Source organism: Lithobates pipiens, unplaced genomic scaffold (genome assembly GCF_037356315.1).
Source record: "Lithobates pipiens isolate NorthernLeopardFrog02 unplaced genomic scaffold, aLitPip1_a1.2 Scaffold_23, whole genome shotgun sequence".
Taxonomy (NCBI): domain Eukaryota; kingdom Metazoa; phylum Chordata; class Amphibia; order Anura; family Ranidae; genus Lithobates; species Lithobates pipiens.
Window position 1 is genome coordinate 297,727,385 of NW_027507785.1, and position 72,089 is coordinate 297,799,473.

The window sequence follows — 72,089 nt, forward strand, 5'->3', positions numbered from 1 at the left end:
GAGAATGACAATCTGCCTTCTTTACATAGGCAGACTGCCATTCTGCTTGTGTCCTGAATGATCAGTGGGTCCCAGCAGACATTGAGTCCACTGGACCTGCTGATTGGCTCCCACCGTATCCAATCACAGTGGGAGCAGGTCGCTGGCCGCATGCACACCAGACCCAAAAGTGTCAGATTATGCACTAGGTACATGATCTGGCACAGAGCGACCGCCCTGCTGCAGTAAATGTACATGGGGCAGTCACTGAGTGCTTAAAAGGAATGTAAACCCTCAAGGTTTTTCACCTTAATGAATTAAGGTGAAAAACCTACTTTAGTGCAGCTGCCCCCCAAAGCCCCCCTTTTATTTACCTGAACCTGATCGCTCCAGTGACGGGAACAAGCACAGCCACTGTCGCGGGTCCTCATTGGATAGATTGATAGCAGCAGGAGCCCTTGACTCCCATTGTTGTCAATCAAATCCAGTAACACGGGAGCCAGGGGCTGGGCCGAATCCTGCTGTCTATGTCAATGGACGCAGCAGTAGGACTCCGGAGTGCGCCCGCACAAGTGCTCCATTGCAAAGCGAGAGGAGGAGCCAGGAGTGCCACTGAGGGACCCCAGAAGAGGAGGATCGGGGCCACTCTGCAAAACCCTTGCACAGAGGAAGTAAGTATGACATGTTTGTAATAAAAAAAAAAGATAAGACCAATTTGGGTTGACGAAGGCACCAATTATGCCGCATGTGAGTGGAATTTCCATCCAAATCTTGAAAGCTTTTCCCGATGGATTTCCGCTCAAGCTTGGCTTGCATACACATGGTCACACAAAAGTTCTCTGGACTTTCGACCATCAAGAACACGGTGATGTACAACACTACAAAGAGCCGAGAAAATGAAGTTCAATGCTTCCGAGCGTGTGTCGAATTGTTTCCGAGCATGCGTGATTTTTTGCACGTCCAAGTTGCATACAGACAAAAGCATTTTCGGATAGGAACTTTTCCCAACCGAAAAATAGAGAACATGCTCTGAATCTATTGCTGGCTGGTATTCCACCAACAAAAGACCGATGGAGCATACACACGGTCGCATTTTCCAACAAAAAGCATCGGAGTTTTGGTGGCAGCATTTCCGATCGTGTGTACTTGGAATTAGACAGTAACTTTTTCACAAGTTTGTGATGAATACCATTTTTTAATGACATCGTGTTCACTATGTAAGCATTCGAGTGAGCTCAAAAGTCATCCAGATCATCCAACATCATAGTTGCGACATAAGAATTCATTTTGGGAGAGGATATTTTTATTGGTTTTTAGGGATATGCAGTAAAGACAAGTAGAACTGGTGCAGGGACACATCTACTGGTTTTCCAATGAGATAAAAAAAAAAAAAGTATGTGTTTCAACCTTTTATCATCTAATAAAAACTAAGATCATTCGATATTGGTGGGCGGATTTTGTGTTGATAGTAGGAGGAAGTAAAAAGACCTCTCTCGCCCCCAAATTTCAGCCACAGCACAGCACATGGCCCCTTTGTCAGCACTTTGCTCTGTTATGCCATCGCTGTGTCTTGCTGGTTGAGGTCAGTGAACCGCAAACGTATTCAATCTCCTGAGATTCGCTCATGTCCCATTAAGATAATTTTCAAATCTTCTCCAGAGATACAATAAAGTACTTGACAGTGTGTTTCAGAGAACACTTAGAAGTGTCTAGATTAGAGAACAGCCGCCTGACATAAAACTTTTATTGACTTCTGATCCTAATTGTTGTTCATTATAATGGACTTACAAGTGTTATGCTGGAAAAAATGTTCCCAGTCTCGGTGTCATTATAAGGTCTAGTGTTTTTTGTTGTCTCTGAATTATATCTGCATTGTCATACTTAAAGTAACATTGAACCTTCAGTTTTTTAAGCATTTTCAGCAGCTGATTTAATCACTTACTGACAGTGAAAATTCTTTATCTTTTAATCCTTGCCTATGCTCCAACTCCAGCTCCAGCAGTGCCCCAGGTTTCTTGCTTTAGGGTGGTTCCTTCCTTTTACAGCATCCTATGGAGCTAATCTTCATGCAAGGGCAAGAGTTGTGTCTCCTTACACTGTGTGCATCAATAGAGATTTTCAGCTCTGATGAAGCCGCGTGACTTGTGATGTAATGCATAGGGCGGAGCCAGGTAAAATCAGAGGTGCAAGGGTATAAGTGTGGGTTGACACCTGAACCTGAGTGGAGAGCATGGGGACCTGTGGGAATATGAATAAAAGTGATACATGACCTAAACATAGAAATGTGGGTCATGTACAGTATATACGATGCAAGAGTTGTGTCTCCTTACACTGTGTGCATCAATAGAGATTCTCCGCTCTGATTAAGTCACGTGACTTGTGATGTAACGCATAGGGCGGAGCCAGGTATCATCAGACGTGCAAGGGTAGAAGTGTGGGTTGACGCCTGAACTTGAGTGGAGAGAATGGGGACCTGTGGGAATATAAATAAAAGTGATACATGACCTAAACATAAAAGTGTGGGTCATGTACAGGATATACGGTGCAAGAGGTGTGTCTCCATACACTTTGTGCATCAATAGAGATTTCCAGCTCTGATGAAGTCACGTGACTTGTGACAGGACGCATAGGGCGGAGATAGGTATCATCAGAGGTGCAAGGGTAGAAGTGTGGGTTGATGTCTGAACCTGAGTGGAGAGAATGGGGACCTGTGGGAATATGAATAAAAGTGATACATGACCTACACATAGAAATATGGGTCATGTACAGTATATACGGTGAAAGAGGTGTGAGCACAGAAGTGACACGTGCGATTGTACTGCTGACAGCACTGGAGTTGGGAGGCACAATATTCACCCTGTGAAGCTCTTAATGAGCACAATTTTATGACTATTGCATGTTTTACTGAAAATTTAAGGAGACATAGAAACTGTGTGAATATCAGTATATTTTTATTTATTTATTTTTCACATTTTACATATTTATATTTGGCACATGTTTTTTTTGTAAATCATGTTTGTGGTTTATGCCAAAAACACAGTGAAAGTGGAGCCCCAGCCAAAAAGGGAAGCTCTGCTGGTTTGCACGCTCCCCCCCCCCCCCTCCACTGCCACGTTTGGCACTTTTTGGGGGGAGCGGGTACCTGGTCTTGAGGGCGATCAGGCAGAGACTGCGGTCATGTTACAAAATCTAACGTTGAAGCAGTTCCCCAACTTAGAGATTAGCCTTTACTGTGTGCAGTAGTAAAGTGCACACTTCCTCTGAAAAGCATCTTGTCCCATGTCACTACACACTGTAACTTGTATGTTTGCATTGGGAGGAACATGCTGAGCCTGCGCCCCCACTCCACCAGTCCAGTGTACCTCTGTTACCTCACTCCCAGTAACAGCATCGGGCCCCACTGAGCACCTATTGCAGACCTCAAATGTGCTCTCACTTAACTCTGTGACCAGGTCATAGGTTTTCATAACCCTAGTCTGCTCCTAGTTGCTATGGGAGACAAACTGCTAGGGAGGGAGCCAGAACACCAACTCCCTTCGCTACTGGAGGACCTGTCACCTTTACCAGGTACCACGCTGAATAACTGCTGTAGCTTGTTCCTTCCCTTGGGTATCCATAACAATTACACTTCTCTTCCTTGTCTTGTCAAGTTAACCTTTTGTAGTAGTATTACTCATACCCGGTAGTGCTATTCCAGGCCCAGGTCCTTTGGAATATGCCAGAACCAGCATGTGCCTCTTTGAATAACTTCAGACCAGGCTTAGAGAAATACAACATGAATAAAGTTCTGCTCCTAATGCCGCGTACACACGATCAAACTATCCGGTGGATAGTCTGGCAAGCTTAGAAAGTAGTTTCGACTCAATCCGGCCGTGTGTGCTAGTCCGCCGGACTTTTGAAATGAACGGACTTTCCCGCACATGGAGAAAAGTCTGTTCATTTCAAAAGTATGGTGGACTCCTGCCAAAAGTCCAGGTCCGCTCGTTCGGAAAGTCCGGCGGACTTTCCGGCGGGTTTGTCCGCCAGACTAAGTCCGCCGGATAGTCTGATCGTGTGTACGCGGCATAACTCAAATATAACTAATATAGCATAGTGGTCCAGACATACCTCTATGAGGTGAGAGTCCATGTAGGCATTTTCCATAACTTGGATGCGGTCCGTGACTCCCAGGTATCTTCAGCACCATCCCAGCGCTCACAGGTGGGTCTCCATACCCTCGGCACTATATATTCCACTCCAACTCCTAGCTCCAGCCACGGTTTTAGCAGTCCCCCTCTTTTTATATCACAGGTAGACCCGCCAAAACCAGAAGCCTGGGAACTAAGCCGAAAATGTTTAACCCTTTCCCCAGCCTGGGCTGGCTGCCAGACTAACTACACACATTTCAACCTGCCTACAAGGGCACTATTTTTCGAAGCTGTACATAGTCTGGTGACCAGAAGATGTTCTAGAGCAAGAGTACCTTTATGTCAGCCAGCAGTTTCCAAAAGGATAGGGTCTACAGACAGTGTAGATGGAGCTCCAATATGTTTCTGACCCATTGTGTTCTAAATGTGGCCCTTCAGGTGGATCTTATTGGATCTCAGGCTCATGTATTTAAAGGAACGCATGGAGTTAAATCAGATTAGAACCAAGCTCCATAGCTGTGAAAGATTTTCAGACCTCAACATGAGCTGCCCAGTCAGACAGCTGATGATTACAAATATTTGCACAGGCCCATGTGACAGATGAGGGATGACAGCTCCGTCTTGAGCATGTGACAACATTTAGCTTATAATACCATAATGAGCTTGATTGTGGTCAGCTGTCGGACAGCAAAAATCCAATCCAGATAACATGAAATTCTACAGGCACCCATCAAATCTTTGATGTAAAAATGTTCAAAATATAGTACAGCAATTGTATAATAGATTTTATCCTGTATGTCCCAATACATACTAATAAGTAGACAATCATTTAACTTCAGCTTATGTAAATGGGTTTTAGGTAATTTTCCCATTTTGCTCATACATTCTTTATATCAGGAAAATAATACTGTTCCAGGAAATCATCCTAATAAATGATTTTTCAAATGAAAGATGACTTCCTGTACCATAATGTCATAGAAGCAAACTACTAACTGTCACTTTTGTGCTACCTTTTGCCAAAGATTACAGACAGCTAAGACAGAGCAATAGACTGCAGAGCAAATTCACAGTCTGCGTAGCTCTGTGCTGTAGATATTTCTCAGTATTACTGTTGGCATTCTTGACATTACCAGTGCTGTCTGCTGCATCTCAAGCTCCCTAGAGATGGTGATTTAAGCATTGCTGTAGTAAAGTTTCATTGCACCTCATAGAAGATCCAGCTCCCTGCCCAATTGCTGGCTAATTAAATACAGCTAATGCGATTTTCTTTCCTATTACTTTTATTGCTAAACAAAATATGATGTGTGATCAGAGAAAAGCTCTCCAAAATCTAACCCAGGAGGCACAATCCTGGAGGGGTAGAGATCCATCAGAGGCAAACTTTCCAAAACCTAACGCAGGGATAAACAATCCTAGAGGGGTAGAGATCTCTCAAAGGCAAGCTCACCGAAACCTAAGTTAGGAGTAGGAAACCGTGGAGGGGTTAGCTCTCCCCCTGGATTACCCCTTATGCACCATATGCACTCTTAAATAACTCTGGAGGGGTAGAAATCTATCAGGGGAAAAATCTCCAAAGCACAACCCAAAGGTAGTCAACCCTGGAGGGGTAGAGATCGATCAGATTCAAGCTCTTAAAACTTAACCAAGGGGGAAGCAATCCTAGAGGGGTAGAGATCTCTCAAAGGTAAGCTCTCTCCGAAACCTAAGTGAGGCGTAGGAAACCGTGGAGGGGTTACCTATCCCCCTGGATTACCCCTTATGCGCCATATACACTCTTAAATAACTCTTGAGGGGTAGAAATCTATCAGGGGAAAAATCTCCAAAGCACAACCCAAAGGTAGTCAACCCTGGAGGGGTAGAGATCGATCAGATTCAAGCTCTCAAAACTTAACCAAGGGGGAAGCAATCCTAGAGGGGTAGAGATCTCTCAAAGGCAAGCTCTCTCCGAAACCTAAGTCAGGAGTAGGAAACCGTGGAGGGGTTACCTATCCCCCTGGATTACCCCTTATGCACCATATGCACTCTTAAATAACTCTGGAGGCGTAGAAATTTATCAGGGGAAAGATCTCCAAAGCACAACCCAAAGGTAGTCAACCCTGGAGAGGTAGAGATCTATCAGATTCAAGCTCTCCAAAACTTAACCAAGGGGAAAGCAATCCTAGAGGGGTAGAGATCTCTCAAAGGCAAGCTCTCTCCGAAACCTAAGTCAGGAGTAGGAAACCGTGGAGGGGTTACCTATCCCCCTGGATTACCCCTTATGCACCATATACACTCTTAAATAACTCTGGAGGGGTAGAAATCTATCAGGGGAAAGATCTCCAAAGCACAATCCATAGGTAGTCAACCCTGGAGGGGTAAAGATCTATCAGATTCAAGCTCTCCAAAACTTAACCAAGGGGGAAGCAATCCAGGAGGGGTAGAGATTAATCAGAAGCGAGCTCTCCAAAACCTAACCCATGGGGAGGCAACCCTGGGAGGGTATAGATCTTTCAGACGCAAGCTTTCCAAAACCTAACCCATAGGTAGGCAACACTTGGGGGAGAAGGGGGTTTAGAGAATTATCCAAAGCAAGCTCTCCAAAACATAACCTATGAGTAGGCAACCTTGAAAGGGTAGAGAACTATCAGAAGAAAGCTCACCAAAACCTCAGGCATACGGGGCATTTTTTCCTGCCGCTATTAGGAGCGTCAGGTGGATTTTACGGCTTAAAAACTCCTCTCCACGTTGTTCATGCTCACATACTGTAGGCTTTTAGGAGCTTTTAGTGGCATAGATGTTTTCAAGTTGCAAAAAAAAAAAAACAGGACCAGCGCGTCTAGAGCCGCAGCATTACAGCTGTAAAAATTCCTGATGCAGCTAAACACGTGTTAAGGCTGTATACAGCGTTAAGCTGCGTCAAGCGCTTTTAAGCTGTAGTAATTGGATTTGGGAGTGGAAAATAGAAAAGGGCTGCTAAACGCCAACACGGCTAAACACACATTAACGCCAATGCAAAATGCTTCTAAAAGCAAGTTTTTTACAGCTGCTTTTTCGTAGCATTGTTGCTGGCTTTGCAGCTCATTTGTTTTAATCCCATGTGTGCATGAGGCCTAACCCTGGAGGGGAGAAGATTTATCAGAGGCAAGCTCACCAAAACATCACCCATGGGTGGGCAACCATGGAAGGATAGAGATCTATCAGAGACAAGCTCTTAAAAACATAACATTGAGTAGGCAACCCTGGGAGAGTAGAGATCTATCAGAGGCAAGCTCATCTAAACTTATCCCATTGGTAGGCAACCAGATTGCACTTTTTTATTTAGGAGATACTTTAGCATGCTCCCTTTAACAAGGAGGGGCTCTATGATTAAGCCCCAGTAGGGAGTGGAATATGTTAGAGCAGGGATCATGGGAGGAGTGTCTGCATTTGTGCATGTGTTGATTTTACCCTTTGGAAGTGGTGTGTGACTCCAGGACTTTGGTAAATCAGCACTGACATCTGAAAGCTGAACCATCCCCAGACTGAGCTTTTAATGAGTACAACATACGAATGATTGTACTCTCTGAATGGTACCTTGCTCCAAAAGCAGTCTGAAACTTGTAGACTGCAAGGGCTGGAGAACACCTACACATCACACCAGCCCAGCATAATATGCACCAATCAAGGCATGCCAGGAAGAGCAGTAACACACCCTTGTTCTCTATAAAGCCTTCCATATTAACTAGCTGGTGACCCTTCAGTACCAGGCAGGTATTCCCAGGGGCTCTTTCCCCCTCACTGACTTTCCAATGTCATCAACCTTTGCTACTATGCCTGCAGCTGCAGTGCCCTTACTCTGCATCCTACACATAGGTGTGCATACATGGTGCAGATTTCCCCTTGCCCAGAGCCCCCCCACCTTCTTGTATCCCCCCATGGGGTGATGTTTCAGGATGGAGAGCTGGGGAAGGGGCCAGTAAATATTTAATTTACCAGACCCTTCCTTTTTTGAATTAACACAGTGAGAGATCATTGCTCACTGTGTTCATTCATAAGCAAAGTATTTACCATGCTTCAGAATGTGAATGAACATAAATCTGCTCACCACAGAGCATTTCTCATTCATTCACTGTCCTGTGCATCAGAGGCTGCAGAGATGGACTCTGGAATCTCTGCCTTCAGTTCCTTTCTCTGTCTGAAAAGTGAGGCATCAGGGGTCTGTTTGGGCACCACTGACTGATCTCTGCCCTACTGACATGTCCACTGCTCTACTGACACCATCTACTGCCCTACTGACACTGTCCATGTTTTAATGCATTTATACACAGTGTAATATATATATATATATATATATATATATATATATATATATATATATATATATATATATATATATATATATATGTATATATATATATATATATATATATATATATATGTATATATATGTATATATATATTAAAGTATTCATACCCCTTGAAATTTCCCATATTTTGTCTTGTTACAACCAAAAATCTAAATGTATTTTATTGGGATTTTATATGATAGACCAACACAAAGTGGCACATACTTGTTAATGGAAGGGAAATGATAAATGCTTTTGAATTTTTTTACAAATAAAAATCTGAAAAGTGTGGCGTGCATTTGTATTCAGCCTCCTTTACTCTGATACCCCTAACTAAAATCTAATGGAACCAATGCCTTCAGAAGTCACCTAATTAGAAAAAAGGGTCCACCTGTGTGTAATTTAGGCTCAGTATACATAAAGTTGTTCGGTGAAGCCCTCAGAGGTTTGTTAGAGAACCTTAGTGAACACACACCAGACATGTCAGGGATAAAGTTGTTGAGAAGTTTAAAGCAGGTTTAGGTTATAAAAAAATATCCCAAGCTTTGAACATCTCACGAAGCACTGTTCAATCCATCATCTGGAAATGAAAAGAGTATGGCACAATTGCAAACCTACCAAGACATGGCCGTCCACCTAAACTGACAGGTCGGGCAAGGAGAACATTCATCAGAGAAGAAGCCAAGAGGCCCATGGTAACTCTCGAGGAGCTGCAGAGATTCACAGCTCAGGTGGGAGAATCTGTCCACAGGACAACTATTAGTCATGTGGCAAATTTGGCCTTTATAGAAGAGTGGCAAGAAGAAAACCATTGTTAAAAGAAAGCCATAAGAAGTCCCCTTTCAGTTTGCAAGAAGCCATGTGGGGGACACCGAAAACACGTGGAAGAAGGTGCTCTGGTTAGAAGAGAAAAACTGAACTTTTTGGCCTTAAAGCAAAACGCTATGTGTGGCCGAAATACTAACACTGCACATCGCCTGAACCCACCGTGAAACATGTTGGTGGCAGCATCATGTTGTGGGGATGCTTTTCTTCAGCACGGACAGGAAAGCTGGTCAGAGATGAGGGGAAGATGGATGGAGACAAATACAGAAGAAAACCTGTTTGAGTCTGCAAAAGACTTGAGACCAGGGAGGAGGTCCACCTTCCAGCAGGACAACGACCTTAAACATACGAATGCTTTAGATCAAAGCAGATTCATGTGTTAGAATGGCCCAGTCAAAGTCCAGACCTAAATCCAATTGATAATCTGTGGCAAGACTTACAAAATGCTCTCCATCCAATCTGACAGAGCTTGAACTATTTTGCAAGGAAGAATGGGCAAAAATGTCCCTCTCTAGATGTGCAGAGCTGGTAGAGACATCCCCAAAAAGACTTGCAGCTGCAATTGCAGCGAAAGGCGGTTCTACAAAGTATTGACTCAGGGGGGCTGAATACAAATGTACCCCACACTTTTCACATATTTATTTGTAAAAAAAAATTGAAATCCACTTATCATTTTCCTTCCATGTCACAATCATGTGCCACTTTGTGTTGGTCTATCACATATAGTCCCAATAAAATACATTTATATTTTTGGTTGTAACATGACAAAATTTAGAAAATTGCAAGGGACATGAATACTTTTTCACAGCACTGTACTTACACACACACACATGCATGTCTGTTTGAACTTTGGGGTGCACACCCTAATGCAATAGGCAGAGCACACTTATGTTCCTACATCATTATATATATAGGAGGGTCTTTGGAGCCAGATGCTAGGGTGGTCACTCTGACCCAACTAAGATGGAGAACAACAGTGTCTCTAGAGGAGGGGTGAATTCGGTGGACAGAGCCAGCATTGTTCTCGCTACATATATGTTCAGGACACTGCTGTTTTCTTTGGACAAAGCCCTCAAAATGGTGACTGTTCCCGGGAAACATGTCTTAGCCCTTGTACACGCGGTCGGAGATGACGACGGAATGTGTCCGATCGGACCGTTTTGTCGGATATTCAGACTGTGTGTGGTCTCCATTGGACTGTTTCCGCCGGAGTATCCGACGGACCAAGTTTTCCAACTTGTTGGTAAAATTTTCCGACAAAATGCTCCGATCGGACATACTCCGATCATGTGTAGAGAATTCTGATTGGACAAAGTGCCACGCATGCTGAGATCAAATTCCTACACCAAAGCTATTGGCTACTAGCCTGAACGTAGTCCCGTCGTAACGAAATAACGTCATCATGTTCTGAACGATCGGATTTTCCGACAACTTCTTCCGCCCGTGTGTATGCAACAGTTTCGGACAAAATCCATCGGACGAAATCCGATGGACAAAATCTGACGGATTTGGTTGTAGGAATGTCCGACTGTGTGTATAAGGGCTTAGATGCTCAGGAAGGTAGTAAGCCATTTATTTTTTTCTCTTGGTTGACGTCAGCTTTAATAACAATACATTATACAATGATTTGTGTCGCCATTATAAACATTATATTATTTCTAATAAAACTGGAGTTTGTACTTTAAATTGATTCTTCTTTTTGCCTAACTAACTTATCTCTTGGTTCGACGCTTGTCACATTTTCTAGGAAAAGTATGCGATCACAGCTGTGAAATATGTGTCACCGCTTGAAATATATTGTTGCAGGTTTTCTGAAGACTTCTTCCCATAATGCCACACTCCTAGGAGCTCCTACTCAGGCCTGTGAATGGGGCTTTTTTTTTTTTTGGTGTCTGCTCTGGATCCTGCTCTATACGTCTTGTCAGACTCTTGTGATTATCTTCGCTCACTCTGGTCAGGAGATACAGCTGTCAGGTAACACTCAACAGATGGCGATTGTAGGCTGATGTTTCATTCACAATGACATCTGAGTTTAAGGAAGGTTTTAATCCAATCACGTAACTGACTCCTTCACCAGCATGTCAAAAATGTTAAGCAGAGATATCATTCATTAGTGATCAAGCTCTTTATTTGATATTATATAAAATTCAACATTTTTTGCGATACTGCATTGCAACGCTGTACCCAATTAAAATTGAAGTCTTTTTTCCCCCACAAACAGATCTTTCTTTTGGTGGTATTTGATCACCTCTGCGGTTTTTAGTTTTTGCGCTATAAATAAAAAATATATATATATTGATTGGGTTACGTTAACGTTATAGTGTCTACAAACTATGGGACATATTTATGGAACTTTTTTTTATGCTAGTAATGGCGGTGATCGGCGATATATAGAGGGACTGCTTGATTACGGTGAACTATCGGACACTAACTGACACTTTTGACACTTTGTGAACACAAGTGCATCTAGTTCAACCAATAAAAATAAAAAAACCATACACACAATCCTTCACCCACAGTTGTTCCAAAGGAAGGCGAAAAACCCCAACAAAGCATGATCCAAATTGCTATAGCAAGGGAAAAAATTCCTTCCTGATCCCCCAAGAGGCAATTGGATATTCCCCAGATCAACTTTATCTATAAATGTCAGTACCCATTTATATTATATACATTTAGGAAAGAATCCAGACCTTTTTTAAAACAATCCACTGAGCTGGACAGAACCAGCTCTGGAGGGAGTCTATTCCACATTTTCACAGCTCTTACTGTATAGAAACCTTTCTGTATTTGGAGATGAAATCTCTTTTCCTCCAGACCTAAAGAGTGCCCCTCTTGTCTTCCGTGATGACCTTAAAGTGAATATCTCAACACCAAGTTCACTATATGGACCCCTTATGTATTTGTATAAGTTGATCATATCCCTCTTAGCCCTTGTACACACGGTCGGAGATTCTGACAGAATGTGTCCTATCAGACCGTTTTGTCGGATATTCTGACTGTGTGCGGTCTCCATCGGACTGTTTCCGTCGGAATATCCGACGGACCAACTTTTCCAACTTGCCGGTAAAATTTTACTCCGACGGACAAAGTGCCACGCATGCTCAGATCAAATTCCTAGACCAAAGCTATTGGCTACTAGCCTGAACGTAGTCCCGTCGCAACGAAATAACGTCATCACGTTATGAACAATCAGATTTTCCGACAACTTTGTCCGACCGTGTGTATGCAACATCACTTTCGGACCTCTTCCAGAATTAATCCGTCGGAATTACTCTGACGGATTTGGTTGTCAGAATCTCCGACCGTGTGTACAAGGGCTTAATCTCCTCTTCTCAAGAGAGAATAAATTAAGTTCCTCTAATCTTTCCTCATAGCTGAGTTCCTCCATGCCTCTTATTAGTTTGGTTGCCCTTCTCTGCACTTTCTCCAGTTCCCCGGTATCCTTTTTGTGAACCGGTGCCCAAAACTGAACTGCATATTCCAGGTGAGGTCTTAATAATGATTTGTACAGGAGCAAAATGTTATCTCTCTCTCAACCTCGCTTTGGAAACCGCAGCTTGGCATTGCATGCTATTATTGAGCTTATGATCTACCAAAACCCCCAGATCCTTCTCCACTATGGATTCCCCAAATTGCACTCCCCCTAGTATGTATGATGCATGCATATGCATACGCATAAGTGCATAACTTTGCATTTATCAACTAAAAACCTAATTTGCCACTTAGTTGCCCAATTGAGGTCGGCTTGTAAGTTGGAGACATCCTGTAAGGACGTTATTCCACTCCATAGCTTGGTGTTATCTGCAAAGACAGAAATGCTACTTTTAATACCAGACCCTATATCATTGAACCTCGAGGTACACCGCTGATAACCTTAGACCGCTCAGAGAAAGGATCATTAACCACTACTCTCTGAATTCGGTCTTTTAGAAAGTTTTCTATCCATTTACAAATGTATCTTTCCAAGCCTGTAGACTTTACCTTACACATTAGCCTTGTATGGGGAACTGTGTCGAACGCTTTTGCAAAATCCACAGCCACCCCTCTGTCTATTAATATTGCGGTTTATGTTTTTTGCACTATAAACAAAAAAAGAGCGACAATTTTGAAAAAAACAAAAACAAAACCAATGAAAAGATTGAAAAAATCAAATTTCTTCATCAATTTAGGCCATATTTGCTACATATTTTTGGTAGAAAAATCCCAATAAGCATATATTAATTGGTTTGCACAAAAGTTATAGCATCTACAAACTTTGGGATATTTTATTTATTTTTATTTTTTTACTAGTAATGGTGGTGATCAGTGACTCATAGTGGGACTGCGATATTGCGCTGGACAGTCGGACACTAACTGACACTTTTGACACTTTTTGGGGGACCAGTGACACTAATACAGTGACCATACCGAAAAAGTATGTAGGCATAGGGAACCCCCCCCCCCCCCGGTCAATCCCCCTTAAAGAAAAAAATTACCAAATATAAATGATTAGTTAAACCAACAAGGGCTTTTTTTTACCATCACTGTTCCTTTTTTTGGTTTTTGAAATTTACAAATGCAGCGAGAAATTGGATGAAAGTTTTAGTACTTGGAAACACGTTTTGAAAGATAAATAGTGCATTTTATATAAAACTACATAGATCAGACCAAAAGGACAAAAGGACAAATGAGCAGGAAAGAGGGACATTGCTTCAAATCAGGGACAGTCCCTCAAAATCAGGGACAGTTGGGAGCTAGGATTGCCATCTCATTAGTATATTATTATAGAGGATTTATATAACCCCAACAGTTTACGCAGCGCTTTACAATATAAAAGGGAGATAATACAGTTACAATACATAAAATACACAAGGATTAAGAGGGCCCTGCTCAGAAGAGCTTACAATCTAATAGGGTGGGGCAGGTGGTACAAAAGGTTGTAACTGTAGGAATATAGCTGATGGAAGGGGTAAAAGATTTTTTGGAAACATGATAGTCTTCCCTGAAAGAAGAGTTTTCAGGGATCGACTGAAGGTAGCAAGAGTAGGGGATAGCCGGACTGGTTGAGGTAGCAAGTTCCAGAGGATGGGAGAAATCCCGGAGATGAGCATGAGAGGAGGAGACGAGGGAGCTTGAGAGTAGGAGGTCTTGAGAAGAGCGGGGGGGGGGGGGGGCGATTTGGGTGATATTTGGAGACAAGATTGGTGATATAGCTCAGTTCAGAGTTGTGAATGCCTTTGTATGTTGTGGTCAGTATTCTGAATTTAATTCGCTGGGTGATTGGGAGCCAGTGTAGGGATTGGAGGAGAGGGTTGGCAGTTGGCAGACACTGAGCGGTTGGTAAGGTGGATAAGCCTAGCAGCAGCATTCATGATAGACTGAAGAAGGGATAGCCTATGGAGAGGCAGCAAATGAGAAGGGAGTTGCAATAGTCAAGGCGAGAGATTACAAGGGAGTGAATGAAGAGCTTGGTGGTTTCATTTCATCCCTTTAAACCCAAACACATATTAATTGCACATGTTCTGTGGCTGATTATTCACTTAGTGCCTTATCTGCATTAAATTAGCCTCGGAACATGTGTAATTATTATGTATTCAGGTTTAAAGATTTAAATATGCACTGTTTCTGTACTAATGACACTGGCTGGGAAGGGGTTAACATCAGGGGGGATCAAAGCATTAAATGTGTGCCCTGTCAGTGTTTTACTAAATGATGGAAGGTGCTTTTACTAGGGGAAGGCAAAGATCAGTGTCCCTGTTTTGTAGGAACACAGGATCCATGCCTTCTCTACTGACAGAATGGCAATCTGCCTTGTTCACATAGGCAGACTGCCATTCTGCCTGTGTAACAAACGATCGCAGGGTGCAGGTGAATATCAAGTCTGCGGTACCCGGCTATCAGCTCCTGATGTGTATTATCACAGCAAAAAGAGGGCCGCCAGTGGCGCGCCTGTGTGCCCCTAACCTGGAAGTGCCAGGTACGTGATCAAGCGCAGTAGAGCCACCGTATATCTAAGTGATATGGCCGACAAGCAGTTAAACCTCGTGTCTTTAATATCACTATAAAAACATGACAGGTTCTCTTTAAATTTGGCAAATTCGAAGCCCCTGCCTTTTTATTTTAAACCCTGTGCTACATTAGCATACAATACAGTAAAACCTTGGTTTGAGAGTAACTTAGTTTGAGAGCATTTTGCAAGACAAGCAAAAATTTTTATAAATTTTGACTTGATATACAAGTGATGTCTTGATAAACAAGTAGCGTCACGTCACAACTGGGTATAAAAGAGAAGAGAGGCACCTCTAAGTTTTGCACTTCTTATCCCCCCCGGTGAATGATATACCTATATCTATGTACGTTATCAGGTATGTGGGTGGTGCATAACAATATTAATATTAAATCTATATTATGTGCCTATGGGATTTGTTCAATTCCTGGATACTGAATACAGCTAATGTGTTGATCCTTACTCCTTACAGCCCACCCTCCGCCTATTGGTATTATTGAGAGTCCACCTCCTGTTATAAATGCTGATTTACTTATGATCATCTGGAAGATTTCCATGTGTAGACAACCGGTTATCTGTGAGGTAGCTATATGTGGCGGCACAGTGGTGTAGTGAGTAGCACTCTCACCTAGCAGTAAGAAGGGTCACTGGTTAGAATCCCAACCACGACACTACCTGCCTGGAGTTTGCATGTTCTCCCTGTGCCTGTGTGGGTTTCCTCCGGGTACTCCGGCTTCCTCCCACACTCCAAAGACATGCAGGTAGGTTAATTGGCTTCTGTCCAAAATTGGCCCTAGTGTATGAATGGGGACCTTGGATAGTGGGCTCCTTGAGGGTAGGGACCGATGTGAGTGTGTGATGTATATAGATATAGGTATATCATTCACCGGGGGGGGATCAGAAGTGCAAAACTTGAAAAAATCCTGGATAATCAAGGAGGAGGCAAGAAAAGCCTCTCTGACTCTTAACAGTCCACATTCATTGGGAGATTAGACAAGTAGTTCCAAAGGACTGGAAAAAATGCTTTAGCAAACAGCTTAAAAGTTTCATATTATGTGTTCTCCATTATAAAATGTCTGATCGATATGTTTTATCTTCATAGTGAGACCTGTTTTCTTTCAACCAAAACCCTGTATGTCCTGAAGAAGCAATAGCGAAACACGTTGACGCACAGGGGCTCACTAGAATCTATTCAGTGTCAATTTTTTGTCAATATGTGTTGTAGCTTTTAACTCTTTTCTATATATGACCTGTCTGTTGTAATCTTGTTGTTAATAAAATATTTGTTTTATTATACTTTTGTCCATTGCCTGAAAAGTCAGAACGAGGGCCTCTGCCCCTTTATTCCTCTCCTCTTCTGAGTTAAGCATTATACAGATGTGGCCTTAGGAGTGTTGTTTCAATCGCTCTCAATCTAAGGTTTTACTGTACTTAAAAATGTCTGCGGTTTCTCCGTTTTTCAGCAAACACCAATCAATACTTGTTTGCGCCACCTATTCATTTATCATTTTTAACTTAACCAAGAGCACGCATTTCCTCCCCCCCCCCCCCCCCCCCCCTCCATACACGTTAAAAAGCAGTCTTTCATAAAAACGGCCATGAATATTTAACATTTTCAGCTATGACATTTTATGAAGGAAAAAAAACAAAAAAAACAAATGTGATGTATTACCCGAGTCTCAGAATGACTGCTTCTCCCCACATTGAGCGGCGCGTTATAAAATAGTAACAATTATGTTTCTGCATATGTTAAGCTAATTGATTTATATTGCTTTCTGCTTTGGAACTGGACGGAGGGATGGCTTGGTAATAACGGTTGGTTGTAAATAGTCTCAAGGGAAGCGTCTGGAGGAAATAGATGTTTTTGCTCATATGGACGACACTGTTTTCCAATTCCATAGTCGCGGAAAGAGGCACCATATCATATGTCATTAGTATTTTATCACTTCAAACTATAATTGAGGCAAAAAGGACTATTTTGCTTTTCACGGCAATTTCAGCTCTAGAGAAGGACCATTATCTGGCGAGACTGTGATCTGAAAAATCGAAAAAAAAAGGGGGGTAAAAAACGTAGACACACTTTATAAACGAAGCACAAACAGAAGCTTTCAAAAAAAAAAAAAAAATCCAGTTCACAGCATCATTGAATGATAGGCTGATATTGGGGAAATTATCTGTTTTGGTATTTTTAGGCTTATACTTTTAGTCAAGATGGGATTAGTTTAAAGACTTTAACCGCTAGTTATCAGACAAAAAAAAAAAAAAGAAAAGTCACATAACGGTGTTATAGATAGCAATATTAAGCATTATTGACAAGAGGATCTGTACCCAGCATAAAAATTCACATCAGCATGCGGCACAATTCATCCTAACGGTAGATTTAGACCCTCATCTATTGCCTATTGCATCTTAAGGGGGTTGGCGAGTGGCAAAAATGCACATCTAAAGGAATTCTTAACCACTTGCCTACAGAACACTTTTACCCCCTTCCTGCCCAGGCCAATTTTCAGCTTTCAGCACTGTCACACTTTGATAGACAACTATGCGGCCATGCAACACTGTACCAATTTTTTTTATCATTTTGTTTACTCAACTAGAGCTTTCTTTTGGTGGTATTTAATCACCGCTGTTTTTTTTTTTTTTTTAAATAAGCTAATAAAGTTAGAAAATTGTAAAAAAAAAAAAAGTTTTCATAATTTGTTATAAAATTTTGCAAACAGATCATTTTTCTCCTTCACTGATGTGCGCCAATGAGGCTGCACTGATGGATACTGATAAGGAGGCCCTGATGAGACTGCACTGATAGGTGGAACTGATGTTCCCAGATGAGTCAGCATTGATGGGCACTGATAAGGAGGCCCTGATGAGACTTGATGAGACTGCACTAATAGGTGGAACTGATGGGCACTGATAGGTGGAACTGATGTGTGCTGATGAGGCTGCACTGATGAACACTGATAAGAAGGCCCAGATGAGACTCCACTGATAGGTGGAACTGATGTGCGCTGATGAGGCTGCACTGATGAACACTGATAAGAAGGCCCCAGTGAGACTCCACTGATAGGTGGAACTGATGTGCGCTGATGAGGCTCCACTGATGAACACTGATAAGAAGGCCCTAATGAGACTGCACTGATAGGTGGAACTGATGTGCCCTGATGAGGCAGCATTTATGGGCAGTGATAAAGAGGGCCCTGATGAGACTGTAATGATAGGTGGAACTGATGGGCACTGATAGGTGGAACTGATAGGGGGCACTAATAGGTGGCACTGGTGGGACTGATTGGCAGCACTGCTGGTCACAGATTGGCAACACTGGTGGGCACTGTTGGGACTGCCCTGATTATCAGTGTACATGTCCCTTTTAGAGAAGCCGGTTATGTCAACATGAGGAAAGGAATGCCAATAACCGGCATCTCTTTGTATCCGTGATCAGCTGTGATTGGATACAGCTAATCACATGGTAAAGAGCTGCTGATTGTCAATTTACCTCAATCTGTGATCAGCGGGGACGTTTTTAAGGCAGAGCAAAAGGGGCAGCTGCCCTGGGCCCTGTCATTGTTGTGGGGCCCAAAGCAGCTACCTCATACTTACCAACTGTCCTGGTTTAAATTCCCTTGTCCTTTGAGGTTTTGGTCCTGTGCGGTGCCCCAATATCTCAGTGTGAAGTGCTGCTACTAATGCAGCCCAGCTCTGCCCTTGTTGTGTACAGATGACTCACCTGCAGACCCTGTGTTTACATGTACATTACCGTAATTCATATGTAAATAGTGGTGGGCGGTGGCATTGATATGTATATCAAGCCCCCCCTGAGGTCATATCCACAGTAATCTCTAGCAATCAATCAACAAGCAGAAATCATGTGCTGTAACCTCTAGCAACTAATCAGTGAGCCGTAATGTGTGCTGTAATCTCTAGCAACCAGTCAGTGAGCAGTACTAATACACTGTAACCTATGGCAACTAATCGCAATAGCTGCCTGATCTGATTCAGTAAACTGATTTTGAGTCTAGCTGCTATTTATTGTATGTCTCAGAGCAGGTGGAGAGCAAAACTGCATGAGGGGGGCCCCAAGAAAAGTTTTGCCCAGGGTCCAATCACTAATAAAGACGGCCCTGGTGATCAGTGATGTCCTCTGGACACTCCGATCACAGAGTGGGCCACCCGCTCCCCGGAGTGGCCACGTGGCCGGTCGTGATCAGGGCACACCGCTCCTGGTCCTTTCCTGGAGGCAAGGAAGCAAGCGAGAGGACAGCAGGAGCAGGTCAGCACTTCCGGGGGATTTCTTGAGAGTGAGCTGGGTGGGCTGGTGAGTGTTTAGCCCGGGAGGACTGTGGAGAAGTTAGCCAGGAGGGCTAGTGAAAGGGGCAGCTGCAGCCAGGCAGGTTGGCAGTGTCTGAAGAGGGGGTGCTGGGCTTAGTGACCATGAGAGGAAGTGCTGGAAATGTGTTAGCTATGTCACTCCAACATTGTACAAATGTAGGGGCTGCGAGTCCCTGCCTGTAATGGGCTATTGCTACAAATCCTTTTTTGAGTGATGCAGCTGGGAGCCAAGCAAGTGTCTGCTGGAGGAAGAAGTTGGAGCTGTATATACACTGTATATAGAAGAATTGTTGCTCTGAAGTCAAGTGGACTTCCATAATACCCCTAACCCCATCCAAGTTTTTTACCCTCAAAAAAACAAAAAAAATAACAAAATTACGGACTGTTCTCTGACTCTAAGTGACTGTGAATATTCTGTGTGCCTTAAGTTCTACTATACTATAGTTCTAGGTACCCCATACCACCCTTTCACCATCCAAGTTGATTCCCCTAAAAAAACTAAAAACAACAAAGCCCTTGGACTGGTTTCTTATTTTTATTTTTTACTAGTAATGGCGATGATCAGCAACCATGTGACGGACCAATTTGACATTAAGCAACACTTTTTGGGGACCAGTGATACCAATACAGTGATCGATGCTAAAAAATGCACTGTAACTGTACTAAAGTGTTAAATGTGCTCTCAAAGGGTTAAATGTGCTCCTAGGGAGTGCTTACTAACTGTGGGGGGATGCTTTGACCGGGGCAAGACAGAGATTTGTGTGTGTGCTTAGCAGAAACACAAAATCTTTCTCTTCTCCTCTGACAGAACGGCGACCTGCCTTGTTTACATAGGCAGACCACTGTTCTGCCTCTCTCGGGAGAGATCGCTGGGTGTCGGCGAACATCAGATCCTGCTGATTACCTCTCGCTGTGTCCAATCACAGTGGAATTGGGTCACCAGGGGCACACACATGCGCACCCCAGGCCCGAAAGAAGAGGCAACGTACAGATACATTGTTTCAGCATTGCCACAGTAAATGTGTGGTAGGCAGTCCGGTCGTGGTTACTGCCACCCCCAATGCAGGTAGCAGTTAGGCATTTCATTGCACATTTTCCGCAAGACGCAATGCGCAAAAATGTACGATGATGAACGCGTTTGACTCGGTGCCAAAAATTGGTAATTGAGTTTTTGTGGCACATTTGTCCTATGACAGGCAGATCATTCAAGTCAATGGGGCTGTTGTGCGGAAAAACAAGCAAAAAAAATGCTAAAACAAGTGACGCAAAACTTGACATATCAACATGATCAGATGTAAACATAGTCTTAGGCTGGTTTCACATGGATGGAATCCGTAATGTGCATCCACCTGCTCAGAGGGGGATCTCTCCACTGATCACCACTGAGCAGGTGGACATAGCCCTCTGTTCTCCATGGGGCGGTTGTATGGAAACGATCTGCCTGTCCGTTTCCATACAACTGTCATCCTATCCGATACGATGGACAGATGGGGAATGGATCCCCCATCTGTCTGTTTTCGTGGAAAGGGTCGGATCAGATGCCGATGTATGTCCGCTGACATCTGCCGCCCTATAGAGAACAATGGGTGGTCCGATCAGGTCCGCCTGAAAAACAGACAGACAGACCTCATCAGACTGCCCGTGTGAAACCAGCTTTAGGGTTTCCATAACCCTAAAAGATCAGGGTAAGGGTTTAGGTTTAGGGTCAAGGTTAAGGTTAGAGTTTAGGGGTTAGGGTTTTCCCTTGAAGGTCAAAGGTTAGAAGCTAGGGATAGGGTTTTCCCTTGAAGGTCAAAGATTAGAAGCTAGAGATAGGGTAAGGCCGCGTACACACGGGCGGACTGTTCGGCCAACTTTGTCCGTCCAACAGTTTGAGCGAACAGTCCGCTCAAACTTAGCATGGACGGACATGGCCACACACGACGAACGAACAGTTTGCTGAAACCGTGCGCGATGACGTGAACGGCACGTACGACGGGACGAAAAATACGACGTCCTATACACTGCATTATAACTTTTGGCGTGTAAATCCTTTCTGAGCATGCGCGGAACTTAGTTTGTCGAACAAGCCTACACACAGGCGGACTGTCCGCTGAAACAAGGTTTCAGCGGACAGTTTTTCGGAATTTCCGAAAAACCTTGTCCGTCCAACTGTCCGCTGAAACTGTCCGCTGAAAGCCCACACACGAGCGGACTGTCCGCCCAAACACTGTTCAGCGGACAAGGTTGGGCGAACAGTCCGCCCGTGTGTACGCGGCCTTAGGGTTTTCCCTTGAAGGTCAAAGATCAGAAGCTAGGGATAGGGTTAGGGTTTTCCCTTGAATGTCAAAGGTTAGAAGCTAGGGATAGGGTTAGGGTTTTCCCTTGAATGTCAAAGGTTAGAAGCTAGGGATAGAGTTAGGGTTTGCCCTTGAATTTCAAAGGTTAGAAGCTAGGGATAGAGTTAGGGTTTTCCCTTGAATGTCAAAGGTTAGAAGCTAGGGATAGGGTTAGGGTTTTCCCTTGAAGGTCAAAGGTTAGAAGCTAGGGATAGGGTTAGGGTTTTCCCTTGAAGGTCAAAGATTAGAAGCTAGGGATAGGGTTAGGGTTTTCCCTTGAAGTTCAAAGGTTAGAAGCTAGAGATTGGGTTAGGGTTTTCCCTTGAAGGTCAAAGGTTAGAAGCTAGAGATAGGGTTAGGGTTTTCCCTTGAAGATCAAAGGTTAGAAGCTAAGGATAGGGTTAGGGCTTTCCCTTGAAGGTCAAAGGTTAGAAGCTAGGGATAGGGTTAGGGTTTTCCCTTGAAGGTCAAAGGTTAGAAGCTAGGGATAGGGTTAGGGTTTTCCCTTGAAGGTCAAAGGTTAGAAGCTAGGGATAGGGTTAGGGTTTTCCCTTGAAGGTCAAAGATCAGAAGCTAGGGATAGGGTTAGGGTTTTCCCTTGAATGTCAAAGGTTAGAAGCTAGGGATAGGGTTAGGGTTTTCCCTTGAATGTCAAAGGTTAGAAGCTAGGGATAGAGTTAGGGTTTTTTACTTGAATGTCAAAGGTTAGAAGCTAGGGATATGGTTAGGGTTTTCCCTTGAAGGTCAAAGGTTAGAAGCTAGAGATAGGGTTAGGGTTTTCCCTTGAATGTCAAAGGTTAGAAGCTAAGGATAGGGTTAGGGTTTTCCCTTGAAGGTCAAAGGTTAGAAGCTAGGGATAGGGTTAGGGTTTTCCCTTGAAGGTCAAAGGTTAGAAGCTAGGGATAGGCTTAGGGTTTTCCCTTGAAGGTCAAAGGTTAGAAGCTAGGGATAGGGTTAGGGTTTTCCCTTGAATGCCAAAGGTCAGAAGCTATGGACAGGGTTAGGTTTTCCCTTGAAGGTCAAAGGTTAGGAGGTGTGGCTTCAAAGGTCAGGAGGTGTGGCTTTCCTCCATTCAATTATGCTTGCCAAGTTTCCCTTGACAAGGATGTTAATCTTGCGGTATTCCTTGCTATAGCAGTGACTACTAGAGGGAGCATAGACTCATCTCTGTGCTACGTACTATATCCAAAATATGGAACAGCAAACACGTGAACAAAAAACTGTGTTAAAAAATTGACTTTCAGGTAAATGTTACAATTAAAGCCCAAAATGTGTACAATAGTGAAAATACACTGCTGTTCCCCTTTAACAGTTTTGGGCAGCCTTGTCCTTTAAGATGCGGACTCTAATACTGCAGATATATAACAAGTACATTAACTTAATCTGTGTGCCTTGTGCATTAGTCACAACGATGAACACGAACATTTAACATCTGCAGTATTTCTCTGAGACAAGTAGCTCCGGCGATGAGCTGTTCTGGTGAATGGATAGATGCCTTCGGGCTCACTGATGCAGTCAAGATTCAGTCTTCCCAATTTAAATGCTTACAGCGGCTGGAGACAATGAACACAGAGCTCCTGGACTAAATACTGCTCAGCTTATGCAGCCGGTGAAGGGACCAGGTGGAAATGAAAGAAGATGAGCTTAATTTGAAGAGAATCCTATAGGGGCCAAAACTGCAGCTGCGTGAACAGGTAATATAAGCAGCACCAAGCAGGAGAGAGTTGTGAGCACCAGTGACAACTCTATTACTGCCACATGGAATTAAAAATAGTTTGTAAATTAGATATTATTGCTGCCATCCTTCGTTAAATGAAGAAGAATCGCTAACAAACTTGAAATTGTTCTGTGATAAATGAAAGGGAATCTGTTGCACGACCTTGAAAAATTCACCAGCTTGAGTAAGAGCTGAAATTCGATGTATCATTACCTTTCCTGGGATATGTCAACTGGGAAATGCTCCCTCTTCCTTCCCTGTGTATGAAACCGTATGGCAAGAGCTTTTACACTAAAGGACAAGTGATCAAGGTCATTAGAAGGTGGTTGGTGTATGGGTCATCACTGGACTCTTGTAAGTAAGAGCGAACCATAAGGCCGCGTACACACGGGCGGACTGTTCGCCCAACCTTGTCCGCTGAACAGTGTTTGGGCGGACAGTCCGCCCGTGTGTGGGCTTTCAGCGGACAGTTTCAGCGGACAGTTGGACGGACAAAGTCTTTCGGAAATTCCGAAAAACTGTCCGCTGAAACTGTGTTTGAGCGAACAGTCCGCCCGTGTGTGGGCTTGTCCGCTGTACTTTCGAAATGAGCGGACTGTTCCCGCTCGGAAAGTCCGCCCATTTCGAGCGCGTGTACAGGTAGGCGGGGCCCGCGAAGGAGACGTCGCGGGCTCCGCCGCCTGGAATGGGCTTAAAGGGGAACCCCAACGCCGAAAAAAATCGGCGTGGGGGTTCCCCCCAAGTCCACACCAGACCCTTGTCCGAGCACGCTACCCGGCCGGCCAGGAAAGGGGGGCGAGCGAGCGCGCCCCCCCTCCTGAGCCGTACCAGGCCGCGTGCCCTCAACATGGGGGGGTGCCTTGGGGAAGGGGGGGCCGCGCGGCCCCCCCACCCCAAAGCACCTTGTCCCCATGTTGATGAGGACAAGGGCCTCTTCCCGACAACCCTGGCCGTTGGTTGTCGGGGTCTGCGGGCGGGGGGCTTATCGGAATCCGGGAGCCCCCTTTAAGAAGGGGGCCCCCGGATACCGGCCCCCCACCCTATGTGAATGAGTATGGGGTACAATGTACCCCTACCCATTCACCTGTGAAATAAAGTACAAATAAAAACACAACACAGGGGGAAAAAATATTTTATTGCACAGCCGGGGGTCTTCCGTCTTCGGGGGTCTTCTCGCCGGACTCCTCCGCTATGTGTGTGTAGCTCTTTTGCCAGCGGAGGAGTCCGGCTTTCTTCCTCCCCGCCGCCGGCCTCTTCTCCCGACTTCGGGGGTCTTGTCCCCCTCTTCGGTTCTTCTGCCGGGCCACCGCGCCTGGTCCGGTGGCCCGGTCTTCTGTCGCCGTCTTCCGTTCTTCTGTCGCCGCCTTCGGTTCTTCTGCCGGGCCACCGCGCCTTCTTGTAGCTCTTTTACAGGCGGTGGCCCGGTCTTCTGTCGCCGTCGCCGCCTTCCGTTCGTGTTCTTCTTCTTGTTCTTCTTGTTCTTCTCCTGGAGATGTTGACTCGACGAGCTCTCCGGCCGGAATGCCGGGGACGCGCTGTGCGGTCACTTATATAGTGACAATGGGGCGGGGTCACATGGTATATGTCACATGGGTTGGTCACATGGGTTGATGTCACATGGGGACTATGACATCGTAAGGGGGCGGGGTCACCATGTGACATCAACCCATGTGACATATACCATGTGACCCCGCCCCATTGTCACTATATAAGTCACAGCGCAGGGCGGCTCTGGCATTCCGGCCGGAGGGAGCGACGTGTCAACATCGCCTGGAGAAGAACAAGAAGAACAAGAAGAAGAACACGAACGGAAGGCGGCGACGGCGACGGCGACAGAAGACCGGGCCACCGCCTGTAAAAGAGCTACAAGAAGGCGCGGTGGCCCGGCAGAAGAACCGAAGGCGGCGACAGAAGAACGGAAGACGGCGACAGAAGACCGGGCCACCGGACCAGGCGCGGTGGCCCGGCAGAAGAACCGAAGAGGGGGACAAGACCCCCGAAGTCGGGAGAAGAGGCCGGCGGCGGGGAGGAAGAAAGCCGGACTCCTCCGCTGGCAAAAGAGCTACACACACATAGCGGAGGAGTCCGGCGAGAAGACCCCCGAAGACGGAAGACCCCCGGCTGTGCAATAAAATATTTTTTCCCCCTGTGTTGTGTTTTTATTTGTACTTTATTTCACAGGTGAATGGGTAGGGGTACATTGTACCCCATACTCATTCACATAGGGTGGGGGGCCGGTATCCGGGGGCCCCCTTCTTAAAGGGGGCTCCCGGATTCCGATAAGCCCCCCGCCCGCAGACCCCGACAACCAACGGCCAGGGTTGTCGGGAAGAGGCCCTTGTCCTCATCAACATGGGGACAAGGTGCTTTGGGGTGGGGGGGCCGCGCGGCCCCCCCTTCCCCAAGGCACCCCCCCATGTTGAGGGCACGCGGCCTGGTACGGCTCAGGAGGGGGGGCGCGCTCGCTCGCCCCCCTTTCCTGGCCGGCCGGGTAGCGTGCTCGGACAAGGGTCTGGTGTGGACTTGGGGGGAACCCCCACGCCGATTTTTTTCGGCGTTGGGGTTCCCCTTTAAGCCCATTCCAGGCGGCGGAGCCCGCGACGTCTCCTTCGCGGGCCCCGCCTACCTGTACACGCGCTCGAAATGGGCGGACTTGCCTCCGCCTTACGTGGGCGAGTCCGTTCATTTCAAAAGTTGAGCGAACTGTTTGCCCAACCTTGTTCGTCAAACAGTCCGCTCGTGTGTGGGCAAGTCCGCTCATGCAAATTTTGAGCGGACTGTTTGACAAACTGTTTGCCGAACAAGGTTGGGCAAACAGTCCGCGCGTGTGTACGCGGCCTAAGGGCTCATGCATTCTGTGTGTTTAGTTTTTTCCTCTGAATGCCTGCTAAACCAGCCATACATGGATTGAAATTTGGCTGGTTCAGAAGAAAATTTTACATCCATGTATGGACAGGGAGGTAGTACAGAAGTCGATCTGACCTATGTGCAGCCACCCTGTTGGATTTTTTTTTATATATGACATGTACCCTGTTGTATTTTCCCCACTCGATCAGCACTGCCAGCTATAGCCTGCAATGCTGATCAGTGTATTCTGATAGGGGAAGTCTCTGCTAAATACAATAGCTCAACTGGGATTCCTACAGCTAAATAAGGGCAAAACTAAAATCTGGCACAGCCCTCCCCAGCACCCCTATAGCCCTGGCAACATAAAGCAATCTCCTGCGCTCGGGTGCCCGGTCAGCTAAGTAAGTGGCACATCCAACCTCTTTAGCAAGATCAGTGGATTGTCACAGGTCTTGCTGCCCTCCTCAGAATAATGGGTATCCTTTATAACTGAAACATACGAAAAGAACAGCGGGGCGCACCGACATTGTGCATCACCAAAGATAAAATGTATTCATAGAATAGCAAGAAATATACTCACAAACGAGCTTAAAATAAGGCTTATCAATACTCCAGCAATAGCGAGCAGTATCTCTAGATGCCTACAGCCTGGACCAGATGTTTAGAGCATCCAAATGGCATCGCAAGCGGCTTACACATTACGAGGGAGGACCCTCTTCTTCAGAGCCATAGCCATGGTCGTTCGTGAGTATATTTCTTGCTATTTTATGAAAAACTTTTATCTTTGGTAATGCACAAGGTCGGTGCGCCTCCCTGTTCTTCTTGTATGCCCCTATAGCCCTGGGCCTGGCCCCAAATCTTCTCCCCTCAGGGTTCCCCGCCTCTTCTCTGAGTGCCCCCATAGCAAGCCACTTGCTATGGAGGCATGCACATGGGCTCTGTCCCAAGCTGGGCTGTGTGTGTCTATAAACACATAGCGTGGCCCTATGCTGCTCCCGACCACTCCTCACTGGACTTAAATGACAGCAGTAGGCAGGGCTGTTGAAAAGGCAGTTTAGCCGGTTCTCCTGTACAAGGCCTGGGTCCCATCAGCTCAACAGGGGGAGCCCAGGCCGCCTAAAGCCCCATACACACTATCAGTTTTTCTGCTGAGCTTTTCCTTCAGGTTTACCAAAACCATGTAGTGCAAGGGCCTGCCTGATTGCATACAAATTGAAACTCTTAGCCCTTGTACACATGGTCGGAGATTCCAACAACCAAATCCGTCGGATTTTGTCTGAAACTGTTGCATACACACGGTCGGACAAAGTTGTCGGAAAATCCGACGTGATGACGTTATTTCGTTACGACAGGACTACGTTCACGCTAGTAGCCAATAGTGCTGGTGTAGGAATTTGATCTGACCAGAGCACCTTCTTCCACATGTTTGCTGTGTCCCCTAGTGATGGACGAACTTCCGACGGGACGTTTCGCGAACGCGAAACGCGAACGGACACAAACGTTCGCGAAAACGACCGTTCGCCGCGGGCTCCATTGACTTCAATGGGAGGCGAATTTCGCAAACCTTTAGGTCGAATTTGCGGCCACGGGGTAATTATTAGGGGGTAGCACGTAGTCCCACCACCTGGACAATAGCATAATACATGTATGAGGTGAATTTGGGATCGATAACTACAAGCATTTTTTTTTTATTTGGGAAATTGTTCTGACAATTCAGGACTATGGAGCTAATGAAGGCAATGGAGGAGAGGGAAGGTCAGGGACCAGGGTAGGCAAACAAGAGGGTGCAGGAGATACAGAGCACTGACAGCAGCACCGTAATACAGAGCACTGACATCAGCACCGTGACATACAGCGCTGACAGCAGCTCCGTGACATACAGCGCTGACAGCAGCTCCGTGACATACAGCGCTGACAGCAGCTCCGTGACATACAGCGCTGACAGCAGCTCCGTGACATACAGCGCTGACAGCAGCTCCGTGACATACAGCGCTGACAGCAGCACCGTGACATACAGCGCTGACAGCAGCTCCGTGACATACAGCGCTGACAGCAGCTCCGTGACATACAGCGCTGACAGCAGCTCCGTGACATACAGCACTGACAGCAGCTCCGTGACATACAGCGCTGACAGCAGCTCCGTGACATACAGCGCTGACAGCAGCACCGTGACATACAGCGCTGACAGCAGCTCCGTGACATACAGCGCTGACAGCAGCTCCGTGACATACAGCGCTGACAGCAGCTCCGTGACATACAGCGCTGACAGCAGCTCCGTGACATACAGCGCTGACAGCAGCACCGTGACATACAGCGCTGACAGCAGCTCCGTGACATACAGCGCTGACAGCAGCTCCGTGACATACAGCGCTGACAGCAGCTCCGTGACATACAGCGCTGACAGCAGCTCCGTGACATACAGCGCTGACAGCAGCTCCGTGACATACAGCGCTGACAGCAGCTCCGTGACATACAGCGCTGACAGCAGCACCGTGACATACAGCGCTGACAGCAGCTCCGTGACATACAGCGCTGACAGCAGCTCCGTGACATACAGCGCTGACAGCAGCTCCGTGACATACAGCACTGACAGCAGCTCCGTGACATACAGCGCTGACAGCAGCTCCGTGACATACAGCGCTGACAGCAGCACCGTGACATACAGCGCTGACAGCAGCTCCGTGACATACAGCGCTGACAGCAGCTCCGTGACATACAGCGCTGACAGCAGCTCCGTGACATACAGCGCTGACAGCAGCTCCGTGACATACAGCGCTGACAGCAGCTCCGTGACATACAGCGCTGACAGCAGCTCCGTGACATACAGCGCTGACAGCAGCTCCGTGACATACAGCGCTGACAGCAGCTCCGTGACATACAGCGCTGACAGCAGCTCCGTGACATACAGCGCTGACAGCAGCTCCGTGACATACAGCGCTGACAGCAGCACCGTAAGCAGCCCCAGGAGGAAGTCAGCACAGCACAGGGATGGTGTGATCCCCTCATAATAAGAACCCCCAGGAGGAAGTCAGCACAGCACAGGGATGGTGGGAGCCCCTCATAATAAGAACACCCAGGAGGAAGTCAGCACAGCACAGGGATGGTGGGAACCCCTCATAATAAGCAGCCCCAGTAGAAATATGACACCGCTCAACCTCTTCAAAGAGGAGGGTAGGGGCATATAGTACGGTGTGCTTTTTTGGGTCAGGGAAGTGAGCCAAATGAATTAAGAAGGTCTGTGTGCTTGATTCCAAAAATTGTTTATAGACATATACATGGTCTACTGATCACATGTGTTGAATTCCTCCGAGATCCATGCCTCATTCATTTTTAGAAATGTGAGGTAGTTAACACTGTGGTGAGCTAGGCGAGTACGCTTATCGGTCACAATCCCCCCTGCTGCGCTGAACGTCCTTTCGGACAGGACACTGGATGAGGGGCAAGCCAACAGTTCGATTGCAAATTGGGCAAGCTCTGGCCAGAGGTCAAGCCTGCCCACCCAGTAGTCTAGGGGTTCATCACTCCTCAGAGCGTCCACATCGGCCGTTAACCCAATGTAGTCGGACACCTGACGGTCTAGGCGTTCCCTGATGCTGGATCCGGATGACACCTGTCGATGGGTCGGCTGAAAGAATGACCTCATATCCGAAGTCACCAACACATCTTCAAACCGGCCTCTTCTTGCAGGCGCTGTTGGATTGGTACCCGCAAATCCTTCTCTGGGAGTGGGAATTGCTCCTCTGCCAGCGCACGCAAAAGCAGAATGCAGCATTTCTCGAAGCAAGGCCTGGAAGTGCTGCATTCTGACAGCCCTCTGCGACGGCGGTAACATTTCCGCCATTTTGTGTTTGTACCGGGGGTCTAAGTACGTTGCCACCCAGTACTGGTCCTTGACCCTCATGCTTTTTATACGGGGGTCCCTATTAAAACACTGGAGCATGAAGGCCCCCATTTGCACTAAAGTGGAAGCGGTGTGGTGGCCTGGCTCCTGCTCATCATCCAGGATAATGTCGTCCTCTTCATTCTCCTCTCCCCATCCTCGCACAACAGGGATCCCAGAAAGGTTTAAAGCATGCTCTTCTTGCTCCTGCTCATCCGCCCCGGCACCATCCTCCTCTGACTCCTCATCAGACTCCTGTTGTTGACTTGTCTCAGATAGAGTAGCCCCCCCTGGGAATTCATCCAGCATTGCGACTTCCTCATCTTCCCGCTCCTGCTCCTCCACAGCCTGATCAATGACACGACGCAATGCACGCTCCAGAAAGAAGGCATAAGGTACCATGTCACTGATGGCGCCATGGCTGCGACTGACCAGTTTGGTGATCTCCTCAAATGGCCGCAGAAGTCTGCATGTGTCGCGCATGAGCAGCCACTGGCGCGGTGAAAAAAAACCCAGCTCCCCAGAACCGTTTCTTTCGCAGAGTTCATACAGGTAGACGTTAACTGCACGTTTCTGCTGGAGCAGCCTATCAAGCATATAGAAGGTTGAGTTCCATCGCGTCGGGCAATCGCAAATAAGACGTCTGACCGGCAGATGGTGTCGCCGCTGAATGTCAGCAAGGCGAGCCATGGCCGTGTAAGATCTTCTGAAATGGGCCGAGATTTTCCTTGCCTGCCGCAAGATGTCCTGGACCCCAGGGTATTTGACAAGGAATCGCTGCACGACCAAGTTTAAGACGTGTGCCATGCACGGCACGTGCGTGATTTTGCCCTGTTTCAATGCGCTAAGCAGATTGGCACCGTTGTCACACACCACTTTACCAACTGTCAAATTGAGCGGTGTTAGCCACTCATCTGCCTGTGAACGCAAAGCTGAAAGGAGTGCCGGGCCAGTGTGGCTCTTTGCTTCCAGGCACAACAGACGCAGCACGGCATGGCAACGTCTCACCTGGCATGTGGAATAGGTTCTGGGGAGCTTGGGCGGTGCAGTGGAAGAGACGCTAGCAGCGGAAAAGGAGGAGGCAGCTGAGGAGGAGAGGGAGGAGGATGGAGTAGGAGGAGGAGAAGAAGAGTCAGGCCTGCATGCAATCCGTGGCGGTAAAACCAAATCTACACGGGTGCCACGGGTTACATGCTTGACGGCCGTCAGAAGGTTCACCCAGTGGGCAGTAAAACTGATATACCTTCCCTGCCCGTGTTTGCTAGACCACGTGTCTGTGGTCAGATGTATCTTGGCACCGACACTGTGTGCCAGAGATACATTCACTTGCCGCTGAACATGGCCATATAGCTCTGGGATGCCCTTCTCTGAGAAATACTTCCTTCCTGGGACCTTCCATTGTGGTGTTCCAATGGCCACAAATTTGCGAAAGGCCTCCGAGTCCACCAGTTTATATGGCAGTAGTTGGCGGGCTATGAGTTCTGACAAGCCAGCCGCCAACCGTTGGGCAAGAGGGTTATCCGGCGTCATCATTTTTTTACGCTCAAACATTAGGCCCACGGAAGCCTGCCTTTTTGCAGAAAAATGTGAGCTTGGCGTGATGGAAGGTGGAGTGGAGGACAATTGTGAGGAGAGAGGAGAAGGAGAAGTAGAAGACGAGGCTGGACGGTGAGAGCCTGCAGTGTGGCTTTGTGTGTTCCGTTGCTCCCACTGGGCTCGGTGATGGCTGCTCATGTGCCTTCTTAAGGCGGTCGTCCCTAGGTGAGTATTGGGCTTACCGCGACTAACGCGTTGACTGCAAAGATTGCAGATGGCAACGCTATTGTCAGCAGCGGACACGTTAAAAAAAGCCCACACTGCGGAGCCATGTGCCGGTGTCCTGGGAGCGCCAGATGTGACCGTACATGGTCGATGACTCGCTCCTGATACATTTGCAGTCTGCTTTGTCCCTGCTGTGCAATGTAAGTCATTGCTGCTTCTCCTCCCTATCTGCTGGTCCATATCTCCCTCTGAACTCCCCTCCTCTTCCTCTCTTGTGGGCACCCACGTGACATCACTAGACACGTCATCATCAACGTCACCTTCCCCACCGCTATAAGTAGAGTAGGCAGCAACACCGGGGACCAACCTCCTCCTTGGGCTGATCTGGGTACTGGCGTCAGACTGCTGAGTAGCGCTTGTTGCTACCTCCTCTTCCTGATCCAATACCAAGAGTGGCTGCGCATCAGAAATGTCCTCTTGATATGGATCGGAAAATAATTCCAGTGACTCAAGCGGAAGGTATGTGGTGGTGGTGGTGGTGGTCGTGTTGTTGGTGGTAGTGTCTTTGGGGGTGCACATAGCAGAGAGTGAAGAAGAGGGTGCAGATCGAGAGGATGAGGAGGGTGCAGAAGAGTAAGGCTGAGCGAGCCACTCAACCAAGTCTGGTGCATCCTTTAAAGTAATTGAACGCACCTTCTGCAACTTCCCACTTTGGCTCAAGCCTGTTGCTCCTGCCCTACCCCTACCACCCCTGCGGAAGGGCCTGCCTCTTCCTCTGCATGTCATTTTTTAAATGACCCTGTGACAAAACTCTTAGTCCCTATACCGCTGAAGGACTGCTGCAGTATAGGTGAGCGGTCAGCAGTGGTGCACGTCAACCCTATCTATTGTGGACCTATAGCGGTCCTTACAGAACAGCAGACTGTACCGCACTCAAGCCTATGTACCGTAGCACCCTATACCAAGTTACCAGTCCTTATAAGAACTTTTGTGGACCAAGCAGGTTGTGTATTAGTGTTTAGCAGACTGTACGTCAGTCCCTATACCGCTGAAGGACTGCTGCAGTATAGGGCAGCGGTCAGCAGTGGTGCACGTCAACCCTATCTATTGTGGACCGATAGCGGTCCTTACAGAACAGCAGACTGTACCGCACTCAAGCCTATGTACCGTAGCACCCTATACCAAGTTACCAGTCCTTATAAGAACTTTTGTGGACCAAGCAGGTTGTGTATTAGTGTTTAGCAGACTGTACGTCAGTCCCTATACCGCTGAAGGACTGCTGCAGTATAGGGCAGCGGTCAGCAGTGGTGCACGTCAACCCTATCTATTGTGGACCGATAGCGGTCCTTACAGAACAGCAGACTGTACCGCACTCAAGCCTATGTACCGTAGCACCCTATACCAAGTTACCAGTCCTTATAAGAACTTTTGTGGAACAAGCAGGTTGTGTGTTAGTGATTAGCAGACTGTACGTCAGTCCCTATACCAATGAAGGACTGCTGCAGTATAGGGCAGCGGTCAGCAGTAGTGCACGGCAACCCTATGTATTGTGGACCGATAGCGGTCCTTACAGAACAGCAGACTGTACTGCACTCAGGCCTATGTACCGTAGCACCCTATACCAAGTTACCAGTCCTTATAAGAACTTTTGTGGACCAAGCAGGTTGTGTGTTAGTGTTTAGCAGACTGTGCGTCAGTCCCTATACCGCTGAAGGACTGCTGCAGTATAGGGCAGCGGTCAGCAGTAGTGCACGGCAACCCTATGTATTGTGGACCGATAGCGGTCCTTACAGAACAGCAGACTGTAACGCACTCAGGCCTATGTACCGTAGCACCCTATACCAAGTTACCAGTCCTTATAAGAACTTTTGTGGACCAAGCAGGTTGTGTGTTAGTGATTAGCAGACTGTACGTCAGTCCCTATACCAATGAAGGACTGCTGCAGTATAGGGCAGCGGTCAGCAGTAGTGCACGGCAACCCTATGTATTGTGGACCGATAGCGGTCCTTACAGAACAGCAGACTGTAACGCACTCAGGCCTATGTACCGTAGCACCCTATACCAAGTTACCAGTCCTTATAAAAACTTTTGTGGACCAAGCAGGTTGTGTGTTAGTGTTTAGCAGACTGTGCGTCAGTCCCTATACCGCTGAAGGACTGCTGCAGTATAGGGCAGCGGTCAGCAGTGGTGCACGTCAACCCTATCTATTGTGGACCGATAGCGGTCCTTACAGAACAGCAGACTGTACCGCACTCAAGCCTATGTACCGTAGCACCCTATACCAAGTTACCAGTCCTTATAAGAACTTTTGTGGACCAAGCAGGTTGTGTATTAGTGTTTAGCAGACTGTACGTCAGTCCCTATACCGCTGAAGGACTGCTGCAGTATAGGGCAGCGGTCAGCAGTGGTGCACGTCAACCCTATCTATTGTGGACCGATAGCGGTCCTTACAGAACAGCAGACTGTACCGCACTCAAGCCTATGTACCGTAGCACCCTATACCAAGTTACCAGTCCTTATAAGAACTTTTGTGGAACAAGCAGGTTGTGTGTTAGTGATTAGCAGACTGTACGTCAGTCCCTATACCAATGAAGGACTGCTGCAGTATAGGGCAGCGGTCAGCAGTAGTGCACGGCAACCCTATGTATTGTGGACCGATAGCGGTCCTTACAGAACAGCAGACTGTACTGCACTCAGGCCTATGTACCGTAGCACCCTATACCAAGTTACCAGTCCTTATAAGAACTTTTGTGGACCAAGCAGGTTGTGTGTTAGTGTTTAGCAGACTGTGCGTCAGTCCCTATACCGCTGAAGGACTGCTGCAGTATAGGGCAGCGGTCAGCAGTAGTGCACGGCAACCCTATGTATTGTGGACCGATAGCGGTCCTTACAGAACAGCAGACTGTAACGCACTCAGGCCTATGTACCGTAGCACCCTATACCAAGTTACCAGTCCTTATAAGAACTTTTGTGGACCAAGCAGGTTGTGTGTTAGTGATTAGCAGACTGTACGTCAGTCCCTATACCAATGAAGGACTGCTGCAGTATAGGGCAGCGGTCAGCAGTAGTGCACGGCAACCCTATGTATTGTGGACCGATAGCGGTCCTTACAGAACAGCAGACTGTAACGCACTCAGGCCTATGTACCGTAGCACCCTATACCAAGTTACCAGTCCTTATAAAAACTTTTGTGGACCAAGCAGGTTGTGTGTTAGTGTTTAGCAGACTGTGCGTCAGTCCCTATACCGCTGAAGGACTGCTGCAGTATAGGGCAGCGGTCAGCAGTGGTGCACGTCAACCCTATCTATTGTGGACCGATAGCGGTCCTTACAGAACAGCAGACTGTACCGCACTCAAGCCTATGTACCGTAGCACCCTATACCAAGTTACCAGTCCTTATAAGAACTTTTGTGGACCAAGCAGGTTGTGTATTAGTGTTTAGCAGACTGTACGTCAGTCCCTATACCGCTGAAGGACTGCTGCAGTATAGGGCAGCGGTCAGCAGTGGTGCACGTCAACCCTATCTATTGTGGACCGATAGCGGTCCTTACAGAACAGCAGACTGTACCGCACTCAAGCCTATGTACCGTAGCACCCTATACCAAGTTACCAGTCCTTATAAGAACTTTTGTGGAACAAGCAGGTTGTGTGTTAGTGATTAGCAGACTGTACGTCAGTCCCTATACCAATGAAGGACTGCTGCAGTATAGGGCAGCGGTCAGCAGTAGTGCACGGCAACCCTATGTATTGTGGACCGATAGCGGTCCTTACAGAACAGCAGACTGTAACGCACTCAGGCCTATGTACCGTAGCACCCTATACCAAGTTACCAGTCCTTATAAGAACTTTTGTGGACCAAGCAGGTTGTGTGTTAGTGATTAGCAGACTGTACGTCAGTCCCTATACCAATGAAGGACTGCTGCAGTATAGGGCAGCGGTCAGCAGTAGTGCACGGCAACCCTATGTATTGTGGACCGATAGCGGTCCTTACAGAACAGCAGACTGTACTGCACTCAGGCCTATGTACCGTAGCACCCTATACCAAGTTACCAGTCCTTATAAAAACTTTTGTGGACCAAGCAGGTTGTGTGTTAGTGTTTAGCAGACTGTGCGTCAGTCCCTATACCGCTGAAGGACTGCTGCAGTATAGGGCAGCGGTCAGCAGTAGTGCACGGCAACCCTATGTATTGTGGACCGATAGCGGTCCTTACAGAACAGCAGACTGTAACGCACTCAGGCCTATGTACCGTAGCACCCTATACCAAGTTACCAGTCCTTATAAGAACTTTTGTGGACCAAGCAGGTTGTGTGTTAGTGATTAGCAGACTGTACGTCAGTCCCTATACCAATGAAGGACTGCTGCAGTATAGGGCAGCGGTCAGCAGTAGTGCACGGCAACCCTATGTATTGTGGACCGATAGCGGTCCTTACAGAACAGCAGACTGTACCGCACCCAAGCCTATGTACCGTAGCACCCTAGACAGACCAAGTTACCAGTCCTGATAAAGAGCTTTGTGGAACAAGTGAGTTGTGAATGATTAGCAGACTGCAGCAGAAGGGCAGCAGTCAAGTATAATATTCTTTCTATATTTGGAAGAAAGAATATTATACGTGTACAAGCCTATTACCGTACCACTGATACCAGTCCTGAAAAGAACCTTTGTGGAACTAATAGTAACAGCAAGTCTTTAAAATTATCCTCACTGCCTGACACACTGCTTCCTGCCTGTCCCTATACAAATTGGCAAAAAAGAGTAGGCTGGAACGATTAGCTGGAACAGCTCTTTTGTGGACCTGATAGTAACAGCTAATGATGATGATGATGATGATGATGAAGAAAGACTAATCTGGCTGAGCTGTCCCTAAAATAGCAGCATACAGCGCTCTGTCCCTTTATCTAAACTGACAAAAGAAACTCAGGCTGCTGACCTAACACCTATACCAGTCCTGAAAAGAACTTTTGTGTACCAAATAGCTAGCGTTTTCTCTGTCCCTACTCCACACAGGATCCTTTCCCTACAGTGACAGAAGAAAGAATGTAAAATGGCCACCGGATCGGGTGTATTTATAGGTTAGGGGGAATGTCCAAGTGTCCATGAGCTGTCATGTCTCAATTGGTTGTCCTGTAACACATGATAAACGTGTCACGAAAGGTTAAAGTTCTTGTATACATTAAACACGTAAGTCCGCCGGGGCGAACGACGGAAAAAGGCGTTCGAACCCGCGGACGGCGAAAGTCGGAAATTCGCCGCGAAACGACCGCCGGGCGAACCGTTCGGCCATCACTAGTGTCCCCCACATGGCTTCTCACAAACTGCAAAGGACTTCTTATGGCTTTCTTTTAACAATGGCTTTCTTCTTGCCACTATTCCATAAAGGCCAGAGCTGTGCTGTGGATCTCTGCAGCTCCTCCAGAGTTACCATGGGCCTCTTGGCTGCTTCTCTGATTAATGCTCTCCTTGCCCGGCCTGTCAGTTTAGGTGGACGGCCATGTCTTGGTAGATTTGCAGTTGTGCCATACTCTTTCAATTTTCGGATGATGGATTGAACATTACTCCATGAGATGTTCAAGGCTGGGGATATTTTTTTATAACCTAACCCTCCTTTAAACTTCTCCACACCTTTATCCCTGACCTGTGTGGTGTATTCCTTGGCCTTCATGATGCTGTTTGTTCACTAAGGTTCTCTAACAAATCTCAGAGGGCTTCACAGAATAACTGTATTTATACTGAGATTAAATTACACACAGGTGGACTCTACTAATTAGATGACTTCTGTAGGCAATTGGCTCCACTAGATTTTAGTTAGAAGTATCAGAATAAGGCTGGGTTCACACTGCTGCGGGGGGAGATCCAGATGTGATTCGCACCGCAAATCACATCCGATCTCCGTAGCAATGCGAGTTCAGCCATACAGATAGTATGGCTGAATTCGCATCGCTCCCGCAGCAAACTCGCACGGGACCCTTTTTTGGTCCGCAACAGAATCGGATCGCATGGGGGTTCACACCATGCGATCCGATTCCTGTGCAAGTCGGCAGATCACACTGTGATATGCGGACGGATCTGGGGGTGTCATTAACATATCATTGACACTCCCAGCCGTCCGGCTTAGGGCAGTGTGAACTGCCGGCGGGAGGTGTGCGATGCGGGAAAACGCTGCGGATTCGCGGCGTTCCCGCATCGCTGTGGTGTGAACCCAGCCTTAAGGGGGCTGAATACAAATGCACACCTGATATTTATTTGTAAAAAAGATTGAAAACCATTTATCATTTTCCTTCCACTTCACAATTAAGTGTCCCTTTGTGTTGGTCTATCACATAAAATCCCAATAAAATAAATGTACGTTTTTGGTTGTAACATGATAAAATATGGAACATTTCAAGGGGTATGAATACTTTTTTAAAGCACTATATACACCTGGGGTCTATGTGGTGTATGCTACTCCTGATCCTTAAGCAGACCAGTCCTTATGTCCATCAGCTGTCATCTGTGATGTTGGTCTCAGCTATTCCTTGAGCAGTACTCGCTCTTGGGTCTCAGTCCCCGCTGCAATTCTGATGTTCCAGACAGTGTGGCAGTTTGTCCAGGCAGTCCAGGCAGCCGTCATGATGGTATTGAATCCCCATTGCTGTGCTGGCTGGTTCAAAGGAATCCAGTCAAATGAAGGCAGGTTGGATCGAGTAGATCAAATCGTGCAGTGACACAGGGAGATGGGGGCCCATCCTTACATCTACATGTTTCGCTCCGCACATCGGAACTTCACCAGAACTTATGCAGCAAGGCATGCTTGTTATACACACTGTGGAATCTAAGGAGTTAATCCTCTACATTGTGTAAAAAGGCTTTTTGATCCTGTCTTCTCTTATCCTCCCCTTCTTCCACAATCCACAATCTATCTGCTGATAGAACAGAGCTTTGGGGGGGAACTCTGCACATGCTCAGTTTGGTTTGTATTGCTAGATAGTGTTTTTTTGTGACAGTGTCTGTATTTAACACAGGGCCAATCAGCACTGTCCAGACAGAAGGTCAGGGGTCCTGCAGCCTCATAGGCCAGTCAGAGGAGAATGAAAACTCCTCCCACAAGCTTTAACCAGACATTGATATAAGTCACAAGACTGCTATATATTTTTGATGAGAAAAGATATTTAGCAGTTTATATTTGCTAAAATAATTGCATTTCCGTGTTCTGTGTACTGTGGGAAACCAGATATAGTGAATGCAGGGTCCTGGGTTTAGTAATAATTTAACTTATTTTTCTTTTATAGCATTTGTGCTATGTATCACCGTATAGTTTAATGGGCACCAACGTTTCACCACCAAGCATTTGGCTCACAGATGCAGTCAGTGTGGCTCCACTGAACTTAATAGGCGAGTTTGACAGGTGGTGCCGCTTGTCAAATTCTGAATTAAAAATGGTGTGGCTGAGAAGCAAAGCATCATGGCACGTGTACAGCACTGTCCAGTTGTATTGTTACAATTCAGGGGGACAACTGGGGGGGGGGTGGTAAAACCTCAGCTCAGCTGTCTATTTTTAATACCCCACACTCCATCCCCTCCCCCACCCCGACCATTCGTCTCAAAGAGCTCTCACCAGAGCAATTTCCTTCCATTTATTGTAATGCCTATATGACAAAAAGTATATCTCTCGAATTGGACACAAATGGCAAAATAATAATAATAATTTACAAGGATTTTACCATCTCTACAATATCTAAAAAAAAAAAACACTTTAATGCACATGTTACTTCCAGTCTAAGTAAACAACCTGCATCTAAGCCCATTATAGCATATTTTGATTTGTTTGTATAAATCAGTAGGGTAGCATTCTTGGACTCCATCTTGTTTGAAATAGTCACTTGTTAATAAATGGCAGGCGGCCTTTAATGGCATCTTCCTTTATTTTTTCAGCCTTCCTTCATTCCTTCTAAAAATCTGTTCAGTAGGTGTGCTGGAAGATTACTTCTTCTCCTGTGCCTGGATATCACCATTATTTCAGGAAGCCACACAAGAGCAAGCACAGGGACACGGTAGGAGCCTAATGCAGAGGGGTCAGAGACCCTTGTGAAAATGAACAACTTCCGCACATTATATCCATCAGCAGTCAGCATTACTGTATTCACATCCTTCCTCCGACTTACTCTTAAGCTGTATTAAAACAGAGGGGAGTGATTCACCGGCAATTTCTGATTGTCTGGATTTTAGAAGAACTAAAAAAAAAAAAAAAAATAGCAAATGTACCAAGCCAGAAAGAAATCTATAGTATTTTTACAAATGAAAAAAATAAAATAAAAAAAGAATATATATATAGATGGAGAGATAGAGAGATAGATATAGATAGATAGATAATTAATCATTCAATCAGCATTACCAAATGCTCCACTTAAAATAATAAAAAAATTATTTGCGTTAAGATGATAGTATTCATACAAACACCTAACAAATAAATAATGGAATATATATAATAGTATATATATATATATATATATACAGTGGTGTGAAAAAGTGTTTGCCCCCTTCCTCATTTCCTGTTCCTTTGCATGTTTGTCACACTTAAGTGTTTCGGAACATCAAACCAATTTAAACAATAGTCAAGGACAACACAAGTAAACACAAAATGCAATTTGTAAATGAAGGTGTTTATTATTAAAGGTGAAAAAAAATCCAAACCATCATGGCCCTGTGTGAAAAAGTGATTGCCCCCCTTGTTAAAACATACTATAACTGTGGTTGTCCACACCTGAGTTCAATTTCTCTAGCCACACCCAGGCCTGATTATTGCCACACCTGTTCACAAACAAGGCATCACTTAAATAGGAGCTGCTTGACACAGTAAGGTCCACCAGAAGATCCTTAAAAGCTACACATCATGCCGAGACCCAAAGAAATTCAGGAACAATTGAGAAAGAAAGTAATTGAGATCTATCAGTCTGGAAAGGGTTATAAAGCCATTTCCAAAGCTTTGGGAATCCAGCGAACCACAGTGAGAGCCATTATCCACAAATGGCGAAGACATGGAACAGTGGTGAACCTTCCCAGGAGTGGCCGGCCGCCCAAAATTACCCCAAGAGCGCAGCGACGACTCATCCAAGAGGTCACAAAAGACCCCACAACAACGTCCAAGGAAATGCAGGCCTCACTTGCCTCAGTTAAGGTCAGCGTTCATGCCTCCACCATCAGGAAAAGACTGGGCAAAAATGGCCTGCATGGCAGAGTTCCAAGGAGAAAACCACTGCTGAGCAAAAAGAACATCAAAGCTCGTCTCAATTTCTCCACAACACATCTTGATGATCCCCAAGACTTTTGGGACAACATTCTGTGGACCGATGAGACAAAAGTGGAACTTTTTGGAAGGTGTGTGTCCAAGTATATCTGGCGTAGAAGGAACACTGCATTTCATAAAAAGAACATTATACCAACAGTAAAATATGGTGGTGGTAGTGTGATGGTCTGGGGCTGTTTTGCTGCTTCAGGACCTGGAAGACTTGCCGTGATAAAAGGAACTATGAATTCTGCTGTCTACCAAGAGATTCTGAAGGAGAATGTCCGACCATCTGTTCATGTACTCAAGCTGAAACGAACTTGGGTTCTGCAGCAGGACAATGATCCTAAACACACCAGCAAGTCCACCACCGAATGGCTGAAGAAAAACAAAATGAAGACTTTGGAGTGGCCTAGCCAAAATCCTGACCTGAATCCTATTGAGATGTTGTGGTATGACCTTAAAAAGGCCGCTCATGCTCGAAAACCCTCTAATGTAACTGAATTAGGACAATTCTGCAAAGATGAGTGGGCCAAAATTCCTCCAGGACGCTGTAAAAGCCTCATTGCACGTTATCGCAAACGCTTGGTTGCAGTTGTTGCTGCTAAGGGTGGCCCAACCAGTTATTATGTTTAGGGGGCAATCACTTTTTCACACAGGGCCATGATGGTTTGGATTTTTTTTCACCTTTAATAATAAACACCTTCATTTACAAATTGCATTTTGTGTTTACTTGTGTTGTCCTTGACTATTGTTTAAATTGGTTTGATGTTCCGAAACACTTAAAGCGGAGGTCCACCCTAAAGTGGACCTTCCGCTCATCGGAACGCTCCCCCCCTCTGGTGCCACAATCGGCACCTTTCAGGGGGGAGGGGGGTGCAGTTACCTGGATAATCCAGGTAACTGCACCCACTTCCGGGACAGCTCTCTGCGGAAAGGAGCGTAACTTACGCCCCTTTCCGCAAGTGCCCGCCCCTTCCCGCAAGTGCCCCGCTGCCTGCTGGGAAACACACAGCTCCCAGAGGCAGCGGGGAGCGTCCTTATTGCGCAGCGCAATTTGCGCATGCGCAGTAGGGAACCGGGAAATGAAGCCGAAAGGCTCCATTTCCTGATTCCCATACCCAAGATGGCGGCGGCAGGACCTGACAGACGACCTAGCGATCGGCTTCGGGTGCCGACATCGTGGGCGCGCTAGGCGGGTAAGTGTCACTATTTTAAAAGTCAGCAGCTGCAGTATTTGTAGCTGCTGGCATTAAAAAAAAAAAAAAAACGCGGAGTCCCGGTGGACTCCCGCTTTAAGTGTGACAAACATGCAAAGGAACAGGAAATGAGGAAGGGGGCAAACACTTTTTCACACCACTGTATAATATATATATTATGGTATATATATATATATATATATAATCAAAAGTATTTTACACGCAAATGAACTTTAATGACATCCCAGTCTTAGTCCGTAGGGTTCAATATTGAGTTGGCCCACCTTTCGCAGCTATAACAGCTTCAACTCTTCTGGGAAGGCTGCCCACAAGGTTTAGGAGTGTGTCTATGGGAATGTTTGACCATTCTTCCAGAAATACATTTGTGAGGCCAGGCAGTGATGTGAACGAGAAGGTCTGGCTCGCAGTTATAATTCATCCTAAAGGTGTTCTATCATGGTTAAGGTCAGGACTCTGTGCAGGCCAGTTCCAAATTCCTCCAACCCAAATTCGATCATTCAGACTATATTGGCAAAAGTTTTTGGCCACCCCTCCAAATCATTTGATGGAGGGGGGGGGGGATTATGGTATAGGTTTGTTCTTCGGGGCTTAGTTGCATTGAAGGGAACTCTTAAGGTATCAACATACCAAGACATTTTGGACAATTTCATGCTCCCAACTTTGCGGGAACAGTTTGGGGATGGCCCCTTCCTGTTCCAACATGACTGCACACCAGGATACAAAGCAAGGTCCATAAAGACATGGTTGAGCGAGTTTGGGGTGGAGGAACTTGACTGGTTTACAGAGTCGTGACCTCAACCCGACAGAACACCTTTGGGATGAATTTGAGCGGAGACTGCAAGCCAAGCCTTCTTGTGCAACATCAGTGCCTGGTCTCACAAATGCGCTTCTGGAAGAATGGTCAAACATTCCCATAGACACACTCCTAAACCTTGTGGACAGCCTTCCCAGAAGAGTTGAAGCTGGTATAGCTGCAAAGGGTGAGCCAACTCAATACTGAACCCTACAGACTAAGACTGGGATGCCAGTGAAGTTCATGTGTTTGTAAAGGCAGGTGTTCTAATACTTTTGGTAATATAGTGTGAGTATATACATATATATATATATATATATTGTGAGGGGTTCGCTCGGTAGCGGGTGTGTGTGACCCCCTGGATGGGTTCACAACACAAAGTCAGGTACAGCAGACAGCGGTGTAGGTAGAAAAAAACAAAAGATCCGGTTTATTTAGGCTACATGCAGTGATACATATAACAGCCAAACAAAATAAAACAAGAAAATAAATCCTGGTCAGCTTGACCTCTAACTACACACGTAGACTCCCTGTCTAACAACTGGGTGCAGCCTTGTGCTGCCCCAGTCCCTGTCTCTATTGTAGGGGTTTGCCACACAGGCGTTAACTCACCGCACAGAACAGATCTCAGACTCCCCAGTCTATACACACAAAACTGGTTCCAGGATGGAGCATCTCCCTATGCATGCTGGGGTTTTTGTAGAGGCCTTAATGAGCCCACTTACTTCAGCTGGGCTCATTAACTCTTCCCCTCTAATTGTAAAAGTCTGCATAAAGCCTGAATCTAGGACACACATATTTACCATCCTGAATACAACCAGGTGATTTTACCTGCATGCTGCCACACACCCCCCCCCCCCTCTCTTGTTTCAACCTTGGGGTTGTAACACAAGCAGCCAGACACGCATGTATCCGAGACAAAGCATCCACATTCCCCATTTTAACACCAGGGCGATGCTTAACTGTAAAGTTAAATTCTTGTAGGGCCAGGAACCACCTATTTACCCTTCTATTGGTCTCCTTGTTCTGAGCCATCCACTTTAAAGGAGCGTGATCAGTCACCAGGTCAAAGTGCCTACCTAGCAGATAGTACCAAAGGGAATCTAGAGCCCACTTCACTGCTAAACATTCCTTCTCAATCGTGGCGTAATTTACCTCATGGGACTTCAACTTCCTGCTGAGGTAAATGACTGGGTGCTCTTCCCCGTTCCAGACCTGGGATAACACTGCTCCTAACCCAACGTCTGATGCATCAGTTTGTACAACAAAGTCCTTAGAGAAGTCTGGTGAGTACAACACTGGCTGGCTACATAAGGCGGTTTTTAAGGACTGAAATGCTTCTTCAGCCTCTGGGGACCATTTAACCATGACCGACTCTTTCCCTTTTGTCAGGTTGGTGAGGGGCACAGCCTGAGAAGCAAAATGGGGAATGAATCGTCGATAATAGCCAGCGATTCCCAGAAAGGCTCGTACCTGTTTCTTGCTGTTGGGACGTGGCCAACTCTGTATGGCCTCGACTTTTTTGACTTGGGGTTTTATCACCCCCCTCCCAATAGTGTACCCAAGATATTTGGCCTCCTCCTGTCCAATAGTACACTTCTTTGGATTGGCCGTAAACCCAGCTTCCCGGATAGAGTCTAGGACCGCTTGTACTTTCGGCAAATGTGAGACCCAGTCTGTGCTATGGATAATCACATCATCCAGGTAAGCTGCAGCATATTTCTGATGGGGCCTCAGAATCTTATCCATTTTCCGCTGGAATGTTGCCGGTGCATTCTGTAACCCAAACGGCATTCTCTTATATTGGAATGCCCCATCTGGGGTTACAAACGCAGTTTTCTCCTTGGCCGACTCGGCCAGGGGAATTTGCCAATACCCTTTGGTGAGATCAAGAGTTGTCATATATCGGGCTGTTCCCAGCCGGTCAATCAACTCATCTATACGTGGCATGGGGTAGGTGTCAAATTTTGTAACTTTATTTAATTGTCTAAAATCGTTACAAAACCGCCAGCTCCCATCAGGTTTGGGCACTAGTATGATAGGACTGGACCAGTCACTCTGGGACTCCTCTATCACACCCAATTCCAGCATCCTTTGAACCTCCCCACGTATTGCCTCCCGTCGGGCCTCTGGTATTCTATAAGGTTTTAGTTTTACCCTTTCTCCTGGCGGGGTGATAATGTCATGCTCTACGCCAGATGTTTGTCCCTGAAGCTCAGAGAAAATCTCTTTGTTACGAAGTACAAACTCTTTAACCTCCTGTTGTTGGGGTTTCGATAAGGTGTCTGCTATTCCAACCTCAGGAACTAAGCAATCAGGATGTACTTGTGACAAAGTCTCTGCGACTAGGGATTCCCTATCCCTCCAGGCTTTCAGCAGATTGACGTGATAGATCTGCTCCGGCTTTCGCCTTCCTGGCTGTCTAACCCTGTAGTTCACCTCACTAATTTTTTCAATTACTTCATATGGACCTTGCCATTTGGCCAGAAATTTGCTTTCAACCGTAGGGACTAGCACCAAGACCCTATCCCCCGGGGAAAAAGTACGGGTCTTGGCCCCACGGTTGTACACTCTCTGCAGTGCTAACTGCGCTTGGGTTAAATGTTCCTTTACAATTGGCATTACCTGTGCAATTCTATCTTGCATCAGGGCGACATGCTCAATCACACTCCTGTGAGGAGAACTCTCATTTTCCCAAGTTTCCTTGGCGATATCCAGCAGCCCTCTTGGGTGTCTCCCATAGAGCAACTCGAAGGGTGAGAAACCCGTAGAGGATTGGGGTACCTCCCTAATGGCAAACATCAGATAGGGTATTAGACAATCCCAATTCTTTCCATCTCTATCCACCACCTTCTTTAACATTTGTTTTAGGGTTTTGTTGAATCTTTCAACCAACCCATCTGTTTGGGGGTGATACACAGATGTACGCAATTGCTTCACTTTGTACAACTTGCATAATTCTTTCATAACCCGGGACATAAAGGGTGTACCTTGGTCCGTAAGCAGTTCCTTACAAATACCCACGCGGCTAAAAACAAGGGATAGCTCTTTGGCTATGGTTTTGGCCGAGGTATTTCGGAGAGGAATTGCTTCCGGATAACGGGTGGCATAGTCCAATATAACCAAAATGTACTGATGCCCCCTAGCAGACTTCATTATCGGACCTACCAAATCCATTGCGATCCTCTCAAAGGGGACCTCAATGATAGGAAGAGGTACCAGTGGGTTACGGAAATGTGGCATAGGTGCCGACTTCTGACACACAGGGCAGGAGGAACAATACTTTTCTATTTCCTTCATGACCCCAGGCCAATAGAATCTCTGCAATACCCTCTCTCTGGTTTTCTCTGTCCCCAGATGACCTCCCAGAATGTGTCCATGAGCCAATTCTAACACCAACTTCCTGTAAGGTTTGGGCACTACAAGTTGCTCAATGGTTTCTTCTGCCCTTTGAGCCACTCGATACAGCAGGTCCCTTTCCATAGTGAAGTAAGGATAAGGGCAAGTCTTATCTGGGTTCACTAACTCGCCATCTATTTTCACCACATTTTCCCGTGCCTTTATTAGGGTGGGGTCTTTTAACTGTTCTGTGGCAAAATTTTCCCTGTGAACCTCAAGATCCGAAAACTCCACAGACGGCATGTTTTCATCTGAGGATGTTGGCTCCTCCCCAGTTTCTCGAGTTTCCCCCGCCAATACCGACAAGGGAAATTCAGGAGAGTCCTCACCACTCCCAGAGGAATTCTGGTCATCTTCCTGGTTTATAGGGGCACCAATGGGGGGCTCAGGACAATCCCAGAGTTCCCAGAATTTTGGAAAATCCCTTCCCACAATAGCATCATGTGGTAAGTGAGACACTAACCCCACCTGATGGGAGAGGTTACCTTTGGGGGTCTCAAAAAACACTGAAGTTACAGGATACTCTCGGGTGTCCCCATGCACACAAATAACAGCCACCCTGTTCTTCCCAGAGACCTCTGTAGTAACTAATTCAGCTTTTACCAATGTTACCAGGCTACCTGAATCCAGCAACACATCAACATTTCTACCATTAATACACATTTTACATAAATGTTTCTCAGGTCCCCGAATGGCAGTGCATGCAACTGTCGCAAACAGCGACTGACGTCTCTCCCTTATAAAGTCACATTGCATAGGCTCATCCACAACGGGGCAATTGGCTGCAATATGTCCCTCTTGCCGGCAGCGGTAGCAAATAATCTTTTTCGCTGTCTCTTGCAGCATGGGCTTCCTGGGCTGCTCCTGCCAGACCTTAGGTAGAACTCCCACCCTCTCACTCTCTCCACCCTCACCCCTTGGAGTCATCTTACCCACCACTGGGAATGATTTGGTCTTAGGGGGGAAAGTCCGTGAGTCCCTGGAAGAGGTGGTCAGGTTCTCTGTAGCCAAGTACCTCTCAACCAGATCCACAAGTTTATCTGCATTTTCTGGGTCTCCATGGCTTACCCATTTTTGGATGGCAGTAGGAAGAGCTCTCAGGAAACGATCCATAACAACACGTTCCACAATGTTTGGTGCGGTCAAAGTCTCTGGCTGCAGCCACTTCCTGCTCAGGTGAATGAGATCGTACATTTGAGACCTGGGAGGTTTTCCAACCTGAAAAGTCCAGTTATGCACACGCTGAGCCCGGACGGCCAGGGTGACACCCAGCCGTGCCAATATTTCTGCTTTTAGCACCACATAGTCTTTTGCTTGGTCAGGCTCTAGGTCATAATACGCTTTCTGCGATTCCCCAGTTAACAGAGGGGCCACCAGTCCAGCCCATTGCTCCTTAGGCCACTTTTCCCTTTCAGCAGTCCTTTCAAATGTGGTCAAAAACACCTCCGGATCATCCTCTCCAGTCATTTTTGTCAATAAACGGCTCACACCAAAGGATGCGGTATTATTGTAACCACTTGCTTCATTGGTCTGCGGACGTTGCTGTATTAATGTCTCTATTTTCTGTTGAAAATTCTGCTCTTGTTTCTGCAATAGGTCTATAAAGCGGGCTTCAGATTGCTGCAGTGCTTGTTGCTGAGCTTCCAGGCTCTGCTGGTGAGCTTTCTGCTGGGCTGCAAGGCTCTTTTGTAAAGCTGCATTTGTTTGCTGCTGATTTGCATTTGCTTGCTGCTGGTTTGCATTTGCTAGAGCCAGCTGTCTCAGTATCTCCTCCATGCTGGCCTTTAAAAAAAATTGAAAAAAAACTGCCAAAATTCTCCACCAACTGTGAGGGGTTCGCTCGGTAGCGGGTGTGTGTGACCCCCTGGATGGGTTCACAACACAAAGTCAGGCACAGCAGACAGCGGTGTAGGTGCAAAAAACAAAAGATCCGGTTTATTTAGGCTACATGCAGTGATACATATAACAGCCAAACAAAATAAAACAAGAAAATAAATCCTGGTCAGCTTGACCTCTAACTACACACGTAGACTCCCTGTCTAACAACTGGGTGCAGCCTTGTGCTGCCCCAGTCCCTGTCTCTATTGTAGGGGTTTGCCACACAGGCGTTAACTCACCGCACAGAACAGATCTCAGACTCCCCAGTCTATACACACAAAACTGGTTCCAGGATGGAGCATCTCCCTATGCATGCTGGGGTTTTTTGTAGAGGCCTTAATGAGCCCACTTACTTCAGCTGGGCTCATTAACTCTTCCCCTCTAATTGTAAAAGTCTGCATAAAGCCTGAATCTAGGACACACATATTTACCATCCTGAATACAACCAGGTGATTTTACCTGCATTCTGCCACAATATATATATATATATATATATATATATATATATATATATATATATATATATATGTATGTGTGTGTGTGTGTGTATTCCATTATTTATTTGTTAGGTATATGTATTAATATGATTATCCAAGCGCAAATAATTTTTTTAATTGTTTTAACTAAAGTGGAGATTTTGCCTTTTTTTTTTTAACATAATGTGTAAATGTATCGTTAATTGAATGATTATTATCATTTTACGGTATTTCCATAGCGCCAACCAGGGATCTTACATTCTAAAGGCAGGGGGAGGTGGTACAAGGTAATAACTACAGGGAATGATCTGATGAAGGTGACTCAAGTACAGATTTTAGGTGGGGTAGGCTTCCCTGAATAAATGAGTTTTCAAGGATTACCTAAAGGCGGACAGGATACTACTTAATATTTTTTAATGGAGGGGGTTATTTTATTTAAAGAAAATTTACCAGAAATAATGAATTGATTACTGGAAATGTGTATTTGTAATAACCCAAGTATGGGGGAGCTTCAGTGATCCACCCATCAAGCAACCAACCAGGTAAGAAATAGGAGAGAGGGTGGCTCAACTAACGAGCTTATATATAGGTAGGAAAAATTAAGTCATGTTAATATTAAAGTTTTCAACCTTAAATTCAGCGTTGCTATGGTATGAATAATAATATAAATACAAAAAAAAAATCTTGTAATAGATCTGGCATAGTGCTTGGTAAGTAAGCCTTTTATAACTTGGCACCAAGAGTCAAATTTCTATTTGATGACCTATTAAAATCACACAGAGCCTGAATGAAAGACATACAGTATCACTCCTAAATACTATGATGAAAGATCTTAAATATGTGAAACTATTTGCCTTTTTAGCTCAGGAAGCCTGCAAGCTTACATATTAAGGAATATAAAAGAAAATATAATTTTAGCTCTGTGGTAGAATGCACAAGAGTGGACCTCCTGCATGAAAAGGTAGAAAAGAAAAATCTATTTCCTGACCATACCAACTAATTATGTTTTTTTTTTTTTATGGTTCAAAGCTATTGGCTTTGAGTGTGGATGTGAACAGATAACTAATTTTCTTTACTTGTTTTAAAGGTCAACAGTGAATATTATTTGATGAGTAGGGCTACAGATGGACATCTCTAGCATCCTCCTTCAAATATTCTGTAAACTACTGTAAGTGAAGAAGTTCCCTTGTATAAGTCCATAGGATTGGGAAGGTTTCTTTCTCAGCGAATAGGTGCAGGAACCCCCCCCCATCTGAGTCACCCCTTGTCTCTGCCCCCTACCCACCTCTACTGTAAGTGAAGAAGTTCCCTTGTATAAGTCCATAGGATTGGGAAGGTTTCTTTCTCGGCAAATAGGTGCAGGAACTCCCCCCGTCTGAGTCACCCCTTGTCTCTGCCCCCTACCCACCTCTGACCACCGGCCCTTGATTCCACCCCCTACCCACCTACCAGTACTGCCCCGTTTAGAGAATACAGAACCAAGTGTCATTTTGTGCTGCTAAATCATTTGTATGGAACATGCTGATGATAAAAAGAAAAGCAGTAAAATAGATCCCCTGCAGCCAGCAACAATAGAACCACAGCAATAGATCCCCACACGACAATAGACTTCCCCAGAAACAATGGACTCCACCCCAACAACAATAGATTCCCTGCAGCAACAGTGAACCACCCACAACAAAATATCACACCCAGTAACAAAATATCCACCCAAGTAACATTAGACATCCCCCCAGCAACAACAACAGATCTCCCAGCAGCTGCTGAAGGTGCCAGAACTGCATTCTCCTGCATTCCCGCTGAAAAAAAGCCCTGGGTTTCCTTATGCCTGGGAATGTGACCCAATCTGGGATTGATTGGTTGTGAAAAGGACCTAGGGGTGGAATCTAGTGTGGAGGATACAATTTGTGTTAAAGCTACATGCTTTGCTGAATATAACCAGTGGGTGCTTGTAATGGCTTTGACTGATGGAGCCATGTAGAAACCAGATAAGAAGGTAAGATGTCAACAACACTCCATTTTTAAAAACAAGTCCATTTCATTTGTTTATTGTGCAAACTGCATAATCTAGTTCATAATAGCCAATGTTTTGGGGTCTTGAGTAGTTCCTTACTCAAGGCAACCTAGATTGTTGAAATGGACATTCTTAAAGGCTGTTGACGTCTTATCTTCTCATCTACTGTGAAGGTAGGTTTAATGCCGCGTACACTCGATCAGACTATCTGGCGGACTTAGTCTGGCGGACAAACCGCCGGAAAGTCCGCCGGACAAACCGCCGGAAAGTCCGCTGGACTTTCTGAACGAGCGGACCTGCCCACACACAGCCAAACTTTTCCAGAGTACTAGGTCCGCCGGACTATGGCCAGAGTCCGCCGGACTTTTGAAATGATCGGACTTGCCCACACACGGAGGAAAGTCCTTTCATTTTGAACTCGGCTTCATTTAGCCGGGACTAACAAAGAAAGTCAATGTCATCGCCTTCGGCAGCGAGATTGACACGTCGTTGGCCCCGTCCCCTGGTATGGACTTAAAGGGAAAGCCCTACGCCGAAAAAATGGCACGGGGGTCCCCCCCAGAGTCCATATCAGACCCTGATCCGGGCACGCAGCCCTGCCAGACAGGAAAGGGGGTGGGGATGAGCGAGCGCCCGTCCCCCCAACTGAGCCGTACCAGACCACGTGCCCTCAACATGGGGGGGCTTTTGGGAAGAAGGGCCCTGCGGCCCCCCACCCAAAAGCACCTTGTCCCCATGTTGATGAGGACAAGGGCCTCTTCCCGACAACCCTGGCCGTTGGTTGTCAGGGTCTGCAGGCGGGGGGCTTATCGGAATCCGGGAGCCTCCTTTAATAAGGGGGCCCCCAGATACCGGCCCCCCACCCTATGTGAATTGGTATGGGGTACAATGTACCCCTACCCATTCACCTGGTGAAATATTTAAAAAAAAAAAAACACCACAAAATAATTTATTGGTCTTCTTCCATCTTGGGGAGTCTTCTCACCGGACTCCTATCTTCTGCTAGCTCTTTTACTAGCGGAGGAGCTCGGCTTTCTTCTTCGTCTTCTTCCAACTTCGGGGGTCTTGTCCCCCTCTTTGGGGGTCTTGCCCCCTCTTTGGTTCTTGCCGGGCCTCCGCTTTCTTCCTTTAGCTCTTTGACTAGCGGTGGCCCGGTCTTCTGTCGCCGCCGCCTCTTCTTCTGACTTCGGGGGTCTTGTCCCCCTCTTTGGTTCTTCTTGCCGGGCCTCCGCTCCTTCCTCCAGCTCTTTTACTAGCGATGGCCCGGTCTTCTGTCGCCACCACCGCCTTCTCTTCTTCTTGTTCTTCCTCTTCTTCCTTGAGATGTTGACTCAACGCTCTCTCTGGCCGCAATGATAGGGATGCGGTGTGCGGCGACTTATATAGGGACATCACCTATATACGGCTCAGGGCGGGGGGCGCTCGCTCGTCCCCACCCCCTTTCCTGACCGGCCGGGCTGCGTGCTCGGATAAGGATCTGATATGGACCCAGGGGGGGGACCCCGACACCATTTTTTCGGTGTAGGGCTTCCCCTTTAAGTCCATACCAGGGGACAGGGCCAGCAACGTGTCAATCTCGTTGCCGAAGGTGGCGACATTGACCTCCTTCGCTAGTCCTGGCATACTTGGAGCTGCGTTCAAAATGAACGGCCTTTCCTCTGTGTGCGGGAAAGTCCGTTCATTTCAATAGACCGGCGGACTAGCACACAGACGGCCGGATTGTCCGCCGGACTCGCAGTCCGGCAGACAATTTTTGAGTCAAAACTACTTTCTAAGTCCGCCGGACTTTTGGGAAAAAAAAGTCCACTGGAGCCCACACACCGGCGGATTGTCCGGCGGACTCGGGTCCGCCAGATAGTCTGATCGTGTGTACACGGCATAAGAGTGACAAGCACAGGGGTCAGCAATAAGAGTGACACAAGCAGATCATCTTCATCATGTGCTGGCTCTGCTAGTAGAAAAAATGATTAGCTGTTGCTTTCTAGAGTTCTAGCAATCAAGATAATACCCAACAGGACTTCCTAAAGTAATGTCAGGTGACAAAGTCTATTAATCAGATATAAGATAAAAGAGGAACTGGAGGACCTCAGTTATGAGGAACACCTACAAGCATTAAACATATTCTCTGTGGAGAAGAGACACTTGAGAGGAGATATGATAACAATATACGAATACCTCAATGATGATTCTAGCATAAGGAGGGTGTTATTCAGTCTCAGGGGGGCCTAAAGTGTAACTACGGCCTCCCCCCAAAAAATAAAAGTCAACAGCTACAAATACTGTAGCTACTGACTTTTAATATGAGGACACTTACCGATGAATCTTGTATTACTTTAATCCAGTATAAGACAGATGATCATTAAGGGCCAATGAAGGGACACCACCAATGGGCAGCACAGTGGTGTAGTGGTTAGCACTCTCACCTAGCAGTAAGAAGGGTCACTGGCTTGAATCCCAACAAAGACACTACCTGCCTGGAGTTTGCATGCTATACTTGTGACTGCGTGGGTTTCCTCCAGGGTTGTCACCTTATCCTTTTAAAACTGAAAACATATTAATTACCGTATTTTCTGCACCACAAGACACACTTTTTTCCCCCAGAAATATGGGGGAAAATGTCTATGCGTCTTATAGTGTGAATATATGACATGCACTGCCCACCCCCCCACCGCCTCCACTAGCACCGCTCTCCTGCCGCTGGCACCGCCCCCACCACCGCTGGCACCACCCCCCACTGGCACTGCAACTCCCCCCGCCGCCACCACTGGAAGAGAGGCAGGAGAGCGGGGGACAGACATCAAAATCCTCTGTGGGAGCCGAGAGATCTCCCGGCTGGGCCTGAGCATTTGGCTGCTCGGGCTGCTCTGTCTTCTATCAGACGGATGGGATAACATCAGGTAAGGCTGTGTTTGTGGCAATGGTCAGTCTGCATTTATGGCAATGGTCACTCTGTGTTTAGGGCAATGGTCAGTCTGCATTTATGGCAATGGTCACTCTGTGTTTAGGGCAATGGTCAGTCTGCATTTTTTTTGGCAATGGTCAGTCTGCGTTTATGACAATGGTCTGCTTTTCATGGAAATGGTCAGGCTGCATTTTTTTTGGCAATGGTCAGGCTGCATTTCATGGCAATGGTCAGGCTGCATTTTTTTGGGCAATGGTCAGGCTGCATTTCATGGCAATGGTCAGGCTGCATTTTTTTGACAATGGTCAGGCTGCATTTCATGGCAATGGTCAGGCTGCATATCATGGCAATGGTCAGGCTGCATTTTTTTTTGGCAATGGTCAAGCTGCATTTCATGGCAATGGTCAGGCTGCATTTCATAGGCACTGGAAAATATTTTAGCACACCATCTGGTTCAGAAGATTTTTTTTTCTTCTTTTCCTCCTCTAAAACCTAGTTGTGTCTTATGGAGCAAAAAATACGGTACACAGGCCCTGCGGCTGATTAAGGCGGTAATTAAACTTGCTTGGTGCCTTATCTGTATTAAATTAGCCCCAGAACCTGTGTAATGAATATGTTTTTGGGTTTAAAGGGATGAGGAGGCAACCCTAGTCTTTTGGCCTGTAAAGCAGCTCCAGTATATGTATTTCATCGGTGTACCTAGCCATTTGTTTGAAGTTCAGCTTTAAATGCTAATAAGCACAGCACCTATCCAGTGCCGATCATTTATCCTTGGTTATCATTATGATGCCATAGATATCGGAACTGCTGGAGATACAAAACAAATCCTCTCGTTAATGTATGGTTGATGTCGAGTGTTGCTGTCAGATCCTGACTCGGCAATATTTTAAGCACAACTGTTTGCATGCAACATGACATATGCTAGTAATTTGAACAGGGCAACACACCGAGCTGCCTCGGAAAACTGATATGCCATGATTTACCATTTACTCTGGTTCATCTTTCATAACCTGGCGTTTAGACTGGAGCTGAAGCTATTAGGGACAGGATATTATTGAGCTTACCACCACAGGCAATCCAAGCCTCCATCCACTTCAGGTGTTGCTGCAGGGGCATTTTGCCCTTCATTTAACTGGCTTTGGGAGGAAAAAGAAATAAACATCATCTTTTTTTTTTTTTTTTGCTCAATTTAGAACATTCCACCCATCATAAATAAACAACGGGCGAAGAGACGCTGAATGCGATGTATAATAGATAGGGAATCAAAGCGATGATTTAGGGATTTTTTTTTTCCTATAATAGAAAATGGATGAAAAGTTCTTTATTTGTTTTGTGTTTCAAAGCCGTATAGGAACATTGAGATTGTAAGTAAAAAGGATGTAAAAAAATAAAGATAAAAAAATTCAACTTTTGCTATGTTTGAGAAAGTAATTCACCTTAGAATATCTCAAGGAAGTGGAGGGATTACATTTTGACAGCTTTATTCAAGCAAAATCCCCACCAGAGAAGCCTTGAAATAGTTCTAGAAAAAGAAAGCTATATTAAGCTTGTATGTGTGAAGAGACAAGGATATAAAAAGTTTCTTCTGCCAGGAGTGCACCCATGTGTGCCCATAGTTTGTGTATAGGTTTGAAACGTGTGACCTTTTTTTAACCACTTGACCTCCGAAAGATTTACCCCCCCTTCATAACCAGGCCATTTTTTGTAATACGGTACTGCGTTATTTTAACTGACAATGGCGCGGTCATGCACGCTGTATCCATATAAAATGACTGTCCTTTTTTATACACAAATCAAGCTTTCGTTTGGTGGTATTTTTTATTTTTTTTTCACTCTATAAACAAAAAAATACTGACAATTTTGAAAATATATATATTTTTTTACTTTTGCTATAATACATATCCAATAAAAAAAGAAAAAGAAAAAGAAATTTAGGCCAATATGTATTCTTCTATATGTTTTTGGTTAATAAAAATCCCAATAAGCGTATATTGATTGGTTTACGTGAACTTTATAGCATCTACAAACTATGGGAGATATTTATGGAATTTTTTTGTATTTATTTGTTTATACTAGTAATGGTGGCAATCGTCAACTTATAGCAGGACTGCGATATTGTGGAGGACTATCGGAACACTAGCTGACATTTTTGACACTTTTCGGGAATCAGTGACACTAAAACAGTGATCAGTGCTAAAAGTATGCACTGTCACTATACTAATGACACTGGCTGGGCAGGGGTTAAACAACTAGGGTGATCAAAGAGTTAACTGTGTGCCTAACCAGTGTTTTTGTGTACACAGTGTGGTGCTTTCACTAGGGGAAGAGATTGATTCTAGTCTCTGCTTTGCAGAGACACAGGATCCTCCCTTCCTGTAAGAACTGAGATATGCCTTGTTTACATAGGCATATCTCTGTTCTCCGTGTTTTACTAACGATCGGAGGGTGTTGGAGGACATCGAGTCCCCAGGACCTGCAGATCAGCTTTTGCTGTGAATCATCACAGCGGAAGCGGCCCACCTGCGGCGCGCATACCTCCTACAGGAGAAAATGCAGAATTACTATATTTATACAAAATATATATATCTATCTATCTATCTATATATATATATATATATATATATATATATATATATATATATATATATATATATATATACAGTGTCTTGCAAAACTATTCACCTCCCTTGGCATTTTCTGTGTTTTGTTGCCTCACAACCTGGAATTAACATGGATTGTTTGAGGATTTGCATCATTTCATTTACAGAACAGTTTTTAATTATGAAGCAAACAACAAATAGGACAAAATAACAGAAAAGTCAATAGTGTATAACTAGATAAAGGCAATACTTTGTAGAGCCATCTTTTGCGGCTATCACAGCTCCAAGTCGCTTTGGATGAGTCTCTATGAACTTGCCACATCTTACCACTGGGATTTTTGCCCATTCCTCCATGCAAAACTGTTCCAGCTCCTTCAAGTTGGATGGTTTGCACTTGTGAACAGCAATCTTTAAGTCTGACCACAGGTTTTCTATCGGATTGAGGTCTGGGTTTTGACTTGGGCATTCCAAAACATTTCCATGATTCCCCTTAAACCACTCAAATCTTGCTTTAGCAGTGTGTTTGGGGTCATTGTCCTGCTGGAAGGTGAACCTCCGTCCTAGCCTCACTTCAGTGGTACAGGTTTTGCTCAAGAATATCCCTGTATTTAATACCATCCGTCTTTCCCTCAACTCTGACCAGTTTCCAAATCCCAACTGTTTAAAAACATCCCCACAGCATGATGCTGCCACCACCATGTTTGGATGGTGTTCTTTGGGTGATGTGATGTGTTGGGTTTGCGCCAGACGTAGCATTTTCTTTGATTGCCAAAAAAAGTTAAATTTTAGTCTCATCAGACCAGAGCACCTTCCTCCATACATTTTGGGAGTCTCTCACATGCCTTTTCGCAAACTCAAAACCTGCCATTTTGATTTTTGCTGAAAGTAATGTCTTTCTTCTGGCCTCTCTGCCATAAAGCCCAACTCTATGGAGAGTACGGCTTATTGTCTTCCTATGTACAGATACTCCAGTCTCTGCTGTGGAACTCTGCAGCTCCTCCAGGGTTACCTTAGATCTCTGTGCTGCCCCTCTGATTAATGCCCTCCTTGCCCAGACCGTGAGTTTTGGTGTGCGGCCGTCTGTTGGCAGGTTTGTTGTTGTGCCATATTCTTTCCATTTGGTTATGATAGATTTGATGGTGCTCCTAGGGATTATCAACGATTTGGATATTTTTTTATAACCTAACCCTGACTTGTACTTCTGAACAACATTGTCCCTTACTTGTTTGGAGAGTTCCTTGGTCTTCATGGCAGTGTTTGGTTAGTGGTGCTTCTTGCTTAGGTGTTGCAGCCTCTGGGGCCTTTCAAAAAGCTGTGTATATGTAATGATAGATCATGTGACACTTAGATTGCACACAGGTGGACATCATTTCACTAATTATCTCACTTCTGAAGGTAATTAGTTGCACCAGAGCTTTTAAAAAACAGTGTAGTGCAAAATGGTGTAGGGCAATGTTTCAAAGCCACGCAGGACCCCTTCGTCAGGCATGTGACAGGGGAGATGGGGTCCTGCATGGCTCCGAAACATTGCACTACACCGTTTTGTGATGTGATCATTCTTCGAATAAAAAAATGTTTAGACAAAATTGATGACCCTTGGTATGCTGGCGAATATCTACATATCGCATTGGTTCCAGTATGCAGCTGTCTGTTGCTACAGCACCCAATAATTTTAGAGCTTATTCCAAGAATGTGTGCGATGGAAATATGGACTTTTTTTCTGCCTCTAAACACACCTCTAAGTTTTGTTTAAATTCTTTTTATTTATTAAAAAAACAAAAAAAAAGGTTTACAAATACAATCCTTTACAATGAATATCAAGACAACATTCATAAATAGACAAAACAAAAATCTCATACATAACAATACATACAAAGGTGCATATTCTGTATCCTTATCATATCAACCATAAATATCATGTTTATTTGTATTCCCCAAAGATGTGGTGAAGGATAAGAGGTGGAGGCTCCTCATAGCTGAATACAAGTAGTCTGGGTGATCTTTATGCCGGATAGATTTAAGGATCACCAGGCTTCAATACCGATTCCTTATCTCTTACATCTTTATCCCCCCCTCTTCTCTTCATCTCCCACAACCACCCCATACCACATGTGCTTGCAATGTAACCAAAAACATGTTATCCTATATGCCCATGTACACATTTTGGGGGGAGGGGGGGTACTAAAACTGGAACACTCAGAATCTGTTGCATCTGTGCATGGTAGCCAAGCAGCTTCTAAGCTTCCAATCTTCCCCAATATTTTTAACCACTTGCCAACCATATAACTTACACATACAGGCCAAGGCGGCTCTGCTTGTGCAGGATCACGTACCTAGTATGTGATCCTGCACTTCTGAGTCTGGGGCGCACGTGCGCGCTGCTGGTGGCCACTCCCACTGTGATTATCGACAGTGGGAGCTGATTGATGAGTGTGGCAGACTCGATGTTGGCTGGCACCCACTGATGCTTTGGTACAGAGACAGAACTGCGGTCTGCCCATGTAAACAAGGCAGATTGGCGTTCTGTCAGTACACAAAGCCTGATCCACACCTTCTTCTAGTACAAGCACCTTCCCCACAGTTATGAAAACACCAGCTAATCCCACAGTTAACCCTTTGACCGCCCCGATGTTAACCCCTTCCCAGCCAGTGCCATTAGTACAGAGACAGTGCATATTTTATAGCACCCATCACCGTATTAGTGTTGCTGATCCCCAAAAAGTGTCAAAAGTGTCAGTTAGTGTCTGATTTGTCTGCCGCAATATTTCAGTCCCGCTACAAGTAGCTGATTGCTGCCATTACTAATAAATAAAAATTCCATAAATAAATTCCATAGTTTGTAGACACTATAACGGTCATGTAAACCAATCAATATATGCTTATTGAGATTTTTTTTAACCAAAAACATAGAATACCTATCGGCCTAATTTGATGAAGAAATTAGCTTTTTTCAAATTTTTTGTGGGGATATGTTTTATAGCATAAAAAAATAAAAATAATTGCCACAGCGTCACATGACCACACAATTGTCATTTAAAGTAACGCAGTGCCGTATCAAAAAAAAAATGGCCTGGTCATGAACAGGAATAAGGATAAAATGTAGCACTAGAAAATAAACAGATATGCATATGTTTATGATAAATCCAAAATGATGCGATCATACAATAATGATGAAAATGTGGAAAAGTCCAATGCCGGTAACGGTCCTAAAATGGACCAATACAAAGTCTACCACCAAATAATGGCTGGTAGGGAATGTAATATACTGGAAATCTGCGACAATAGGGGCATCACAGGTGGTGCATCTTCAATCATGAAACAGGTAAAGTGAATCTACTTTTACCAGAACAGGTGGACTCGAGTGTCAGAGAAAACGAGTCATAAAGGTAAGGATGCCGGACATTGCCAAGTCAACAAGACTTCAGGGGACCAAAGACCTCCAAACACGACTCCAAGAAATGTTGTACACAGCCGCCGTACCGGACTTCAGATGTTGAAAACACCAGGACTGGAACTTGGTTAAAAGAGGTAAAACTGGCCCCCACAGGAACTCTCGTCCAAAAGTATATGCAAAGAAAAAAATTCCTCCATATGGTGTAGGTTAAAAAAGTATTTTTTTTTCATTTCTAAAAACCAGCGTAGATATATAAGAATAAAAACTGTGATCAATGAGTAAAAAATGGGGGGACCATGTGAGAAGCAGAAAGCCAATCTCAATGCGTTTCATCCCAAAGGACTTCAACTGGGGCATGGGGGGGGGGGGGGGGGGGGGTAAAACGTCCGGAGGTCAAGTGGTTGAACAATTTTTTTTTAACTATTTAAAAGTTTTGGCCACAGATATGTTAAATGAATTATTTAAAGGATAGTTACTTAAGTGCAGCCAAAGTGTTATACAATAATGTCACTGGTTATTACTCTACCAAACAATATTCTACCATAGAGAATGGCAGAAGTGGAAGAATCAGAAAAGGATGTTGAACTGCATGTTTAGCTGTTTGAGTGGAGTTGCCCTTTAAAATACATAAGCTAACTGAGCCCTTCAAAATGCAGCCTTTATATCTACTGCTCACTGGTATTTTAATATTTATTTAGACAAAACTGATGAAGGAAGCAGAAATCTAATTTAGAAGTCGGAGATTTTGCCTTCATTGAGGCAATGATTCAGGTGGACATTTGGGAATCCTTGAATAAAATAGGATTGACATGTATTGACTTAGTTGCCTTGGTTACCACTCAAGGACAATACAACGTAACCATTTCACCATTTACATTATAAAGATGATTTAATCTGTCAAAGTGGGAAGAGATACAAAAAAAAAAAAGGACCCAATCTCATTTACTTGAGAGCAAATTAATCTTACAGGGATAGACTAAATAGGGCAAAATGTTTCACTTGAAGAAAAATGTAGCCATTATTATAGGGAATTTAAACACCAGGTCCTCTTCATCATCATTTCATGTAGTGTTTGTAGCAAAATTACCCAGGATGATGATATCATTTCACTTGTGAATACCGACAGCTGCCATAAAAATAGCAAGAGCGGTACGCTAGTGATTAACTAGTGAAAGGCTAGATTACTGAGAAAATAAACTCATTATTTGGCATTAATACATAAAAAGTCTGTATATTATTGAACTAAATTAATTGGCTCGAATTTTCGAAAATATTGAAGATCGTAACGCTTTTGGCGTCTGTTATGTTTAATGACTTTACCATTTCTTGCCTCCAGTGAAGCCCCCTCTGCTCCCCACTGCGTTACTTTTGAAAAACTATAATGTTGTATTAGTAGGTACTTATTTTTAGTTATTATTATTATTAAAAAAATATATATTATTAAAGAAATTATTGTAAAACGTTTTTTTACGCAGTTTTAATTTTTTTTCTCTGTTGCCTTGCTATGCCTTATATGCCATCATTTGTAGATGTTATTTTGTACACAGGTTTGTACATACTTTCTAAAGGATCATAGTACATTTTATGTATAATAAATAATATATACTTATTGGGATTTTTGTAACAAAAATATGTAGCAAAATACATATTGGCTTAAATTTATGAAGAAATCAGATTTTTTTTTAATGGATTTGTTTTTTAGCAGAAAGTAAAAAAATATTGTTTGTTTTTCAAAATGTTCATCCTTTTTTCATTTATAGCGGCAAAAAAAAAAAAAAAACAACAACTCAGTGGTAATCAAATACTGCCAAAAGAAATATAAATGTTGTTTATGTACAGCGTTGCATGACCACAAAATTTTCAGATAAAGCAATGCAGTGCCAAAAAATGGCCTGGTCATGAAGGGGGGTAAATATTACAGAGGCAAAGTGGTTAACGTAAGTGCCATCCCTTGTGCTGATTTTTTTTTTAAAGGAGTTTTACCTAAACTGAGGCTTTTTAGGAAACTTACTGAGAGCAATATAGCGAGTGCCATTGGTGACCTTTGGAAAAGTCAGAAATACCGGCCTACATATTCCCTCAGTTAGGATTTTCTTTAATAATCCAATTCTATTACAATCCAAATGTAATATAAATAGTTGAAAATGTTCACACTTTATTTTACCTGTCTTTCAGCAGGGAAAAAAGGTCTTTCCTAATGGGATGATCTTCTGTTTCGTTTTTAAGTGAGGAAAGATCATGTGGGAAGCAGATCATGTTCTGTCTTTTTGCTAGCATCTGTAAAGACAATTACTAAGTTTGATTGCAATGACATGACCATATGGAAACAACTGAGGCCTAGGTAAAGGGTTTCCTCAGAAAAGCGTTGCTGACTTCGCCTCTCGGTAACTACTATATAACCAGAAACACCGTTTTAATTTAATTAAACTACAAAAAGTGCAAGAGTGCCCAATCTGAAGCACAAGGGCCACATGTTGCCCTTTGGTATATGGTGTGTGGCCCTCGGACCTCAGCTAGATTGATTAGCATATTAGCATTGATCTCCACTAGACTCTTGTAACATGTTCCCAGTTTCGCATTTACTTCTGCAGCATATCTCCAGCCAAAATGTAGCATGTTAGGTCTACAGTTTCTGGCACTCCTCCCAAGCATTACATATATTGAATGTAATGTGCGGCCCTTTGGTGATATCAGGGGGTGCATTTGAGGTCCATTTTAGCTCATACGTGGACAACCACTGCCATAGAGAATGGATAAGTGTGATGGACAGCCTGGGTGCTTCTGCCAAGATACATAGTTACATAGTTACATAGTTAGCCAGGTTGAAAAAAGACACAAGTCCATTCAGTTCAACCTTAAAAACAAATAAATAAAATGAAAAATAATCGTACAATCCAGATACCCAATTTTATGCCCACAATTGATCCAGAGGAAGGCGAAAAAAAAACCCAGCAGAGCATGCTCCAATTTACTACAGCAGGGGAAAAAAAATTCCTTCCTGATCCCCCAATAGGCGATCGGATTTTCCCTGGATCAACTTTACCTATGTTAGTACCTAGTTATATTATGTACCATCAGGAAAGTATCCAAGCCTTTCTTAAAGCAATCTACTGAACTGGCCAGAACCACCTCTGGTGGGAGTCTATTCCACATTTTCACTGCTCTAACTGTGAAGAAACCTTTCCGTACTTGAAGCTGAAATCTCTTTTCCTCTAGACGTAAAGAGTGCCCCCGTGTCCTCTGGGTTGACCGTACAGAGAACAACTCAACACCAAGTTCACTATATGGACCCCTAATATATTTGAACATGTTAATCATATCCCCCCTTAATCTCCTCTTCTCAAGAGTGAATAAATTTAGTTCCTCTAATCTCTCCTCATAGCTGAGTTCCTCCATGCCTCTTATCAGTTTGGTTGCCCTTCTCTGCACTTTCTCCAGTTCCCCGACATCCTTTTTGAGAACTGGTGCCCAAAACTGAACGGCATATTCCAGGTGAGGTCTTACTAATGATTTGAACAGGGGCAAAATGATATCTCTTTCTCTGGAGTCCATACCTCTCTTAATACAAGAAAGGACTTTGCTCGCTTTGCAAACAGCAGCTTGGCATTGCATGTTGTTATTGAGCTTATGGTCTACCAAAACCCCCAGATCCTTCTCCACTATGGATTCCCCCAGTTGTACTCCCCCTAGCATGTATGATGCATGCATATTCTTAGGCCCCAAGTGCATAACTTTACATTTATCAACATACAGCTTCCTCCACTCAGGGACCAGGTATTATAGTTGAGAATTGCTCCCAAGAACTAGACGACACTAGCTTAGGTGCAAACTGGAACTGATTTTATTGTAAATTCACACAGAATATGTATCAAACAAACTCGGGTAAGAGCTTGATCACATTATCCTAAACAATGCAAACTGTAAACAATAATCTCATCAGTACATCTAACTGTATATCTAATGAACAGCTAACATAAACAGTAATCTAATTCAAAAGTAAGCTAATTAACAATTAGTCACCTAGACAAGCCTAAGTGACTCAGGTCAGTGCCCACCCAGACAGTTTGGCATCAGTTACCCAGAAAGAAGAACCAGGGCTGTCCAAATCTCATTACCATAAATTGGCATAAACCCACTCAGTGTGCATCCTCAGCCTGGCAACAGAAGCCGTCCACCAGCACGGAATCCAGTAATCAGCAAGATGGCTGCCCGGGAGTTTCCGGGACCAGCGTCCAGGGCTGCCATCTTGCCAGCTATTGGATCCCATACTGCTGGATGGCCTTGAGGATTGGGGACCCCTGCTTCTGCTGCTGGGGATTGAAGACGCACACTGAGGAGGTTTTTGCCACTGATGAGGCTTACGTCACATCACTGTGTTTTTAATCTGGTTTATTTGTAATAAATCCTAGCTGCTACACTTAGAGGCACTTTCTTTCCTTGTTGTCTTATTTTCAGAGTCTACTCTACTCTTTGAAAACCTGGCCAAGTGCTTGACTGCCCTATCCTTTATCCTTTTGAGACATTCGTATATGCCTGTATGAGAGGCCCTCCCTTCCAGTGCACCCATTATATTGACTTTGTACATGGAGTGGAATTTCTGAATGTGTCTCTGGATTCACTTGACAAATTGGAAAATCTGTCAGATCATCCATAATTAACTAGGCAGCGTGGGAGTAATTTGGAATTCCAAAGTCCACCATAATTTTGATAAGAAGAATCCCACTGTCTACAATTGCCAATAGAAAGCTGAGCCTCAATAAAATGTCTAATCACACAAAAATTAGTTTTCATCTTCTCTTGTGTGAAGTTTTGTATGTACCCTGTTGCTATGTGTGTGTGTGTGTGTGTGTGTGTGTGTGTGTGTGTGTGTGTGTGTGTGTGTGTGTGTGTGTGTGTGTGTGTGTGTGTGTGTGTGTGTGTGTGTGTGTGTGTGTGTGTGTGTGTGTGTGCATATATATATATATATATCCACACACGAATGTGCAAACATTTTAGACAGGTGTGAAAAACATTGTACGTGAAGCATGCTTTCAGAAATAGAAGTGTTAATAGTTTATTTTTATCAATTACAAAATGGAAAGTAAATGAACAGAAGAGAAATCCAAATCAAATTATTATTAGGCGTAACCAGCCTTTGCATTCAAAACAGCACCAATTCTTCGAGGTACATTTTCACATAGTTTTTGAAGGAACTCAGAAGGTAGGTTGTTCCAAACATCTAGGAGATCTAACCACAGATCTTCTGTGAATGTAGGCTGCCTCAAACCTTTCTGTATCTTCATGTAATCTCTGACAGATTCTGTGATGTTGAGATCAGGACTCTGTAGGGGCCAAACCTTCACTTCCAGGACTCCTTGTTCTTCTTCATGTTGAAGATAGTTCTTAATGACATTGGCTGTGTGTTTGGGTTTGTTGTCCTGCTGCAGATTAAAATTGGGCCAGTCACGTGCCTCAATGATGGTATGGCATGATGGATGGACACCATTTATCCTGACCAAATCTCCAACTCCATTTGCAGAAATGTAGGCCCAAACTTGCAAGTAACCTCCGCCATGCTTCACTGTTGCCCGCAGAAACTAATTTTTGTACCGTTCTTCAGCTCTTCGCAAACAAACTACCGCCTGCTACAGCCATATAGTTCACATTTTTGATTCATCAGTCCAGAGCACCTTCTGCCACTTTTCTGCACCCCAGCTCCAATGTGTGTGTTGTGTACAGTTGAATCACTTAGCCTTGCTTCTATGACAGAAGTGTAGCTTTTTGGCCGCAATTCTTCAATCAAGGTAACTTCTGGCCAGAATTCTCCAGCCGGTATGGGTCCCCCCTTTCATGGACTGTACTCATTAGAGTGCCCCTTTACATTGACTGTCCTCATCAGAGTTCTTCTTTACATCAGAGTGCCCAATCACATCAGTATCCACATCAGACTGGCTTACGGATCAATGAATGCTTTCTCAGAGACCTGGGGAGCAAAAATAACATCTGGAGGGGGGGGGGGGCACCGCCTACTAGATTTGTGCCTATTGGTTAGTATGGCTTGTGCTGCATGTTTACAGGAAAATATATTTCTAAATATGACCACAAAATCCCCTAGATTGAGGGAGGAAGGAAAAAAGGAAGGAAGTTGTAAATGCTATATAAAACTGTATTCCATTTTGTTTATGTATTGCACAATGCACTTTTTGTGCACGTGGCACTAATAATGTTTTTATTTTGTATTCACATTCTTTCAAATCCTGATGAGAAATTAGCCTGCCTATGTTACGCCCCTTGTTACCATTCACCCCCATGGACTAGCAGATGTAAACAGACTTAGTTTTCACCCACCTACCTCCAATCTGACCTGGTCCGCAAAAAACAAAAACAAACAGAAGGAGATTCATTCTCCTCCATCTAGATTGATCATTTCAGAGGGCAGTGGGATGTAAACAGAGACCATTTACTTCCTGCCACCCATAGAGCAGAGTGGGCTCTGTCCGTGTCCACTCTATAGAAACTGAGCAGACACGGACCTGTCATCCGCCCTCTCTGCTCTGACCTGCAGGGGATTAGTGGACATACTGTATCCCCTGCTGATCAAATCACAGTCTGCCCCATGTGAAAGGGACCTTAAAATACTATTGTAATATTAACCTCCCTGGCGGTATGATTATTTTAGATTTTTTATGCTGAAAGCGGTACAGTTTGTTTGCATGGAAATTTGTTGTTATATATTGTAGGCCTGTAATTCTTAAGAATAACTAAATTTGTCCAAACAAGAGTCGAGTAGACATCCCGGGTATGATAAAGTTTGAAAAATGAAATCATAAATTATAATATAATAAATAACTATAAATAATTATAACAAATAATAATATAATAATAATAAAAATTATTCAATAATGTAATCAAATCAAAAACACAGAAATTTTCTCAATTGCAGAATTGTCGCTGTCATTATTTTCAGTGCTTGATGATGGATTTCCCCACAAATCACTATTGCTCAATTCTGCAAGTGATTCTAATTTATTATCGCTGTTTTCTAACTGGTATAAAACCACTTTTGACGTAAAGGGATGGTTTTGGGTGCTATGGATAATCTCCAGTTTCCAGGCAGAAAGAACAGTATTTATAATATAAAACTACATGCAGGGCACTGGGCAGACCACTAGGGACAAAAGGGAGGTGAAATAAATTGATACAGTACTGTAATCTGTAAGATTACAGTGTACTGTATATGTATATATGTGTGTTTTACTTTTTGAATTTGGCACCGTTCTCCGTACCCGTGCATCGCAATGCTTGCAGGGAGCGGAGTTCAGCTCTGTGATAGATCGAGCGGAGGACACGGCTCGCACATAGTGCGGGGAGACAATGCAGGATCCTGAGGACAAGGTAAATAAGCTGTACCTGGATCCTGCGATGCGATCTCGAGTGTGGCTCGGGGTTTCCGCTTTTGGTGCTGAAAATCCACCCAGAGCCATACTCGGGAATACCGTCAGGGGGGTTAATGTGATGCTTAGGTAAGCATGTGTGGAAAAACTTCAGTTGCGCCAAATAAACAGAACAATAATTTGTAAAGATGCTGAGTGTATTTTTTTGTGTCTGTTTGCCAGTAGTTATTAATTTGGAACCATTGATTAATATGAGGATATTAGTTGCCTATCTATAAAATTTCCAGAACGATAGATAGATAGATAGATAGATAGATAGATAGATAGATAGATAGATAGATAGATAGATAGATAGATAATGCATGTTTCTTTACATGAAACCAATGTCTGATTTAGAGAAACATTTGCACAGTCTATGCAAACGAGGATGGCAGGAAGTGTGCCAAGTCTCATGACATACCCGTACAGCTACCCAGACAACACAGCGCTGACATTGGAATGGATCTGCATTTCAGCTGGCAACAGTTAAGCTTGCACACCAGATGGCTCTAGATATAGAGTGTGAGCTCTCATTTGGGGCATACATAATACAGAGCACGGCCGGTATACGTGGAAAGTGCTACGGTGTTAGAAAGCTCATTCCTGCTGCCGACTCACATTAATATTTCTGAAACTATTTGAAATTCTGCAGCCTCGTATCTCTAGAAACAAAAACAGTAAACATCACCGCACATGCAAGGCACAGAGCTCATGTATTATTCTCCTACATATTATCATCAATGATAGTAATATTCTGTGTATTAAATGTAATTATCATATTACTGCAGTCATGCTATAGTATTCTGCTTTCATTTGTTTATTCCTTATGTGATACACTCAGCTCCATTTAAAATTCTAGCTCTGCATTCATAAGCTAAAATACAACCTTCCCCAGGTCAAATATACACATGCATGCATTTTAGTTGACTAAATTATAGAATTTGACCTACTTTTAACAGAATAGAAAGGCCTGGTTTTGGCATCATCTTGGTTGCTTTTGATATCATCGTGGTTTGGGTGGCCTAAGGCCCAGTAGCACTTTTCTCACTTAACAGACTTCTTCACTTTGTATTTACGTAGGGACCAGTTCCTGGGTACTACCTTCCCTCAGAACATCCTTCACAGTATGTTGGATGTTTCATGTGGTTCCCCATATACTTACAGAGACGTAGTGGTGCCCATGCCATCCAAAGTAATGTCCCTCACTCTTGCTATAGACCAAGGCCAGGATTGGAATCCTCAACATTTCCCTAAAAGGGTTCCAGGACAGACACCTTCTACTCCAGCCCTCACTGGTAGAATACTCCACAAGGGTGCACACACCCTTAAAGTGATATTAACCCTTATATTTTTTTAATTGAAGGTATCAAAGTTAAAGGAGAAGTATAGCCACAGTTTTTTGACTATACTTCTCTTGGGGATCACAGGAGTACAGTTCATTCTGCACTCACATGACCTATTTGCAGCCGTGAGCTCAGATCAGTTCTCAGTCTTATGCTGCATACACATGACCGGTTTTCCCATAGGAATAAACTCTGAAGGTTTTTTCTGACGGAGTTCCGCTGAAACTGTTGTGCGTACACATGATCACACCAAAGTCTGATTGTTAAGAACTCATGACGTACATTATGTACGACGGGACTAGAAAAAGGAAGTCCAATAGCTAGTAGCCAATAGCTTGTGTCAGATGAGGCATACACACGATCGGAATATACGATGAAAAGCTTCCGTCTGACTTTTTCTGTTGGACATTCTGCTCATGTGTACGCGGCATTAGAAGCTACAGAGGATAGATGCAACATTGGATCAATGCTATATACATCAAGGCAGTAAAAATGTCTAAAAGTTCCAAACTTCTCTTTTAAGACTTATGTATAATGTTCTTCCAGGAATTTCTTCTCTTTTTATGGTTCAATGTTCCTGAACAAATGTTCCTGCCTCTCCAGTTTGTGGGTGTCTCCCTAACTTGCCAGCTAGTAAGGAGGGGGGCTGTGTGCATCCATTCAAACACACAGCACTCAGCAAACCACACCCCTGATCCCTCCTCTTTGCTCCTGACATACAGTAAGCTGCAGAAGCCAATACCTCCCCTCTGCAACCACAAAGTTTGGGAAATAGCTCACTACCAGTGGCAATGCCATGTGTTTTGAGATGGGGTGTTAGTAAATGTACCAAGGCATTTTATTAAGGTAAAAAGCTCTTAACCTTAATACTACACTGAATGAATGTATGTACAATCATGGAATGTCCAGTCAGATATTGCTTTTCATCGCAATTTGCTTCTATAAAGAATTATGTACAAAGTCCAAAGAATTGTCAGAAAGCTAGAGAGCAATTTCTCCATCACTCATACTTTACCGTCAGGTGCTTGCAATCGCCCCTTTGCAGAATTGTTCACTCCTCTTGCTATGCCACTGAGGATGACTCAGCCTTCCCTATACCAAAGGGTTACCTGTCTACCTCTATGATACTGCAGCCATTGGTCCAACTTCCCAATTAGGGATAAACCCGATGTGCGAGTCCAATGTAAGTTCGACTCGCACATCGGGTGTTCGCCTGTCCCTCGGCGGAGCAAGAGAAGAAGAAGAAGACTTTGTGGGACAGTTTTATTTTTATTATTTTTAATAAAGGACTTGTCTCAAGTCGTGTCATGTCATTTTTACCATTTTCACACATTTTTTGTGAACTGGTAGGGGTACATTTGTACCCTGTTATCATTTAACACGGGGGGGGAGGCCGGGATCTGGGGGTCCCCTTGTTAAAGGGGGCTTCCAGATTACGATAAGCCCCCACCTGCAGATCCCCACAACCACTGGGCAAGGGTTGTGGGGATGAGGTCCTTGTGCCCATCAACATGGGGACAAGGTGTTTTGGGGGGTACCAGAGTTCACAATACTACCCCTGGCAATGTATTCATCTGAATTTATCTACACAAAAATGGCACCATTTTTATCCAGGCATTACTCAGCTTCGGCCATTACTTCCTGGTGCCTGTGTTCACAAATGTTTAATATATACCAAACCCTGCTGTAGCATCTAATCTTTTTTATTGTTACGAACTTACAATATAAAGTCTGACCACCAGTGAGGAAGAGACTGAGGAAAAGCTTCCCCATGCCTGCAGCAGATTGATGGCATTCTCTGTCTAAGCGCCTCTCTCAGGAGGTCCATGACAGCTTAAACGTGCTTATCAACTGGCATCGGCAAAAACTAGAACCAGTTTAATTTTAAGTAAAGGGTAAAAAATGAGACAGTGAAACTTAGAAAAATATTTTCCCAACAATATCAGGTCTGCAAAGATGTACAAAAATATTGGTATATGTGAGTATATGATTAATGTCGAGATTATTGGGAAACATGTTAAACTATATCCAGAAATTGTTTACGGGGGTGTACTCAGGGCCGTCTTTAAGGCAGGGCAAAAGGGGCAGCTGCCCTGGGCCCTGTCATTGTTGTGGGGCCCAAAGCATCTGCCTCATACTTGCCAACTATCCCAGTTTACATTCCCTTGTCCCTTGAAGTTTTAGTCCTCTGCTGCTAGTAATGCTGCCCAGCTCTGCCCTATTGTGTACAGATGACTCACCTGCAGACCTGTGTTTACATGTAAATACTGGCATTCATATGTAAATAGCAGTCATATGCATATGTAAATATCTGAGGCCAATGGCATTGATATGTAAATAAAGGCAGCATTAATAGGTATATCATGCCCCCCTGCAGTGAGGAGAAGATGTGCTGTAACCTATCGCAACTAGTGAGCAGTATTACTGTACAGTAATCTCTAGCAGCCAATCAACAAGCAGAAATGTGCTGTAACCTCTAACAACTAATCAGTGAGCCTTAAGGAATGCTGTAACCTCTAGCAACCAGTCAGTAAGCAGTAATCATATGCTGTAACCTCTGGCAACCAATCGCAATCGCTGCCTGATCTGATACAGTAAACTGATTTTAAGTCTAGCTGTTATTTATTTTATGAGAAGGTGGAGAGCGAAATTGCATGGGGGGTGGGGGGCCCTAAGAAAATTTTTGCCCAGGGCCCAATCAATATTAAAGACGGCCCTGGGTGTACTTCTATATAAGATAAGGTAACCATAGGTCATTATGCTGGTACCAGTCAAGGAGAAGGATGTATTTTGAAGGGCACATTTAAATGCAAACAATGCACTCATTGCTTTTGGATTAATGATAGACAATACGAGTACTACGTAATGCAGTACCAGGCTACTCCGAGGAACCAGGTAGATTATGACACAGTTGGGATTGTACACCTTATGACCTGCAGCTGTTGGTGAATTCTGATTGAACAAAACTAAGAGATGGTTCAAAAACCATATGCAGGATCATGTATATTATGTCATTCATGGCAAGTTCACAACTCCAGTTAGCAGACATGTTGGGCTCCAACATAAAGAAGACACTACATGTGGTGCATTTCTGAGTCTTGGTAGAGTTAATGAAGACCCCAGGGAAGGTACAACATAATGTTGATAAGCACATGCTGCAAAATCAATACATCAACTTAAGGTCACTGTTCTCAATGAAACCCCAAGCTTCAAAACTTTTCTTTAAATTGTTTTGTTTATAATATATATGGTTTTGCATGTCGTCATAGCATCTGTGATAGTCCCCTGGTCTCAAAGAAGCCCTAAGCTTTAAAACTTCTCTTTAAATTG